The 72,089-nt window shown below is 41.5% G+C and overlaps 1 protein-coding gene across 1 annotated transcript; it reads left to right on the top strand.

Annotated features, from left to right (window-relative positions):
• Positions 1-8,136: 8,136 nt before the first annotated feature.
• Positions 8,137-57,997, top strand: LOC127195726 (solute carrier family 5 member 4-like). The gene is made up of 15 exons (XM_051153260.1): positions 8,137-8,301; positions 8,940-9,011; positions 11,956-12,060; positions 13,324-13,383; positions 20,058-20,162; positions 24,021-24,126; positions 25,347-25,427; positions 30,816-31,036; positions 36,439-36,574; positions 38,788-38,895; positions 45,491-45,641; positions 51,337-51,505; positions 52,456-52,671; positions 55,211-55,313; positions 57,768-57,997. The coding sequence occupies exons 1-15, from the start codon at positions 8,167-8,169 to the stop codon at positions 57,980-57,982; spliced, it is 1,983 nt and encodes a 660-aa protein (XP_051009217.1). The 5' UTR covers positions 8,137-8,166; the 3' UTR covers positions 57,983-57,997.
• The last annotated feature ends 14,092 nt before the right edge of the window (positions 57,998-72,089 follow it).

The following is a 72,089-nucleotide window of genomic DNA, read 5'->3' on the forward strand; positions in this document are numbered from 1 at the left end:
TTTCTTTCTTTCTTTCTTTCTTTCTTTCTTTCTTTCTTTCTTTCTTTCCTCTGCTGTGATTAAAGGCATGCGCCACCAGGCATATCCAATGCAACATTTCTTTAAGCATTTATATTAAATCTAGACTGTAGGTGATGAAGTTCTTCAGTTTTTGTTATTTTGGAAAGTCTTTATTTCTCACTCACTTGTGAAGAATACCTTTACTGTACAGTATTATCCTTTTTTATTCCTTGTGTGACTTAAAATGATCTTCATGTGATATTATGGTCTGTACGGTTTCTGCTGAGGGATCCACTGAGAATTCACGCAGAGTGATCTGACCTTTCTCCGGGTCTTTTCTAACTTCGCGTTTGTTTGGTTCTTTTGAGTGTGCTCCAGAGAGAATATTTTTTAGTTATAATTAGAGTTCTTTGGTCTCTCGTGTCTGCTCTTGAGGTTTTCATTAGGTGATCTTTGGCTCTTGGAGGGAGAGCCATTACCAGGAAATAGGAGAAAAGTTCATTGAAATTACATATATTTGCATAGAATTGTATGTTTTATAGGCTCTAGGTAAACACTTAATATTATCCCTTATGTATTTTTCAGACACCTTTATTGCTATTTTAACCGGTTCCCATCTTCTTTTCCATCCACCTCCTTCCTCTTCTCTAAAGGTCCCGCCCTTTCCAGTCACCTTGTGCCCTTTACCTCCCCCCCTTTTCATTGCCAGATGATTATGGGCTGGATATGGTATATATAAGTAAGTCGTACCTAACACTTTCCCAGATTATTTCATAATTGTTCTTACTGTATGTAGTTTAAAAATTAGCCTTTTAAATTAGATAGAAAAGGGAATTGTGCTTGAAATGGAACTAGTGTATACTCAAGTGTTAATTGCCTGTCCTCCAAGATGTTTACAGCTCTACGATCAGATGCTCACATGCGCCAAGTGATGCTGTGTAACCCTGCCTCCCAAATTATCCCTGATTTGCAAATAAAACTCTCTCTGTACCTGGGCTGGGTAGAAGACAGGTAGGTAGAGGGAGGGTTGGTGGGCTTGGAGGGCAGGAGGATCACGGGGAGAGGCATTCAGGAGAGGAGAGAGGGAGGAGAGAGGAGCAGGTTGCCACGGGTTAGCGTGAGTAAGAAGCATGTGAGCAGCAGGAGCTTACTGTGAGGATCGGCATGACAGAGAGAAGTCCACACGGAGCATGTGCAAGTGTTTATGGGAATTTTGGACGGGATGTGTGGCTGGGAGATAAGAAGGTCGCTCAGGGGGTTAAGATCTGCAGCCCCAATGTTTAACCATATTAAAAATATCAAAGGTTTCTGTGTCATTTATTTCTATAATATCAGCTTAAACAATAACTGCTGCATTTAGTAATCATATGAATCAAAATTAAATATTAATAATAATACAACAATAAGGGAAATTGGTCTGTAATTCCCTTTCTTTGTTGGGTCTTTGTGTGGTGTAGGTATCAGGGTAATTGCAATCTCGTAAAAAGAATTGAACAATGTCCCCTCTGTTTCTATTTTGGGGACTACTTTGAGGAGTATCAGCATTAACTCTTCTTTGAAATCCTGGTAGAAATTTTCACTAAAACCATCTAGCCCTGGGCTTGTTTCTTGGCTGGAGGACTTAATTTCTGATTCTATTCCACTAGGAGTTATAGGTCTGTTTAAACTTCTTATCTGATTTTAATTTACTGTTGGTAATAGGTATAAAGAAAATTATCCATTTCTTTCAGATTTTGCAATTTGGTGGAATAAACATTTTCAAAATTGTCCCTATGATTTAGATTTGACTGGATGATCTGACTACTTGTGAGAGTAGGAGATTGATGCTACCCACCATCACAGTGTGAGGGTCAATATGTGAGTTTAGCTGTCTGTAGTAGTGTTTCTTTATAAACTTGGGTGCCCTTTCTGGTACATATGTTTACTTTTGTTGTTGTTTTTGGTTTTTGGTTTTTTGAGGCATAGCCTTGGCTGCCCTGGACTCACTTTGTACAATGCCCAGGCTGGCTTTGAACTTAGAGAGATCCGCCTGCCTCTGCCACCCAAGTGGCGGAATTACAGTGGTGCACCAACTCAGTCTGCATACATGTTTAGAACCACGGTGTCCTCTCTGTGGATTTTTCCTCTGATGAGTATGTAGTGCCCTTCTCCATCTGTTTAAAGTCCATCTGTCAGATATTAAACTGTGTACACCTTCTTTCTTCTTGGGTGCGTTTGCTTGAAATACTTTTCCCCATTTTTTCTCCCTGAGGTGATGGTGTCTATCCTTGGTAGTAAGATGTGTTTCTCAGATGCAGCCGAATATGATTTCCAATCCAATCTCGTAGTCTGTGTCTTTTTATTGGGGAACTGAGCATATTGATGTTGTAAATATTAATGACAGTTTTTAAAATTATTCCTGTTATTTTTGTTGTTATGGTATGGGTTTTGTCTCTCTTTAGATGGACTGTTCTCAGATGATTTATTCCTTGTGTCTTCTTGAGTTTAGTTAACCTCTTCACACTGAAGTTTCCCTTCTACTGCCTTCTGTAGAGACGGATTGCCAGGCAGACATTGCTTAAATTTGCTGTGTGGAATGTTTTTCTTTCTCTGTTGATTGTGACTTATAGTTTTGCTGGGCATAATGGTCTGGGACGGCATTTGTGGTCTATAGGCCCCTCAGAGATCTTCAGTGAGAATTCGGGTGTTGTTATAATGTGCCTGCGCTTATATTTTACTAGTCATTTTCCTTTGCAGCCTTTAATATTCTCTCTTTGTTCTGAACATTTAGTGTTTGACTGTTGTGTTGTTGTAGCTTCCCTAGCAGGGGCTTTTGGTGTTCTGTGTACTTCTTGCACCTTGATAAGCATTTCCTTCTTTATATAGGGGAAATTTCCTTCTTTATATAGGGAAAATTTCCTCCTATCACTTTGTAGCTGGATTTCTTCTTGTTCCTCTATCCTTATGAGTTGTAGATCGGTCTTTTCATAGTGTTCCAGATTTTCCAGATATTTTGTACCCGTGTTTTACCTACGACTAAACTATCCATCTCTTCTACCTTGTCCTTAACATATGAGATCTTTTTCTTTTCTTTTTTTAAAAAAAGTATTATTTATTTATTATTATGTATACAGTGCTCTGCCTGTATGTACACCTGCAAGCCAGAAGAGGGCATCAGATCACATTATAGACAGTTGTGCGCTACCATGTGGTTGCTGGGAATTGAACTCAGGACCTCTGGAGGAGCAGCCAGTGCTCTTAACCTCTGAGCCATCTCTCCAGCCCCTGAGATCTCATTTTCCTGTTAAATCTGTTGGTGAGTTTTTTATTTGGCATCCTAAATTTTTCATTTTCAGCTTTATTTCAATTTGGGTTTTCATCAGGGACAATTTCTTTCTTTCTTTCTTTCTTTCTTCCTTCCTTCCTTTTTTGAGACAGGGTTTCTCTGTGTAGCCTTGGCTGTCCTGGACTCACTTTGTAGACCAGGCTGGCCTTGAACTCACATTGATCCACCTGCCTCTGCCTCCTGAGTGCTGGGAATTAAAGGTGTGTGGCACCACACCTGGCCCAACAATTTCTTTGTTAAACACTACTTTCATATCTTGAATAATTTTCATGATTTTATTACAATGTTTTGCATTTTCTTGGATTTAGTTGAAGTATTCGTATCCTCTTTAAGGTCCTTGAGCATATTCATAATTATTATTTTAAAGCCCTTGTCTTGTGCTTCAGCTATATTATGTTTTTAAGGGTCTTCTGTACTAGAATTACTGACTTGGTGGAGCCATATTGTCTTGCTATCAATGTTTGTGTTTTTCTGCTAGCATCTATGTATCTGTATTTATGCTTTTTGGGGGAATTTCTTGGTATTGATACCTGGACTTTTTTGGGGGGTGGGTGGGTGGGTGTTACATTTTTTGGTTGCTGTTACCCTTCTCTGGGTCCCAGGCGAATGTGGTGGCTCTGGTGGTACCTGGTAGAGAGGACTCCTGTGGCTTACTGGGTGACATAAAGGAATAGAGATGGGCTAGTAGAAAGGGGTAAATGGGGTGGTGGGGAGGAGCGAGGGAGAATGCTGGGGTCTGCTCTGAGAGGCAGCGAGGTAGGATAAGAGGAGAGGCTTCTGCAAGCAGGCTGCAATAGGAGTGAGAGTAAGCTGGGAGAGGCGCGAATGAAAGACAAGAAGGAAGTTAAAACTGCCTACTTGATCCTCAGCCCAGTATAGAGCCAAGATTCTTTCTGTGCTGGGATCACTAATGAACCTGAAAGCGTGTGGCTCACTAGAGACCCAGGGGACTACCACAGTGGGAGGTGGGACATCCCTCTCTTGAGGGAAGAAGTCTAAAAACTCTTCTAGATAGACTTGACATCTGAGGTGACTCTTAAATATTTGAGACACGGTGACACATGAAAGAAGACACAAACAAAGCAAACAAAACCAAAAAAACAAAAGACAAACAACAACAACAACAAAAACTTAGAAGGCAATTTCATCTTGCAAATAGGGTGTACCAGAACTCAAACCAGGCAAGTGACGTGCTTAGCCGAGATGGTCTTTTACGTTCATCTCTGATGTAGGCGGTGGCTGCATTTCAATCCATTGGTCGGAGCTCGACTTCACAGTCTGACACTATTGGCTAATTGGTGTAACCAGGGGAGGGGAGGTTCAATAAATATGGCTCTTCTTGGGCTAACCATAAAATAAATGTGTGTGTATATATATAAAATTTAATGTTTATATATGCTGTTATATAGTAAACATTGAATTATATATGTATATATGCATATGCATATATATCCTCAAAAATGTCAGGCTTTTACTATTAGGGACATTTTGGATTCTTCCCCATACAGTTCCCTTGGTCAAGAAGTCTGTGTCCAGCCTTATGGAGGCCTTGGTGGAGACAAAGTAGCTGCCCATGCGATGATGCTATGAAAACAAAAGCCTGGTAGCCAGGACACTGCTCTTTGACCGTCAAAGAAGGGAATGTGCTGGGGCTTCTTGACCAGCAAAGGAAAAGAAAAGCAGAAAGCAGCCACACTGACTGAGCAATGTCCGCAAGCTTGACTCCATCTTTTCTGTAAGTCTTTGCCCCTTGTTTAGTGTGCCTTTCCATAGACCTGGTATATAGTCATAGTATATAGTCTATAGTATATAGTCTATAGTCATAGTATATAGTATATAGTCACAGTATATAGTATATAGTATATAGTCATAGTATATAGTGTATAGTCATAGTATATAGTATATGGTCACAGTATATAGTCTATAGTCATAGTATATAGTATATAGTATATAGTCATAGTATATAGTATTTAGTATATAGTCATAGTATATAGTATATAGTATATAGTCATAGTATATAGTATAGTGTATAGTATATAGTCATAGTATATAGTATATAGTGTATAGTATATAGTCATAGTATATAGTATATAGTATATGGTATATAGTCATAGTATATAGTGTATAGTATATAGTCATAGTATATAGTGTATAGTATATAGTATATAGTCATAGTATATAGTATATAGTCATAGTATATAGTATATGGTCACAGTATATAGTCTATAGTCATAGTATATAGTATATAGTGTATAGTATATAGTCATAGTATATAGTATATAGTGTATAGTAGTATATAGTCATAGTATATAGTGTATAGTATATAGTCATAGTATATTATATCGTGTATAGTATATAGTCTAGTATATAGTATATAGTATATAGTATATAGTCATAGTATATAGTGTATAGTATATAGTCATAGTATATAGTATATAGTATATAGTATATAGTCATAGTATATAGTGTATAGTATATAGTATATAGTATATGGTATATAGTCATAGTATATAGTGTATAGTATATAGTCATAGTATAGTGTATCTATTAGTATATAGTCATAGTATATAGTATAGTCATAGTATAGTATATGGTCACAGTATATAGTCTATAGTCATAGTATATTATATAGTGTATAGTATTAGTCATAGTATATAGTATATATATAGTCATAGTATATAGTGTTAGTATATAGTCATAGTATATAGTATATATGTTATAGTATATAGTCATAGTATATAGTATATAGTGTATAGTATATAGTCATAGTATATAGTATATAGTGTATAGTAATAGTCTAGTATATAGTATATAGTATATAGTATATAGTCATAGTATATAGTGTATAGTATAGTCATAGTATATAGTATATAGTATATAGTATATAGTCATAGTATATAGTGTATAGTATATAGTCATAGTATATAGTATATAGTATATAGTATATAGTCATAGTATATAGTGTATAGTATATAGTCATAGTATATAGTATATAGTGTATAGTATATAGTCATAGTATATAGTATATAGTGTATAGTATATAGTCATAGTATATAGTATATAGTATATAGTATATAGTCATAGTATATAGTGTATAGTATATAGTCATAGTATATAGTATATAGTATATAGTATATAGTCATAGTATATAGTGTATAGTATATAGTCATAGTATATAGTGTATAGTATATAGTCATAGTATATAGTATATAGTGTATAGTATATAGTCATAGTATATAGTATATAGTATATAGTATATAGTCATAGTATATAGTGTATAGTATATAGTCATAGTATATAGTATATAGTATATAGTATATAGTCATAGTATATAGTGTATAGTATATAGTATATAGTCATAGTATATAGTGTATAGTATATAGTCATAGTATATAGTATATAGTGTATAGTATATAGTCATAGTATATAGTATATAGTATATAGTCATAGTATATAGTGTATAGTATATAGTATATAGTCATAGTATATAGTATATAGTCATAGTATATAGTATATGGTCACAGTATATAGTCTATAGTCATAGTATATAGTATATAGTCACAGTATATAGTCTATAGTCATAGTCTATAGCATATAGTATCGCGGGACTTTCAGACCCCCCAGCGGTATAAATAATGACACAGAGGCTTTCTAATATTCTGAAGCTTAGCCTTTCAGCTTCCCAGCCAGCTATCCAGCTTAATGCAGTTAATCTCGGTACTACATCCTGCCACGTGGCTAGCTCTGTTACCTCTTTGCTCTTGTTCATGGCCGTCTACTCCAGAACTTCTGCCTTTGCCTTCTTCTCCCAGACTCCTCCTCACTGTCAGAAGTTCTGCCCTCCACTTTCTGCCCAGCTATTGGCCACCACATCTTTATTACAACCAGTAGGCAAGTGAGGAAGGACAAATATTTACAAGACCAGTGATGGACCATGGAAATAACAATACCAAGCTCTGGCTGGTACTTTGTTCTCTGCCCATTTAGCAATCAGCAATTGAATAGACAGAGACACACCTCCACACCACAGCTCAGTCTCAGCCAAGATGCTGTGTGAAACCTTGCTAGATTACCCAATAGCCCTCTCTTGCTCCACATCCAGGCTACCTTTAGAATCACACCTTGCAGCTTTAAAATAATCAATGAAATGATAAGTTACCATGTATGGGAGATGAAGTGGCAAAAAAAAAAAAAAAAAAATCACATTTAAAACGCCCTGTTGTACTTATTTTGTTCTTTTGAGCATGGGCCCTGCCCAATGTGCTAGCATAAATAAAAGCTGTTCCCTGTAGGAGCCTTCTTTTTTTTTAATCAGAATCCCACAATACCATGCTCTTGAACTATATATAAATTTCACTTAAATTATAAGTTCCTGAGAAACACTGGGCTTTGGAAACCTTGAAATACATAAAGAATTAACCTTATTTTCAGGAGGTAACTTTTTGCCATAGAGAATATTTACGTTTTATAAGGAGCCCTTTCTCAGTCCGTCCTCTGTTCCCTTCTGTCATCTCTTTGCATCTTCCTGTGACTTCCTTACGCTCTCCCTGGTCTGCCGCTGAACCTGTGCAGTCTTGACTGTGCTGTCTTTTCCATCCATGACCATTTTGCCCATTTGCACCCCTTTTCTGCCCATTATCACTCGCTCTTACATGCTACCAAGATCACTGACAGCTGAAGGGCCAAGGTCCCAATGCTTGGACACATAGGAGAGGTGTAAGGTCCATGTGTCCAAGATCATGCCTGATGTCGTGTTCCCTTTGCCCAAGGATTGATCATTAACCCAGTGCCCACATAAAGACAGAGTGATGCTTAGGGAGGGAACAGAACCTGCCAAAGCCATGGCTAGCACTTTAAGTCCTAGCTCGATGGCTCCGACTGAGGAGCCTCCTGTAGTGTCACAGCGCATTCAGAATGCTGCTGACATCTCTGTCATTGTCATCTACTTCATAGTGGTGCTCGCTGTGGGGCTGTGGGTATGTGGAAACCATATGGGCTTTCGGTGGGCACCAGGCTTGGGGGTCAGTGTCGTAGGGCAGAAGAGGGGTGTCGTGAGGGACTGAGACAACAATGGGTTCTTGCTAGTGTCATTGTCTTCCTATCTGAATCACTTTCTGGTGTGTGGTAGTGCCCAGTGGGCTCATTTTTGAGGCAGAATAATTATTATTTGACTACAGGGAGGACTGCGAACAGCAGACTGGCTCTGTTTGCATCTCTAGCACCTAGAATAAAGGGAGAAAAACATGTTATCTCATTTTCTTTAATTGTTTGAACTTCTAGCTTGGTGGGCTGGCCTCTTGCATCATTTGTGATCTCTTCATCTGTTTTCAGGACTGAACTCTGTGCTGCAAATTCTTACACAGCACAGCACACACAGCACAGCACAGCTCAGGTCATATACCATTCCCACAAGTGACAGGAAACAGCTGTTTTTCAGAGAGGACGACTTCTTAAAATCCTCCTAGTGCTCTAACTCTACTGAAAATGGTCCCTGCGACAGTCACTAGAGAGTGTGTGTCTCTGAGAGAGAACTCACTCCTGCCAGCGCCTGTCCATGTGTCTGGAGCTGTGACACACCAGCTGCTGTGGTCTGATGTCTCTCTTTCTTCCTCAGTCAATGGCGAAAAGCAACAGAGGCACTGTTGGAGGCTTCTTCCTGGCTGGTCGGGATGTGGCCTGGTGGCTGGTAAGTGGGCTGGAGATTTCTGAAGATGAACTAATTTATTCTTCCATGCATCCATGCATTCATCCATCCATCCTCTCTCTCTCTCTCTCTCTCTCTCTCTCTCTCTCTCTCTCTCTCTCTCTCTCTCTCTCTCTCTCTCTCTCTCTCTCTGCCCTGTTTACAAAGAGAGAATTAATAATTAATGATGTGCTGGTGGTTCCTTTCTGAAGTCCCAGAGTTCTTGTTTGTGGCTTATGAGAGAGAATTTGGAGTGTCACCAATTGAGAGGTTCGGCCTTGCCTTTAGGAACCCTCAGCTGAACTCCACTCATGTTACTTCCACAGTAGTGTCACCAAGAATTATTGGCCTTGGTTTCCTATGTGCTCTATACACTCCTCTCTCCTTCCCAACCGTGAGCTAACTCTGCCCTCTGCCAGGATGAGTCCAGGTAAGACCCTGGCCAGTCTAGTCCTGCCAGCTATTCCTGGTTAACGTTTTCCCTGGTTTTCCCAGACAGGGTTTCTCTGTGCAGCAACCAGGGCTGTTACACTTGCCCTATAGGCCAGGCTGCCTGCCTCTGCCTCCCGAGCCCTGTGACTAAAGGTGTGCTCAACCCCCACCCAGCTCCTGGTTACCCGTTATGTTGGATGCTGTCTCTGAGAGCATGCTGTGCCCCTGTGATGGCATTTGTGGCCATCCTCTTCAACTCTCGCTTTTTGGGCATTTTCCTTCCTGCGTTTCAATGTGTAACTATTTTTGGCTAGGATTCCATTGCAAGAGGCTGCGCCTTCCTCTCTGCCCCCAGAAGGTGTTAGAGTTGGATTCTGTGTGGGGTGGGTCCTCAAGAAATGACTCAATTAAAAATCTCCTTACTGATCCACGTAGGATGAAAGGAAATGAGGATTGGAAAATGATCTGGCTTGCTGAGCGTGCAAAATAGACTTTTGTTTTTGACATGGAGTCAGACATTGCCCTTCCCCAAGCATGCGAGTAGTAGGCAGCCCCAAAATTGCAAAGCAGCTCAATTTCACCCAACAGGCTGAACAGAAGAAACAATGCACCAAGGACTGAATGTGTGGGAGTAGATACAGCACTGCAGGGTCCTTGATACCAATTTTGCCGAACAAGGTGTGGTACTCAGCCATGGCCTTTCAGAAGACCACTCTTGGCACCCGAGGCTTAAGAAAAGCAGACAGTGGCACATAAAGGATGTCCTAGGTTGGGAGGTAGGAGAGGATTTCCTCATTCTGGAGTGTGAGGTCCTTGAGACTGGCTTAAGTCACGAAAATCTTTTGAGAGACTGGCAGTGGTCCAAAGACAGGCTTATTTAAAAGTATATTTGCAGAAACACCAAAGTACCCCCAAGGCAGTGTTCAATAAGCTTTTCCGGGAGGCAAAATTGCAAGCAAGACTGTCTAATCTTCGATAACACAATCCTGCTGTTGCATCACAAGAGTTGCCCATGGTCAATATGTTAAACCAAGGAACATGGTTGTCTTTCAGTAAAACTGTTTGTGGAAAAGAAATTACATTTATTTTCACTTTGCCCCAAATATCATCCTTCTTGAGGTTTTAAAACAATTTAGCCATTCGAAATTCGTAACAGCATCCTTGAATCTGGTGTGTTGATTGAGGGTTAGATTTGTCCTGTTGTCAGGCAACAGTGCATCCTCACCAGTGTACAAGTCACTGGAAAAACTAAACAGGGAAATCCTACCGTTAAATAATCCCGTAGCTCATGGCCCTACCCTCTCTCTCTGGAGCGGTCCACCCAAACAGCAGTTCCTCCAAAACAGATCACACACACAAGGACGCAAAGCAAGCCTTACCACAAACACTGAGGTGATTCAAAAGAACCATAGGGATTCCACAATCCGTAAAGTCTAAAAAGAAATGGATGAATTCTAGATAGATACACCCGCCCTCCCAAAGCTAAACCAAGACAAAGTTAATCAGTTAAGCAGACGTAAGATTGCTGAGGTCAGGTGTTAAATTAGTATGAAAAGAATTCAGGTCCTATGAAAATAAGCCATCAGTGGACTAATGCAGTCTTTAGGACTAGTCAAGTGGAAAAAAAAATATGTTTTAAAGAGGAGTTTTCTTAGCTCCATTGGTCTAGTAGTGGAATCATAGGCATGCACTGCTGTATTGGGCAGAGCAACATGTTTTTTGTTTTTGTTTTGTGAACTAGGGTCTTAGTGTATGGCAGAGGCTCTTACTTTACCCTCCGTTTGTTAAGTTTACACTCATGTGCTACCACATCCAGCATGCAAGGTAATTGTTTTGCATTGTGTATGTCTGTGGTATTGGTATGTGCATGGATGCATGTTTGTGTGTGTATGTGTGTTAAGTTGTGCAACTGTGTGGGTATACCCTCATGTGGGAGCCTAAAGTTGACATTCGATGTTTTCCTGGATCACTCTCCACTTCATTGATTTACACAAGGTCTTTCCCTGACTCTGGAGCTCATCTAGCTAAACCCAGCATGACCCTAAAGGACCCATTTTCTATCCTTGATTTCTGACATTACAGGTGGCTGACACAACTGCCTGGTTTACTGGGTTCTGAAGTTTTCTGGTTCTTAATAATGGTCCTCACCCTTGCATCCAGACCACTTTATCCACTGAGCCACCTTTCCAGTCCCTCAAGGCATTTTTAAAAAGGAAGCCATCAGAGGGTATTTTTCACTGAAATACAATGATATACCCTATGTAAACTGGTTTTCTTCTGCCTCAGATATTTTGTCTTTTTTGCAATAAAACAAAAGAATTCCTCCAGAATAACACACACACACACACACACACACACACACACACACACACACACACACACAATTTCAGCCCATGAGCTGAAGTTGGTGAAATCCTGTTCTAAGAAGTAATTTAAACATGGCGTCAACTCTGCTGTCAATAGCTCTACTTTGGATCTTTTAACTCCACCCACACTCTCTTCTCTTGCATTTCAGATGGGCGCCTCTCTCTTTGCCACTAACATTGGCAGTAACCACTTTGTGGCCATGGCTGGGACAGGAGCAGCTTCAGGAATTGCTGTTGTAGCAATACTATGGAATGTAAGTGCTGTCAAAGGATTTCCTCTGACCTAACATGCACTTTCACTTTTCCGTTGATTGATTGAACTCTCAATTTTCTCTCTTCTTCCTAGACCCTATATTTCTAGAAATCAACTATATAAAATACAAAATCAATGGTTTCCATCTTTGAGACATTTATATTCTGATAGAAGAAACAAACGAACTCAGTAGTGTAGAAAACACCGGGAGAAAATCGTGCATAGTGTCCTGAGGGATCCTTTGGGAGGAATCCCACACAGATAATAGAGGGGACTTGGCACATGCTACAGGAACTTGAGCTTATCTTTTCCGCACAATGTTTGTATGTGTACTGTGTGTGCATGCTGGTGAGGGGGAGGACACTAATGCAGAAGAAAGCCAGACCACGGTCAAAGTTTAGACAGACCATCCCCGAGTGGACTTAGGAATGACTGAGAGTCATCATAAACACCTTCGCTCTTCCCTTGATACATATTTCTTTTAATTTGACGCTGGTAACAGGAAAGCCTCCAATATACACCCGGCCTCCAGATGCGCCCTTTGGCCAGTGTTTGGTTCTGATAGTACCGTAAACTTTGCCTCTAGAGTCACGTTCCATTGGCCCTCTTGGATGCAACTTTCAGGCTGAAGCTCAGCTGTCCTCCTTTAGACTGTGACACTGTGCTTGTCTAATCTGCACAAGGTGTGGTTTCCACCTCTGTATGACAAGGAAAACTGGTTAGAGTCGCTGGCTCACTGGGTTGCTGAGGAAATATGGTTACACCTGTCAAGAACCCACAAGCACAAGTTAAGATTGGTTATGTCTTTGCTGATGTTTTCTCTGGGGAGATATGATTAGCACCAAGAATCTCCAAATAGCTTGGGATGCCCTTCTGATTGCTTTACCTATTCAAGAATATCATGCTCACAGCCTGCCATCCAAGGGCAACACTTTGTCATAAACATTTTATGCTTTTTCAGTGGCCCAAGTATGCCCCACTCTGCCATGTTGTCTGATCATTTTCCACCTCAGACCTTGGGTCACGTCCTATGTCTCAGAAAGTGTTAGCTTCTGAATCATAAACAGGGAGGAAAGGAAGGACAGTTGTCCAAAGATCGTAACTGTTTCAGTGGGACAAGATTTAATAAAAATAGTTATTTTGGTTTGTCTTGGTTACTTGGCTGGTTTTTGCTTTTTGTTTTTTGCTATTTTTCTACTCTATGGCCTGCATCTCACAAGCAGTGCCTCCTCAACTCTAACATTCTCGTCTTGGTTTCTTATAGGCCATGTTTATGGTGCTGCTTCTTGGGTGGGTGTTTGTCCCCATCTACATCAAGGCAGGGGTGAGTATTCACAGACCTACAAGTGGGTCTTCCAGAAGGAATCTCCAGTACGCTTCTCTTCGCTAACGTCTTTGTAGTGAAACTCAATACTCAACCTTCTTCGCATGGTCTACCGCTAAAAATGTATAGGTAGTGAAAATTCCATTCCTTTCCTGGGAAGTTCGGTACGGAATGTGGCCACAGGTGGGTGAGGACTGTACTGCTTTGTGGAATGGCCACTGTGGTTGTGTTTACCTGGTGTAGGACCTGAGTCGAGGACCACTGTGTGCTCTCAGGGGAGTTCATGAGAAGCAACCAACAATGACCTGGCATTATCCTGAGGGGCATCGCTCCTGTAGACAGGAAAAGTCAGACCCAAGAGTGCTAGAGAAAACATTCAGAAGCTAAACACCATGAGAGATTCTGCATTATCTGTAGGTCGGTTAAAATATAAAGAGCAGGAAGAGTGGCAGAAGATGGAGGTGGGTTTGCATGGGATGGGGTTCAATTCTGAAAGATCCTCATGCTGCCTCTGGGAAGTGGCAGAAAGCTAAAGTTCATGACCAGATTTGTTTTTAGGAACCTCTACTCAATCAACGGAGAGAAGAAAGAACTCGATTAAGTGGCCTCTGGGAGGCAACTTGACAGAGACATTACAAAATAAATCACAATCTCCTGGGGAGGAAGTTGATTGGAAGAGGGAGATCTTGCTGAGACAGAGACAATTGGATTCATGACAAATGAGAGTTATGAGTTGTAGTGAGAATTTGGTTTCTCTAAGAAGCACAGGAAGATTATATGATGTGCTTTTCTTTTGATCCAAGGTGTAAGGATCTGGGGCTGGTTTGCAGCAGCTGACTATGATTTGCCTCATTCTCTGGTGGGGGTGTGCTTTTGCCAAATGCAGATAGTGTGTGCCGTTTGGAATTCTGGGGACTTTGCGGAGGGTATATACAGGCTAGGGTCCCAAGAGGTTGGGGTGGGGAGGCTGGTTGTTGGTTGTTGGTTGGTTGCTATTGGTGGTGGTTTGTTAGGTAGTTATGTGCAAAGAATAAACAATAAGAAGAAATTCAATTAATATCTTGACAGCAAAGATCAAACTTGCCCCAAGGAACTTGATGCCCTCATCAGCAGGAAGCAGTCTAACGATAACGTCACCCCCTTTCTGACCCCTGATTTTATTTGGGGGTCTCTTTTTCTTTCCTCTCTATCCTTGTTTCTCTCTTATCTACCGTTAAGGGGTGAAGCATGGTGGGGGGAGATCAAGGGAGGGAAAGGGAAGAACCCACAAAGTAGCAAATCCGGCCCCAGTGGGCGGCATTAGGAACAGCTCAGAGGTGTGAGGCCTGATGGTCTGGAGCGAAGGAGCTGCCTTTAGTGGAGCTGGAAACTATAGAGAGGTGCTGATGTGTGAACAGGAAACGATAGAGAGGTGTTAATGTGTAAACAGGAAACGCAATGACTCACTCTGGAAATGGGTGTTCAGAGTGTGTATTAGTCAATTTTGTGTACCTATCTAAAGGTCAGAAACAGAGTACTTTCTAAAGAAAACAAGTTTATTTAGCTCACAGTCAGGGAGGTGAGACCAGATACTTCCTGGAACACTTTTCCTGCTGTTGCATCAAAATATGGGGAAGAAATGGAAAAATATAGTGATGAGCCAGAGAAGGAGTCAAGCGTGCTCCGTGCACTTGCTTTATAGATGCGAGTTTCTAAAGAACTCTCTCACTCTGTAAGAACAGCATAATCCACCTGCGGTGCTGGTGCTCCCAGTGCCAAACTGTCTTCCCACTTGGCCCCACCCTGCGTAGATGACCCAATCCCAACACCACTACGTGGGACACCAAATGGGAGCCTCATGAGACCTTTGGGAGACACATCACCCAAGTCATACAATTCTGTCCCTGGTCTCCAAAGAGAGTGCCTGCCTCATAGTATAAACACTCTCAGGCTGTGGTAATGGTTCCAAAGTCTGAGGTCATTCTAGAAGCAGCTCAAAAGTCCAAATCTGAAGTCTTATCTCACTATCAGAGAAATCTTAGCTGTGAGACTTAGAAACAAACGGCAAATACCAAAATTTATCTGCTGTCAAGACAAAGTGATGACACAAGTGTAAGATGAACATTTACATTTCAATATGGAGAAACAGGTTTACCTAAAGAGGCTGACATTTCCCATCGGGGAGAAAAAAAAAAAAAAAGTAGAAAAAAAAAATCCTCTCAGAACATTAAAGCTTTCTTTTCCAGATAGATTCATAGACTTTCATGTGTTTTATTCATTTCATTGTGTATTTATTTTTTAATTAATTTTTTTCACACAATATATTATTCTTTCCCCTCTCCTAGCCACTCTCAGATTGTCTTTACATTACTACATACCCTTCATGGGTTTTCCCTCTCTTTAAAAAGAAAAAGAAAGAAAAATACTAAAACAAACCAAAACAACACTAACAAAACCCAAACAAACAAAATCATGGAATCCGTGTTGTGTGTGCAGCTCCCTCTGAGCATGCGCGATATACCCAGTGATATCAACGAGAGAAAACCGATTCTTTCTTAGCAGTTGTCTGCTATAAATAACTTCTTGAGTAGCAGAGGGACTTTGTGCTCTCTTCCTTTTTTCTGTGCTGGGTGGTATCTGGATTGAACTTGTACAGGTTGTGCACACACTGTCACAGTCTCTGTGAGTTCGTTTGTCCCTTCGCCATGTTTGGCTGGAAACTGCTGTTTCTTTAGCGTGGTTCACCACTTATGGCTCTTATGCACTTTCTGTGTAGACCCGCATAGATCGCTGTCTTAGCTGGTATTCCATTGCTGTGAAGAGACACCATGACCAAGACAATTCTTGTCTTCTTTCTTTTTTCTTTTTTTTTTTCCAAGACAGGGTCACTCTGTGTAGCCTTGGCTGCCTTGACTCACTTTGTAGACCAGGCTGGCCTTGAACTCACAGCGATCCGCCTGCCTCTGCCTCCCGAGTGCTGGATTAAAGGTGTGCACCACCACGCCTGGCTGACCAAGACAATTCTTACAAAGGAATGCATTTCATTGAAGCCTGGCTCACAGTTTCAGAGGTTTAGACCAGTATCATCACGGCAGGGAGCCTGGGTGGCAGGAAGCAGGCACATGTGGCGCTGAAGAAGCAGTCAACAGCTAAATCCTGGCTGACAGATTCTGGCCTTGACATGAGCTTTTGACACCTTAAAGCACACCTACAGTGACACTCCAACAAGGCCACACCTTCTAATCCGTTTATTTCTTTCAGATAGTGCCACCTCCTGGTGACTAACCATTCAAATACATGAGCCTAAGAGGGCCATTTTTATTCAAACCACCACACTCACTGAGCTTTGAGGGGAAGGATGTGATAAAGACCTCCCATTTAGTGCTTAGTGCTACAAAATCATGGATCAATTCTGAATCTCTGTCCTAATTACCATCTACTACAAAAAGAAGCTTCTCTGATGATGGTTGACTGGTACACTGATCTATGGATATAGCATACGCCATTAGAATATATTTTCTTGTTTTGTTCATTCAGCAGACTAATAGTAGAAGGTTTTCCCCTATGATTCATGATCTATCTTGTCTCATCTTGGCATCATTAACAGTGTCATGTATGGCTCCAATCTCTTGGAACAGATTTTATTTATTTAAAAAATTGTTTTGAGATAAGGTTTCTCTGTGAAGCCTTGGCTATCCTGGACTTGCTTTGTAGACCAGGCTGGCCTTGAACTCACAGAGATCTGCTTGCCTGTGCCTTCCAAGTGCTGGGATTAAAGGTGTGTGCCACCGCGCCCAGTTTGGAACAGATTTTAAATCTAATCCAACAGTGGTTGGTTACTCTCATAGCATTTTTGCCGTTATTGCATCAATGGGTATATCTTGCAGAAAGATTGGTACTGCAGCTCACAGGGTTTGTAGGTGGGTGAGATTGGTATTTTTTTCTCTACTATTTTTTTTAAAAGCACAATAAATACTGCTCAGTAGGGGTGACTCTTCTAGTTGAGCACCACCTTTATTTCTTTTTAACGACGTACGTATGTGGTAACATGTGCAATAAGATCTTACCATTAGCTTGTGGAAGGTAACTAGTAGCATTGACAATAGCCTGTGATGTTTGGAGTGCGGTTTGGGCCCCACTGGCCAATAACATAAAAAGATACAATTTATTTCTGGTACTGAGGGTTTATTTGGTAGGATATGTGTCTAATTAGATCTTTGGTACACAAGGAAGGCAGTTCTAAGAGGAAAGTTTATAGGTTTAAATATTCTCTAATGTGAGTTGGGTGAGGTACTGATCTATCCTTTAGCAGAATAATATTATTAGGCTTTCCCCTAGGCCTGTTAACCTACCTAGTCATGTTCTTAGACCCTTTAGCACTGTCAGCTATGGATTCCATTTCATGGAGTGGCCTTAAATTTGATCACAAAGTGGTTGGTTACTCCCATAACCTTTTTGTCACTATTGCACCAGTATGTCTTGAAAGCTGGTTGCTCCTATAGGTCATAGGGCTTGTCTCCAGGTCATTTTGATGATTACCTTTCTCCTCCAGTAGCATGCTTTGCAGTGCCATGGATGCTAATCAGTAAGGGTGAAGGTTCTAGTTAGTCACTAGCTTGACTTCTCTTTGTTCAGTGACATAAATAACTGTTGTCTTCAGAAATCGGGCATACCATCAGGGTGTGGAAAATAACCAATAGCCTGTGGTATTTAGGGGACTAACACGGGGGCCCCTTTGCCAATGACTCAACAAGATGTAATTCATTCCTGGCACAATAGTGGCACTGGCTTCTGGAATATTGTCTTGGTTGTTCATGTTTGTGGGTTTTTGTTTGTTTTTGCGCTGGGATTTAGGCATCTGGAGTTATGCCAAGTATTTCTTGCCATGGATATATAGTCTTGTTTTTGTTGGGTGGGTATTTGATTTTTTTGGTTACCCTGATCTGACAGGTTACTGATCATCCGAATGATGCTTGGGTTTCCAGTCTTGAGACCACTCTGGCTGGATTTCAGGTCTCAGACTCTAACAGGACCCAGAGCTTTCATTTTGGTTAGAACCGTGAGTTCAGATTCTAGACAGTTCCAGATCAGTGAAGTGGGTGGTGGGGGTGAAAGTCAAGCAAGAAAGGCAAGGCGCCTCATGGGGGTGGGCAGCAGGGGCAGAACTAGGGGGTACCCTGGGTCAAGCCACAGATGTCAGTGAATCCCAAGGGAAGGGAGATGATCTGGGAGGATGGCTAAGGAGGGCACCAGAGAACCATGAGCATGCTGGATTCATTCCGTGTGTGGCGGAGGGTCGCAAGGGATGGACATGAGGAGGGTAGCAGTGGCTGGTCTAGGAGTACCATAGGGAGACCAGAATGGAGGAGGAAAAGGACAGCACATGCAAGGCCACCTGAGTCCAAACAAGTGTGGTGGCTGCAGAAGAGAGGGTTGGAAGACTGTAGGTCTGTGGTTGGTGGTGTGTCACAAAGGAATGCAAACACGGAGTCTTTGCTCCTGGAGAGCTGGCTTCGAGGATTTCTGCAGTGATTCCCTATCTTCTTTTTATTCGCATGGGCAGCAGCACATGACTCAGTGTTATCCACGCAAATCTTTACAGCCATCAGTGGTGATGCCACCATTTCCTCATTCTTTCCATGCTGGGCCTGCACATCTTGCTTATTTGTCTGTTCTATTTTCCTTTTGACAAGAGAGTTTTGTCTTCATCCCATGCCATTGTTGTGATACAAGATGATATATTTTATCTCAAGATTCAATACTAAAAGCCATAGGTATTTCTTCAGGTAGGCATTTCATACAATTCTTGTCTTTAAAAAAAAAAAAAAGATAATCAGGGTGTGTGTGTGTGTGTGTGTGTGTGAGAGAGAGAGAGAGAGAGAGAGAGAGAGAGAGAGAGAACACTAGCTAAGTGCTTAAGAGCACTGGCTGCTCTTTTAGAGGGCCCGGGTTCAATTCCCAGAGACTACATGGCAGCTCACCACTGTCCATAACTCCAGTTCCAGGGCATCTGCCACCCTCACACAGATATGCATGCAGCCAAAACGCCAATGCACATAAAATAAAAATAAATAAATCTTAAAAAGATAATCATGTGAATATTTACAGAGATAAATATTTGTAATCCATTCAATCAACAATTTGTTTACCCATGTTTGCAGTTCTTTGCTTACATGAAATATTGCTTTTAAATACACAACTAGTGGAAATAACACAGATTGTTTTTTTCTTTATCTGTATGGCATTTGGTGTCGTAGGCGCCTAATATCTACGTGCATTTAAACCCACACTGCAGATGAGCACGGTGATATATACCTAAAACTCCAGCTTTCAGAAAATGGAAGCAGGGAAATTGTAAGTTCAAGACCACCCTGGGCTACATTGTGATATGAGAGAGAGAGAGAGAGAGAGAGAGAGAGAGAGAGAGAGAGAGAGAGAGAGAGAGAGAGAGAGAATGTCACAGGATAAAAGGAGATTTTTAAAAAGTATTTTCCAAAAGTTACAATATCTAGTAAATGTTGGGATGGAATCCTGAATTGATCTGCCTCAGGTCCCCAAGATAAGTCCATCCTTGCAATTCTACCACCTTTCCCACCTGGTTAAGCCCAACATGCCCTGCACAGTACCTTCCTGTCCATGGCTGTTTAGCAGATGTAGGCTCGGCGGTGAATCCCTGTTGATGTCTGTCTCTGCAGGTGATGACCATGCCAGAATATCTCAGGAAGCGGTTTGGTGGGAAGAGACTCCAGATCTACTTTTCTGTCTTCTCCCTCTTCATCATGTTGGTCATCAGAATCTCCGTGAGTTCACACCCTCCTGACATATTACCTGCTGGACAGGTCATACACTGTTGGTAGGATTGGCGTGATAAGGTCGCAAGATGGGCTGTGTGCTTTCTCAACAGCCTGGCGCCTTAACCTTCTTGAGGTTTTCTATAAAGCATCAGTGAGAAACAGGAGAGTTTCAGAGATGTCGCATCCACAGAGGTGCAGACCATCAAGGGTTCAGAGGGCAGATCTTCTCTCTCATTAAGAATATAAGAATTGGAGGTGTGTATACAATTATAATATGTCACATATTAAATATTAATTATATTGACTATATTAAACTATATTTACAATAATTAAATATTAAGTATATAAATAGAACATTAGGTATTATATTTAAGATATATTTTTTATTTAAAAACATACATTAAACCTTTTCTTCAAATAACAGCTACTCAAAAATAGAAAGGACCCATCTCATGTCCTCCTCTTTCACCTGTACAATGTGAATCAAAAATTATAAAAGAGATTAAAATAACGACAATCTGCTGACTAGGTACCAAATCTATTTTAATGTCAGTAGAAATGAGTTCTCTTTGGAACTAAAAAAAAAAAATGCTCATGAAGGCGAGCATGGCTGACTAACAGAAAGCCAAGGGGAGCGTGCGGTTCATCGCTCTTTGGCGATGAGCAGGGACTGAGTCTGGGTTGTGGGAAGCTGACAGGAGTCAGAGCAGTCACAGAGTCTGCAGAGCCAGGGAAATAGCTGTGCTAGGGAAAGAGTGCTCATTCTGGAATCTTTCTGGGCTAACTGAATATTTACAAAATATTGAAAACTGTTCCTTTGTGCCTTATACATAAGAATCTAGTGCACACGCAGTCGACACAGTCCTCCTCCTCCTTCTCTTCCTCTTCACGTTCTCTTTGGCCATTCTGCAGCCATTTTGATCTTTGTTTTCTCCACTGTCACTTTTTCATTCTTTCTCAGAGCCAGTCCAGATTAATATTTCTAATAACAACCCACATGAACCAGAAAGGAAGTGCTTTATACTATTACACTGACTTTTTTTTAATGCCTTTTATTTTGTTTAAAATGACCTCTTTAAAATAGACGCCATAATAATTAAATGTTGAGAAATATTTTTTAATTTGAAAATATTAAAAGATTAAAAAAAAGTTATATGCCTTGGAAACAACTGAAATGTGGAAAAAAGAATTTGAGGTTTCAGCATGAAGGGTAGAAAATATGGGAAAAGTCGTCAATTTGCTCATGTGTATTTGTGTCTAAAGATACAATCGCACCAAACGTACAGAGCACAGAGGTATCTCAGTGCTCCTGAGAGAGCCTTTCCTTCACTGCAGCATTTCTGCTGAGCTAAGTATTTATTACAACCAAGCCAGCTTACTAGGTTTAGGTAACATGAGTTTTCAATCTGAATGTTTCCATGTTCCTACTGGTGGTCTGTTTTGAATGAAAATTTAAGTTCGCCTTGTGGAGACAGTGCAGTGGGATTCTCGGGCACAGACACAGGACGTGGAGGCCTTCTGCCAGGAAACAACTTATATTTGTGCTATGTTTCTCAGTTTCCTCAGAAGTGAGACTCATGGGAACTAGGTGGCTCCAGAGGGCGACCTTAGCTGACAGCAGTGTTATCAGATTCCAAAGTTATAATCAGCTGATGGGTCTGCGTCAGGTAACCAGGGATGTGGCGTTCTTGGTTCATATCACTGCCTGAGCTGAGTCTCTCGCTGCTTCCAGTTTGGGCCATGTCGGAGGCAGGCCCGCTTGCTCTTCACAGCTGTATCCCATGGTCACTTCTGAATTTGGGACTGAGGCAGGTTGAATCAATGCTCTCTGATCGATTGCTCTTCCCTGTTCTCAGGCCTTGAGGGTTGCTCAATATTGAACAATAGGCTCCCTCCGCAGGTAGCACATGGCCACACTCCTTTTAGTCATGAGAAGTGACAGAGGAATTCTGCTTTATATTGACACATCCTACCACAGGAGTCGCCATGAGAGCTGGGGCTTGCCCTGAGGGCACTAGTGCCATCTTTTCTCCTAGGCTGTCTTGCTTACCTTTTGGATTTGGGTTTTGCTCCTCCTTGTCCTCCTGGGGAGAAGTAAACTCTGTGTGGCTTGTTGCTCTGTTTTCCACTATCCTACCACTCCCTCTCTCTGTTTGTTTGTTTGTTTTTCTTTTTTCCTTTCCTGTCCTGTTTGGGGAGACTCTGGGTTGTTGCAGTGGTTGTTGTTTTGTCTTAGATGTATTTATTTATTATGTATACAGTGTTCTGTCTGCATGTGTGCCTGCACATCAGAAGAGGGCACCAGATCTCATTAGAGATTGTAGATGGCTGTGAGCCACCATGTGGCTGCTGGGAATTGAACTCAGGACCTTTGGAAGAGCAGCCAGTGCTCTTAACCACTGAGCCATCTCTCCAGTCCTGAGTCTGTTCTTTTTTATCTTGACTCTTCTTTTTTATCATATAGAGGAAGCATGTCACCGACATTCTAACCCAGGAGTCACACTAATGCTCTTAATGACAGTAAATTTCTGAAGAGTGTTTTGCTTTCACCGGCTTCATATGTGTGTGTTTATTTCTTCTGTTTGTAACTGAGAAACCTGGCAATCTAAGCCACCATTTGTTTGACCATTTTTATAATACATCAAAAATGTTTTCATAATTACCTCAATAATATAATAAAAAATAACCTAAGCCCCAATTCAAGATTTCTTGTAAGTTTCTCTTCTGCATACAAGACTACTGTGCATGGTCAAATGCAGTGTTGATTATTTTATTTACAATTTATTCCTTTTCCTCACTGAGAACCCTATTGTCAAAGTGAGTTTGGTGATTTGGTTTGAGAATTTATTTAGGCTATTCTGACTTTGTTCAGAACTGAAGACGGTGCACCCTCAGTCACAAGTTAGAGGGAATTTTCACTAGCCTTATCTACACCTTTAAATTTGATTCATTGCTTCCCAGCTAATATATGTTGGCAAGGTGAGACTGTCTAAATCCCAGATCTTGCATAAAGGTCACCATCTCTCTCTTTTTTCCAGATCTTTCTATTATTATTAGAACTGAAGTCAATTTGTTCCCATGTCTTGCATTTTTCTCTCCTATGATTATCTTTTTCCTGTTGGTTTGACATTAAGTTACTCTGTTTAATGTAGTAATTCCTAAAGGTTCAAAACAGCACTGTCTTAAATGTTGCAACAGCACAATAGCAAAGTATCTAATAGTCTGGGGTTTGAAGAAACATCACACGGGTTCAAAACCACAGCTGGCAGCTGTCTGTCTGGATGACACAGGCCAAATATTGTGAGCTTCAGTTTCCTTGGCTTCGAAATGATCATAAGAGCAACACCTGTATCATGGGCAGTTGAGGAACAGTACAGAAGTGTAGCTGTGAATTCGTTCAAGAAGTCTAGGATCAAACACATCCTTGACATTAAAATATTTCCATAGCAGAGAAACAAATTCTCCCTAGTGATTGTTCTGAAGGAGACCCCCAACATCTTACAGTCCTAAGGTTTTCATTGATAGCATGCCAGTGTTAGTAACATCTTCTTTGAAGATCTCTGCTCAAGAGACTTTCTATAAGCAACTACTGAGCCCCTCAAAGCCGCAACATACAGAAAAAGGCTTATTGACATCTGTGTCTTAATTGAGTATATCCATGTCTTGTCTGAGCACCTACTCGGTGTACAGAGGAGAGAGGGACCATTGTTTGATGGTTTTCAGGGACATTGTTGTAAGAACATCTAAGTGGTATCTCAAAGGAATAACACAGGGCTATCAGGAAAGGACATGAAGTTGTTGGAGCACAAAAAAGCAGATGTCTGAGATAATGTCTCTTTCTTATCCCAACTGTTGCTTTTTTAGTCAAGCATATTTTCTGGAGCCATATTCATCCAATTGGCCTTAGGATTAGACATCAACCTGGCAGTCTTCATCCTCTTGGCTACCACTGCTCTTTACACGGTTGCTGGTAAGTCTGCAGCTTGGTTTATTCATCCGTAAGGTGTCCTGTTTATCCTCCTCCCAATCTGTGATTAGTGACCTCAGTCTTAGCCTTGTGATTGCTAAACTAAAGGTACCATTCTGTTGCCACCATAGGAGTAAAGCACAGGGAGCCAGAACAGCAACCTGAACACCCACAACAGAATGCTCATAACTAGACTCAAGGGGATTGACCCAGAAAAGATGGATTGGGGTGGCTATGGGTTCACTCAGCTGTGTGTTTGGTAACTAAATCACCACTTAAAATTATGCTGAAGGCTTGGACAGAGGGGCAATTCCAACAAAAGCCTGGAAAACACAATGTGAAGCTAAACTGATAAAAGATGTTGGATCTCAGGAGTGAGCCACAGTTGTCACAACTGAAATGGAGAAACTGCAGGCGTAGGCTTATTGTGAAAGGTGGGTGACAATGATCCAAACAGGCTCTCATAACCATCGATGTTGGTCTAGTGTCACTTGCATACTAAATTAAACTAGTTTTTTTTTTTTTTTTAATAAATTTTAAATCAGCTGATGTAATTTCTACCAGCTGACTTGGAAAAAAATAACGGGAACAATTAAGACAACCTGAGGTGATGGCTGTGCATTGAACACAATTTCAGATGCATGTGTATTAGGGGCCTGACCTTTAATTTCTTAGATCGTCCTTGTCTCCTCATTATCCTCCCCAGAAGGAAACACCTTTGCATGGGAAATCCAATGAGTCTAGAATTTAAAGGGGATTTTTTTTTGCATACAATATTGTTACAATACACAAGTCAGTAATTATTTCTGGACTCCACCTGATAAATTATTGATGAGTTCCAAACCAACAAGGTTTGCTACACTTGAGACAGGACATATTAACCTCTGTAGGGGCAACTGAGGAGATTATTATTATCAGCTTTCAGGGAATAAAATCTTCACTTTTCCCTTATTTAATATTCAAAAGCTTACCAAGATGGAATTCCACCAAAATTCACAAAACTTTGCATCTCAGTAAAGCAGGATGATGAGAAAATGAACTAAATGCATCAATAAACACCGAGGAGAAACTGATGTCAAGAGAAGCTGTGGCTCACATGGGAGCTATGAGATGTTGTCTGCTGACTCATTCCTATGTTTGGAATAGAGGAGAGCCCCGTGGTGAAGACAGAGAGTCAGTACGCATGGATAAAAATGTCCCGGTCTATTATTTTCTCTCCACAGGGGGCTTGGCCTCAGTGATCTACACAGATACTGTCCAGACTGTCATCATGTTGGTTGGCTCTTTAATTCTCATGGGGTTTGGTAAGTGATGACAGTGTGCTGTTCTTGGGGCGCTGGGACCCCAAGGGAGATGTTTCTGACTGTTTGTTCCGTAGTGCTGCCTCCTGGTTTGACTGGTCAATACTTCTGTATCAGATTGCTCTCTTAATGGGAATGTTAAGAGTCAGCTGGCTGGGTCCTTTAGCTCTAGTGGATAGAAAAGGTTGGTGTACAAAGAAAATCTCCTCAGTTCTGACAGTGCCAGGCCTATGCATCTCTTGGCAGGAGTTGTTGCATGAGCTTTGCCTGCGCAGATGTGAACAAATGTGTATTTACCCCAAATAGGGCACTAAGTAACAAATCTTCAAAATGTTTCCATCCAAGTATAACTTAATAAACCAATGAATTTAACTGTGTTACTTATGGAAGTACAGGCCAGGGGTTTCCTACAGTAACATGAGCAATTTACTAGTCACTATACTATTGGAGAAAATGTATCCCTCCGCCCAGTAGCACAATACCAGTACATTATAAAATGGAAGTGGCATATATGTAACCAGGCCCAGCAGGTCCTAAAGGCACAAGCAAGTTGCATGAAGAAATTACCCATATGCCTATGGTTCCTACTCCTGTTACAATGCCTTCTGCTCCCAAGCAAGCACCTATAGCCTCATGGGGTATGGGGTATGACAGATTGAGTGAGGAAGGGAAGACGAAGGCCTGGTTTACTGCACACTGTACAGGCACCATCCAAAGTGAACAGCTTCGATATGGCAACTCCGTTCTGGGACAACCATGAATGATATCCGTGAAGGGAAATGTGCACAGTGGGCAGGACTTTGGGCAGTACATATGCCTATACATTTTGCTTGGGAGGAGAAATGGCCAGATGTGTGATTGTTCGCTGGCTCATGGGCTCCAATGGCTGGATGGTCAGGCATGTGGAAAGGCCATGATTGGATAAACGACAAGAAAGATATCTGGGGAAGAAGTATGTGGATAGATCTCTTTAAATGGGCAAAGGATGTGAAAATACTTATGTCTCATATAATGGTCCCCCAAAGGGTGACCTTAATAATGAAGTAGATAACATGACACATTCTGTAGACATTTAGCCTCCTTCTCCATCCGTCTTTGTCATTGCCCAATGGGCCCATGCTTTCAGAAATAGATGTTATGCATGGGCTTAACACCATGAACTGCCACTCACCAAGGCCGAGTTCTAGGTGTGCCAACAGCAGAGACCAACACTGTGACTCCAGTACGTCACCGTTCCTCCGGTGACCAACCAGAGACCTGGTGGCAAGTGACTGCATTGAATCACTGTCTTTGTAGAAAAGGCAACAGTTTGTCCTTATAGGAAGAGACACTTATTCTTGCAGTGGATTTGCCTTTCCTGCATGAAATGTTTCTGCCAATCCATGGACTTCCGAATGCCTTATCCGTCTTCATGATATTCCATGCTGCATGGCTTCTGACCAAGAAATGCACTTTCCCACTAGAGGAATGCGACAATGGCCTCATGATCATAGAATCCACTATTGATCCATAGTGGATCATAGAATCCACTAGTGTTACTACAATGACTTGAAGCCACTAGCTTGATAGAAAGGTGGAATGTCCCTTTAAAGACAGTGCCAATTAAGTGGCAGTCTCCTGGGGGGGGTGGTGGTTGGAGCAGGATTCTTCAGAAGTCAGTGTGTGCTTTGAATCAGCATCCCACTCACCCATCCAGGGGTCAAGGGGTGGAAGTGAGAATGGTTCCACTTATCCTCACCCCTGGTGACCCACTGAGAAAATGGCCTAGCAGTTTTGGTTCCCGACAGGGAGCACTACTACCTGGACACACAACAAACATTCCATTGACCGGGAAGCTCAGAATTCTCCCCGGGCACTTTGAGTTTCTGTTGCCACAAGCCAACAAGTCAAGAAAGGAATAACAAGGCTAGAAGGGGGATTGATCCAGGCGACCAGGAGAAAGTTGAATTGCATTTCTACAATGGAGAGAAGGAAGGTTATATATGGTGTGCTGGTGACTTTTTGGGAGTCTTGTGGTGTTACTGTGTCTTGTGATTAAAAGCAGTTGGAAACTATAGCAACCCAAATCTACGCAGGGCCCAGACTCTTCAGGAATGAAGTCAGGGTCACTTTTCTAGGAGAAGGACAAAGACCTAAAGTAATCACAGAGGTTGAAGGAAATCCAGACGAATAGTACAAGGTAGTTACAAATACCAGCTAAGGCAATTATGACCAGCTGTAGGAATATGGATTATAATTAGCAGGGGTATTTCTGTCCTCTTTTGTTAAAAATTGTGCTGGAACACATATACACATATGTTACTCAATGCTTGTGCTTTTTTTACTCTATTTTTTTCATCATGTAATATAACATTTGATTGAGATAAAACTCAGTGGTTACTATCACGTTTAAGTTATGCGACACTGAGAGACTAAACATTCCTCAAGGGACATTGCCACCTCTTCTGAAATGTATAATGTGTTTGTGGTTGTAAGTGGGATAGTTATATTATCCTAGATCAAATTATGATCTGGTTATTGTTTTCATTTGGAAAGCAAACATGACATAATGAGATGTGTCAACCAGACAGTGGGTAGACTTGTGATGGCTAATTTTGGTTGTCAATTTGATTACATCTGGAAACAAATAAAAGCCAAGCAGCTGGGCATTCCTGTGAATTTTTTTTTTTTTATTATTGGATAATGTGAGTTGAGAAGAAACACCCTAACCCTGGGCCACACCTTCCGGTGGCAGCCAACAGAAAAGGACACAGAAGAAGGGAGCTTTTGCTCTAGAGGTGCTTGCTCTCATTCTCACTGGCAAGTTCGTCTGTCCTGCTACTGAGGTGTTCTCTCACTGGTCTTAGAACCTACTTCCTCAGAATTTCAGTTTAGACTGAAAACCAGCAGAGACGTCCAGCCTTGTGGATTCACCAACTGCCTGAGGTCTCGGTCTTTTCATTGAGAGTCATTCTTTGTTGTGTTACCTAGACCACCACCTAGAAAACACTAATGGCTCCCTCTTTAACTCCCCATCTCTCTCTCCTGTTCTGTTCCCCTAGAGAGCCCTAATATACAGCCATTTCTTCCTTCCTATTGCTTTTAGAAGACTTGGAATTTTTCATAGTTCACCATGAAATTTGCAGGAAAATGGATGGACTTAAAAGGCATAATACTAAGAAAAATGTCCTACCTTTTTTGCCTGCTCTTGGGACCCTTTTCCTCCTACTGGATTGCCTTGTCCAGCTTTGATATGACGGTATGTGCCTAGTCTTATTGCCAGTTGTTATGTTACGTTAGGGAGATATTCCTGGGAGGCCTGCTCTTTTCTGAAGGGAAGCGGAGGAGGAGTGGTTCTGGGGGAGAGGGGAAGTGGTGGGAAGAAACAGAATCAGTGGAGGGAAGAGAAACTAACGTTAGGATATAAAATATAAGAAAGACAGATAGACAGACAGATAGACAGACAGAAAGGAAGACAGGAAGGAAGGAAGGAAGGAAGGAAGGAAGGAAGTGAAGGAAGTAGTGTCCTAAACTTTCAAAGAAAATACAAACAAAAACGCATGTTCTCTTTGATAGGAAGATTCTGGCTTTTAATATATACTTGTAGATATGTAATTGGGAGTAAATGTGGGTATAGGATAAGGTGACTATGAATGTTCATGAGGAAAGACCAAATACAGCCCAGAGGACATGTGAGTCAGGAAAGAACATAAAGTTTATTATTTTCTAGTCTCAACTCCCCGTCTGTGTGTGTGTGCGTGCATGATGAATTGATGCATAAAATGTAATTGATTGTGAAAGTGTAAAAGGATAAGCATTGCTTCATCACTTCAGAATGGCCATTATAATTATATAGAAATTTCAGTGATATGTATAGAGTTTGGTGCTGGGCAAAGGCTATTTAAGTGGCCAACTTAATTGAGCTGTCTGATTTATTTTTACTTGTGGATTCATTACAATAACATGATGTCAATAAATAAAAAGAAGCAATTTTTTAAGAAACAATCTTTTTGAAAGACACTTGCTATTGACTTTGTGAATTTCACATAATGCACCCCAGTCCCACTCATCTCCCCATCGTTTTATATCTGCCCTCTACCTTTGCAACCTTCCTCTCAAAAGAAAACAAAAATAAAAATAAATTTAAAGAATTTAAAAATAAATGCATAAAAAATTAAAAATAGAACAGAACAAAACAAAAAACCCATCTCACCATGGAAACTCTGATGCGTCACAGTATGTCATAGAGTTAACACTTTTGTCCAAACAGTTTTTTTTTTTTTTCCACTCTTCAAGTGCTGTAGTTAGTGAGTGTTGGGGCAAGTTCTCCCAGTCTCAGGCCCATGGGGCCAGATCACCACAGGTGACAGAGGACAGGGGGGTCATCTCTCCAATGCCACAGGTGACAGAGGACAGGGGGTCATCTCTCCAATGCCACCCCACTGAATGTCAGACAAGAAGCAAGGCCAGCTCTGGAGTGCTGCAACCAGTGTGCAATGTGGCAGCCAGCAAGGGTCAGGAACAGTTTTCCTGCCCCAGGTGAGTGACAGGGCCAGCTCAGCACAGTGCTTGGATATCAGCATGGCCTCAGGTGACATCCCAGACCAGAAACATCCACATGGCCTTTGGTGGTAACATGGGCCCCAGATATCAACACAGACCCTGGCTAAGATAGGACCACTGATGCAGACACGGCCCTTGGAGGCAATATGGGCCTGGATGTCACCGTAGCTTCAGGTGGCAGTGCAGGCCACTCATATCAGCATGTCCTCCTCCACTCCTCCCCGCTGTGGCAGCACAGCCTTCAGACATTCACATGGTCTCAGGTCTCAGGTAGCAGCACAGACCAGAGACATTCTCCTGGCCTTTGGTGGTACCTTGGGCCACAAACATCGACACAGATCTCAGCTGCAGCAGGACCATAGACCCAGACATGGCCCTCAGTAGCAACCTGGGCCAAAACAGCTCCATGGCCTCAGATAGTTGCAGAGGCTCCTCACAGCAGCCTGTTCCTCACCCCCACTGACTCTCCAGTTCCGCCTTTCTCCACAGTGTACAAAACCCTTGGCTTCGTTTTCTCTCTCATCTCTCCATTGTATACTTCATCTTTCCCATCTTTCCATCACACATTCTCTCCTCTTAGTGGTACCCACCTCTGCAGGGCTGGGATGTCTTTCTTCTGAAAAAGAAACAATGTTAAAGCATTCTTTTCTTCGAGTACTCTGTGAAAGCCAATATTCTATCATGGACAGTCCCAGTGGAGAAACAGTAAATGCATGCATGGATCACTAGGGAAAAGTACTGAAGACACAACCGTGCTAATAGGAAATACTCGAGTACTTTCACTGCAATGCAATGCTTGTGAACATGAGGTCTGACATTCTCACACAGTGTTCTCTGATGCCTTTGCAGCATTTGCTGAAGTCGGAGGCTATGAGAGCTTCACAGAGAAGTACATGAACGCCACCCCATCTGTGGTCGAGGGGGACAACCTGACCATCAGCCCCAAGTGCTACACGCCTCAGGCGGACTCCTTCCACATCTTCCGAGATCCTATCACCGGAGACATCCCATGGCCGGGACTGATCTTTGGAACGACCATTTTAGCTATATGGTACTGGTGTGCAGATCAGGTGAGCATGTGTGTTTGCATGCGTGACTGTTTATTTGTATTACTTGTATTTATTTTTTCTTGTTTCATATAAAAGCATCTACTTTCTGTTTTGTACACATAATATTTAAACTGTCAAATACTTTTGTATGTTTTGTAGAAAATAGAAGTTTCAGTCCTTCCTCACTGTACTATAGTACAGCCTCCCCCCATGCCGAGAAAAATACCCTCAGCTCTTTCACTTAAATATTTCTGTTCCTAAATCATTGTATTTAGTATATTTTGTGACACATCAGAACTGATGTTGTTTTTGAAGAAATACTCTGCAAGTGTACAGTGATACACTGAGTCTGAATGGTATCATTAACTTTCTCAGAAGTGATTCAAACGCAACACCCCACCCCCCGCCCGCCCACACTATCTTCTGAGACAGGGTTTCTCTGTGTATCCTTGGCTGTCCTGGACTCACTTTGTAGACCAGGCTGGCCTCGAACTCACAGAGACCTGCCTGTTTTTCTCTCCCGCAGTGCCAGGATTACAGGTGTGCGCTACCACACCCAGTTTACATCACTCTTTTTAGGTTTCTTTTACTTTTAGGATTTTTCTGTTAGCTGAGAATTCAACATCTCTTCAGTTCCCACAACCCATCTCCTGTTGTCCCACCCCCTTCTCTCTCTCTCTCTCTCTCTCTCTCTCTCTCTCTATATATATATATATATATATATATATATATATATATGTACATATATATATCTAAATATAGTTCTTGAGAGTTTTCTTCAATGTGTCGTAAGCATATTCCCCCTCTCCACTCTCCCAGATGCAGCCCCCAATTCTGTGCCACCAAACTTTGTATCCCTTTTCTTTCAATTCTTCAAGGCCAATTTGTGTTGCCCAAATATTATCAGATGTGTGGTCTTCCACTGGAGTTTGGTCAACTTATCACAGGCTAAACTCATAGAGGGAACTGTTTCTTCCTCTCGCAGCAGCTAACAATTGTCATTAGCTCCATGGCTAAGGGCATGCCCACCTCCCCTCTCCATTCTGGGATTTGGTCTGGTACAGGTTTTACGCACAATGTCACTGTGGATCCCTCTGCACAGCCGCCCTATGTGTCCAGAAACTTCCCTGTAGTCATCCACTTCCTCTTGTTCTTGACTCTTTCTGCCTCCTCTTCTGCACTGCTCCCTGAGCTTGGAGAGGGTAAGGGGTAGTATATATGCTTCTTTCTTTCTTTCTTTCTTTCTTTCTTTCTTTCTTTCTTTCTTTCTTCCTAGACATGGTTTCACCACATATCCCTGGCTGACTTGGAACTCACTCTGTAGACTGGGCTGGCCTTAAACTGCCTGACTCTGCTTCCTGAGTGCTGGGGTTAAAGGTGTACACCACCACCACCCAGCACATAGGCTCCCTCTTAAGGATGATCATTCTGCACTTTGCTATTTGGCCAGGTGTGGGTTTTCTATGTAAAGGACCACTCATCTGCATGTCTGAGAGAGATGCATTGAGCTATGGGAATAGGATAAGCCATTAGAAGTGAGTTTGATATTGTGTCCACTTAGCAGAGTGATAGTATTAGGTTCTCATGGAGGCCCACGTCTTGACAAGCAATAGGCTCTTGGTGTGATAATGGTGCCAAGTTCATGTTGTGGAGTGGGACTTGAATCCAATTAGAAAGTTGTTGTTACTTGTTAATGCCTGGCTGGGGCTCTGGAGAGGTCCAGGGTAGGGTCTATGGGGCTGGATGCGGATGCCTTTCCGGCTTGCTTCATCTCTTGGGTGGCCAGAGCTGATGGCTCAGGCAACTGATCAGGATTGAAAGAGAAAGGAGGGAAAGGGAAAAAGAGCCCAAGGTTTCTTCTCTAGGGACTGGCTGTACTGTGGCAGCGAGGAGGAGAACTTAAACTGACCACAAGTTTCCTATGGCTGAGGCTATAAAAGCGGCTTCTGGCTAGAAACTGCACGGGGGTCGTAAAAGGAGGCTCTTTGGTCTGTAGATAGGCCTCTTTGCAGAGATCTCCAATAAGTTGGTGTAAACTTAGGCTTATTAGCCGTAGAAGGCTGATGGCCCTCAGTCTGCTAACTTATTTGTGAATATACAGAGATGTAAGAAATAAGAGATAAAAAATAAACCACTCCCACACATACATTCAAGAGAAAAGGTGATGAAATTCGGCATCTCAACGTCAACTGAAGTGAGGCTTCCCAGTGTTCATTACTGTTTATTGTAGATGGCCATACTATGCTTCTGAGAAAAGGAAATTACCTCATAGTCAAAAGAGTACAATTAGTCACAAAACAGATGAATTCTAAAATCTAACAGGTTCCATGTTTTAAATCTAAATATTTCTTATATATGTATCCATTACATAAGTTCATAGTGAGTTCAGAATGATGAAGATTGACACGGTCTAAGGTTAATAGGGTCTGAAACTTACAAGAGTATATGACTTATCAATTAGGACGGACCTAACTATACATTGTCCAGCTATCTTAGTTCGTTATTAGCTCAGGACAATAATTTTATCTGTCTTTCATTCTAAGAAACAGAGTAAATTCAGACATATCTAGGAAGCTTCATTCCACTTAGGTTTGTGTGAAGTTTAGGCAAACCTGCCTATATTTATGATAAAAAATACCAGGATTTGTGGTGCCATCTGCAGTGGAGGCTTATCTGAAGCCACAAATCTGCTAGTAGGCTATCCCTAGTGAGGCATCTGGAGGCCCACAAAGGTATTTATTCTAGCCATAACTAACTTTAACTTGTAAAACTATTTGAATCAAATCAGGAATTCCATAATCAGGGGTTGCTCAATCAGAGCTGGTCAGTACCCAGAAAATAACAGTTCACACCAATGCCAGATGTATTTACTTTTGTATTTTCGAGACAGGGTTTTGCTGTATAATCTTGGCTGTCCTGGACTCGCTTTGTAGACCGAGCTGGCCATGAATGTAGTCCTGGCTGTCCTGGACTCACTTTGTAGACCAAGCTGGCTTTAAACTCACAGTGATCCACCTGCCTCTGCCTCCCTGGGTGCTGGGATTAAAGACATGTGCCACCATGCCCGGCTCTAATGCCAGATTTTTGAGAGATGCAGCAAAGCACAGTTGACAGGGTAGTCAGAGGTAGTCAATTGGGGGCTACGTCACAATACAGACCTTGCAGATACTGGATCACCTCCAGAGATCTCTCATGCCTACTAGACTTCCCCAAATCAATGGCTCTTGACAGCACATCAGAGGCTGGAAGCAGTTTGGGGGTGCATCGTGGTGCAAGACCTTACAAACACCAGATCACCTCTTAGACAGCCCACACACCTAGTGAGCTCCCCTAACAGGGTGGCTCTTGACAGTTACTTCCATGATGCTCGTACCCACACATCACCAAGGGTCAAGTCTTACTAGGCCATCATCACTATAGCTTGCAGGGCTCACAGCTGAGTATAACTGATGAGGACTTTTCTCCTCTTGGAGCTTGTTTAGCACCTTCCGGTGTCATGAAAGGTGGCAGTGAGGGTAAGATTTCCAGGACTGTATCAGCTTGATTTTCATCACTCAACTATGTGTGTCTCCAGCAATAGGTTCTTATTGTCAAGTTCTCAAGGATAACCAAGAACAATAGCATTAGCAATAGCAATAGCATTAGCAATAGCAATAGCAATAGCAATAGCAATAGCAATAGCATTAGCAATAGCAATAGCAATAGCAATAGCATTGGCAATGGCAATGGCAATGGCAATGGCAATAGCAATAGCAATAGCAATAGCAATAGCATTAGCAATAGCATTGGCAATGGCAATGGCAATGGCAATGGCAATAGCAATAGCAATAGCAATAGCAATAGCATTAGCATTAGCAATAGCAATAGCATTAGCATTAGCATTAGCATTAGCATTAGCAATAGCAATAGCAATAGCATTGGCAATGGCAATGGCAATGGCAATAGCAATAGCAATAGCATTGGCAATAGCATTAGCAATAGCATTAGCAATAGCAATAGCAATAGCAATAGCAATAGCATTAGCATTAGCAATAGCAATAGCAATAGCAATAGCATTAGCATTAGCATTAGCAATAGCAATAGCAATAGCAGTAGCAGTAGCAGTAGCAGTAGCATTAGCAATAGCAATAGCATTAGCAATAGCAATAGCAATAGCATTAGCAATAGCAATAGCAATAGCATTAGCAATAGCATTAGCAATAGCAATAGCCTGTAATATGTTGAACAGGAGTCTGAAGAGTTGACATTCCTGTCTTCTTCTGATTTTCATGGAGAATCTTTGAGGGCTTTTTCCTATATTAAGGATGAAGCTGTCTGTGGGCTTCCTGTATGTTGTCTTAGTTATATTAAGATATGTCTCAGTCCTCCACAAATTAACTACAAGTACAGAATACTGACATCAGGAGAAATGGACTTCTCCAGTGAAGAGCATTATCAATTGGTTATTTATTGCCACATTGTTAGCCCTGAAAACATGCACACAAGTAACATTATACAGACTTATCAGAATATATGTGTGTGTGTGTGTGTGTGTGTGTGTGTGTGTTATGCATACAACAGCAAGTAATGACAAAAGAGGACATGAATTTGAAAGATAGTAAGTAGAGATATATAGAAATGTTTGAAGGGAGGAAAGAGAAAGAAGAAATGTAATATAATTTCAAAGACAAAGTTAAAAAAGATAGATTCCCCTGTGACCCTAGCTCTTCAGGACATTTAACATATATTTATTTATTTCTATGTGTGTGGTTGTTCTGCCTGGGTGTACATCTGTACGTATGTGCCTTGTGCCTGCAGAGGCCAGTAGAGGGCGTTCTGTCCCCTGAAACAGGAGTTACAGATGTTTGCTATCTGCCATATGGGTGCTGTAACTCAAATCAGGGTCCTGTGGAAGAGCAACCAATGTTTTTAAGCAATGAGCCATAGGTGGTTTTGAACCATAACTTGGCTGCTGGGAACTGAACCTAGATCCTATGTAAGAGCAATAAATGTTCTTTGTTGGCTCTGTTTCTTAACAATTAAACTTTATTATGCAACCCAACTATCTTACACAAGAGGGAAAAAAGGTTAAAGGGAAACAAGAGTGAACCTTCTGGCATCTGTTCCACGGGACAGGTGTCTCTGGCCTGCCACTGGTTGAGCCTAGTGTCTCTGGCCTGCCGCTGGTCAGGCCTGTGTGCTGATCCTTTCCCCATGCATGTGCACTCGAGCTTTTCCTGAATTCCAAGCCCAGGATGGCTCCACCCTGTCTATCTCAAGGTTAATCTCAGGGAGTATCCATGGTGTTTCCAAGGGGCAAAGCCCGCCAAGACTGCTTTCACCTGGGACAAAGCCTGCCGTCCTTCCACAGTTCCTCATCATTGAGCCATCTCTTGGAAGTCATTATTGGATGGGTTCACTAGTGTGTTGTGTTTTCCTGGCAGGTCATTGTACAGCGTTGCTTATGTGGCAAGAACATGTCCCACGTGAAGGCTGCCTGCATCCTTTGTGGGTACCTGAACCTGCTGCCCATGTTCTTCACAGTGATACCAGGGATGATCAGCCGCATCCTGTACACAGGCAAGCCATGGGTACCCGAATCCTCTCTCGGCTTGATGTCTGTGGTTTTCAAGATGAGAAAAACTTTGACGGGTTAGAATGAGAGATGGAGGGAGGCGCTTCTGAGAAGAGGCTCAGAGGGTGGAGCATTTTGCAGATTGGGCACTGCTGTGTATCACTTTCATATGTGCTGTCTGCCTCCTTGCAGACATCTGAAACTGTGCGTCCTGTTCCCATCGTGGATTTAGTGTGAGGTGGTCCAGGAGTGCACTGGGTGATGAGGTGGACCTGAGCAAGGATGAGTTAGCTGAGCTATTGTGGTTGGATGTGGCAACGCCTGTAACCCAGAAGGTTTTGGAGGAGCACGTGTCCATTTTGCCCCCTCTGAGACAATCACAACATTGCATTCCTTTTCAATATTTGGAAACATGTTGTTTGGCAGAAATCAATTTCTAAGTTAGATTAGAATACCTAGTATTGATATTTTTCCTTGAAGATGTACTTTTTTTCTTTACTATGAAAAATAAAGAAAATACAACCAGTATTTCTGATGAATGGAAGACATATTTCTAGTGATGGAATCATCAGGTCGCAGTGTTCACTGTGTTTTCCCAACTAGGCATAAGTATATTTCACTTAAGTTCCAAGATGACCTTCAGTGGCCATTATCCTACCTTTTTCACCATTGTAACGTTGTTCGCAACAGTGAAGGATGTGAACACACTAAGAGGCAAGGAAGAGCTAAGTGATGACTGTACACTCAAGCTGTCAGACACCTGCCATGCGTTCATAAAAACCTAAGTTCAGAGACCGAACTGCCCTATACAGCCCTGGTACAGCGGCGCACGCAGTGCCTGTAGCTCCTGTGCTGAAGAAGCAGAGACAGGCAGATCCCCGGAGCTCACTGGCCACCAGCCTACCCAGAACAGTGGGCTCCAAGCTCAGGGGGAGGGGCCCTGCCTCAAAAAACATGCTGGGTAAGCATGAGGCTCTAACTATGGGTATCCAGCACCCAGAAACAATGCTAGACAGGACAGTGTTTGTGTGTAGCCCCGTTCTGCGCAGCAGGGACACGAGGGTCTTGTGTCTTGCTATCCAGCTAATTCACTTGAAATAGTGAGTATCCTGTTCCCTGATAGATTCTGATTGAAAGATATGGTGGAGGTTTATAGAGAAAGATTCTGGACCTAAGAGAGGGTAATAGGGTGAGGGTGGGAGGGTAGGAGGAACTGGAGGATTTGAGTGATGGGAGAACAGTTGAGTTGTAATCTGAATAAATTAATAAAATAAAATAGGTGGGAAAAATATTGACCTCTGGCCTACACACATGCATGTGCACACAGACACATACCACACACCTTATGTTCATATAACATGAACATGGATATGCTGCACATATACATACTGTTTCTCGGTTGAAAAGAATTATAAATGAACAAAAATAAATTTGAAAACTTAATGTGTTAAAGTATTATTGATCTGGGTAGTTCTTTATCAATTTTGTAAAAAACAAAACAGAAAACAAAAAAAACAACCATTATAATATGCTCTAGCTAAAACTTTCACCAAGGTATTGTGCAACTTTCAAAGTGGGATATGTCATCACTTATGAATTGTCACCCAGATGGTCCTCCTGAGGGACACTTTAGATGCGTAGAGATGGGTAACCACGACTGGATGTTGAACTTAGTTTTGAAGGAAAAATCGTTTTTCAGGCATTGCTCTGGATCCTATAATTTGTCCGTAAAGCAAGCGCAGTTGCCCACCCGCTTTGGGAATCATTGTCATTTTACAGTGGTGATAATCGGCTACATCTCTGAGGCTCAGATATTTAGAACGTTGGGAAGTAGTTGCTGCTCTGGAGAACATTAAGTGGAGCAAGGTGTAGATCTCGGAAGTGACTGGGTGGCCTGGGATCTGGACCAACTGTTTCGAGTCTCCTGCCACTTATCTGAGGATGAGATTGTCTCCCGTGTCACCTCTAATGCTAGATCACATCCGAAAGGGACCCCTGGCCCACGGGTCAGTTCCAGAGGAGCTGCCGGTGTGAGACAGTGTGGAAGGTCTTGTTCTGATCAAGGAATAGCGAGACCGACGCCATTGAATTCAAGGTTCGGTATCCAACTTCCAGGCAATACAGCGTCTGCCGTCTATGATCGTGCATCTCCCCTCTGTGCCCTGTTTGCAGATCGTACCTAGCTGAGTCCTGCTCAATGAACTGTGTCTCTCCTCAGATATGGTGGCCTGCGTTGTACCTTCCGAGTGTGTGAAGCACTGCGGCACTGCGGTCGGCTGCACTAACTACGCCTACCCCACGCTGGTGCTGGAACTGATGCCTGACGGTTAGTAAGCACCCACAGTGCGTCGAGAGGGATGCGTGGGCCCTGGGGATACAGTAAGGCAGAATCTCTGTGAGCCCTTCTGTTAAGTCAGCCCTTCCATCAGGCATCTCTTGAGACTCAGTCGCAGTCTACGCGTCACACACTGGCTGGGTCTGGAGACTTCAGAGAGGAGCTAATTTCTGTTAGAAGGACGCGGCCTCGGGTGAAGGCTGTCTTCAGCTCTGTTAATGTTTACACAACTTGACAGCCAAGCGGGAAATGCTGTGACGCTCCAAGTGAGTGAGGTCAGAGGACTAGAAGTTAATTTTAACTCTGACTTCTCTGTGCTGATAGCTCTCAGCGCGCATGCATGGCTTTGGATCTTATAACTGATCAGTAAAGCAAGCACGATTGCCAAACACTTTGGAACGTGTTGTTTTGCAATTAGATAATAAGGTACATCTATGAGGTTCAGAGTTTGAGACTTTTGGGGAGTGATCATGGCTCTGGAGCCCATAAGTAGAGCAAGATACAGAGCTCAGAAGTGACCCAGTGGCCCGGGATGTTGACTAACTGTTTTGTATCGATTCTCCTCCCTGATACATGCCAACATATTCAGATAAAAATATCATCCACAAACTCAAGGTAGCGTGCATGTCATCCTACCCTGGACTGGAAGGCTGGAGCCATTACTAATAGACGGGAGGAACTAAAGTGTGAAGCTCCCACAGTGACTCAAAGCCATCAGCTTTGCCCATAAAGGATTTTCAGCAATATCACCTGCCAGGACTCTACCTCTCCAATACTCCAAGTCTTCCGGAAGCCAAGTATTTCTCCTCCAAAGAGAGATAGCACTGGGCTATTTTCTCTCCTCCATCTCATGACCTACAAGTAAACATTTAGCACTAAACTTATATACTGGATCACTCTCAGGAAAATGTAATGATGGTCTTGTGACCTGACTAGGGAGAACACGCCCAGAACCCGGCTTTCTGTGTTCCCTCTGTCATACCTGCCAAGGGCTCTCACTTCTCCATCCCTGGGCATGGATCCTAGGTCCCATTGCCAACTTCACCCCCTCTACAAATTTCCACTGCGCACACTTCAGCTCTTCTCTCAATAGACCCAAGAATCAGGCAGCCAACCCCATCCGTCCCCATGTCCCTAGGGCTGCCCCTCCCAGGTAGAAGCACTAGGCCTACGCCAGAAATTCGGTCCTCTGCAATGACCTGGCTGAGGAACACGTGCCTCACATATGCATCCTATGCCCACAGTCCCTCCTCTTGGATTTGGACCAATGTTTTATACACTATGAAAGACCACAGATACCAGTCCAAAATACCATACCCAGAACCCTGTAAATTATAATTGCAAGAGAAAGTAAAATGTCTCATGATAAAAAAATAGATTTAAGCAATTTATGACTGCTAAGCAGCTCTTTAGAGGTACAATACTTGGGTTTTAAGAGAAGTCAAATATATCCCAAAAAGTGCAAGGAACAAATTACAAAACACTGCATCAAAAAGGTTCTAATAGAACAACACAAAAGCATAAAAGAAAGTAATTAATATACATTATTCAATAATATGTCAATATTAATGCTCTCAAATCCATAAAAATGAGACATAAACTATAATAATGAATCAGAAAATAGCAACCCCCCCTTTTTGATGTTTCTAAAAAACACAAATACCACCAATGGTAGGCACGCCACAGGGTAAAACATTAAAAAAAAAGTATTTCAAGCAAATAGAACTAAGAAACAAGCAATGATATGTATTTTAATCTGCAAGAAAATAGACACAGAACAAAACTAGCCAAAAGAAATAAAGAAATCCACTTAATGCACATTAAACAATAAGCTATTGCATTTCCAAATATATATGCACAAAACAAAGAGACACCCAGTTTCATAAAACACTATTAGATTTAAAACCACAGATTGACCTTAACACGGGAATAATTGGTAATTTTTGTTTTTCGAGACAGGGTTTCTCTGTGTAGCCTTGACTGTCCTGGACTCATTTTGTAGACCAGGCTGGCCTCGAACTCACAGTGATCCACTTGCCTCTGTCTCCCCAAGTGCAGGGATTATAGACATGCACCACTGAGCCTGGCTGATAATAGATACTTTTAATATGTAACTGTCTAATAGATGAGTCAACTGGAAAAAATAAAATAAAGAAAATCTGTGGTTAAATGACATCATAAGTCAGAAGAGCCTAATACATCTGTAGAATATTCCATCAAACACTAGGAAATTCTTCCTAGCATCATGGATCTTTCTCCAAAAATAGACTACATAGTTTGACACAAAATCATGTCAACAAATTTAGAAAATTTTAAATCATATCTTGAATTTTATCTGGCCACTATATATTAAAGATGGATATCAACAACACAAGAAATAGCAAAAAGCACACAAACCCATTAAAGTGAAACAACATACCACTAAACCAAAATTGGACGAAAGAATTGAATGAAAATGAAAACACCAAATACCTAAAACTATGGGACATGATGAAGGTAGTCATAAGCATAGAGTTCATATCACTGTGGACTTACATCTAAAATGTTGAGAGATATCAAGTTAATAACTTAATGATGTACCTGATGGCTTTAGAAAAACATGAGCAATCAACAACCCCCTACCAAATAGATAGGAATATATAATCAAAGTCAGGGCTGAAATTAATGAAAAGGAAACAAAAAAAAAAAAACGATACAAAGAATTAATGAAGTAAAGAATTGGTTCTTTGAAACATTTAATAAGATTGACAAACATTAACAAAATTTACCAAAAGAAAGGGGGTCCAAATTAATAAAATTAGGAAGACTTTAAACAGATGTTGAATGAAAAGGGAGATTTTAAACAGATATTGAATAAATTCAGAGGATCATATACTTTAAGAACCCATATCATGTCAAAGTGGAAAATCTAAAAGAAAAAAATATATCCTACCAAAGTTAAACCAAGATGAAATAAATAATTTAAAAAGACCCATACATCCAGTGATATTAAAACTGTAATTAGTAATCTCCCAGCTTAGAAATAGGGCCCAGGCCAGATGGATACACTTCAAAATTTATCAGAACTATTACCAATGTTCCTGAAGTTATTTTGCATACTAGGAAAGGAATGGTATTCTCCAATTTTCCTTTACAAATCTAATATTATCATAGTAACAAAACAAGAGAAGGCCCAGGGTCAGAGAGATGGCTCAGCGGTTAAGAGCATTGGCTGCTCTTCCAGAGGTTCTGAGTTCGATTCCCAGCAACCACATGGCGGCTCACAACCATCTATAATGTGATCTGATGTGGGTGTATATGGAGATAGAGCACTCATAAAATAAATAAATTAATTTTTAAAAAAGGCCCAACAAATAAAGAAAATTTTAGACCAATATCTATCATCAACATAAAAATTTTCAATGAATTACTTATAAACAGAAAAGAACACACCAAAAAGATTATCCACCATGCTCAAGTCAACCTCATCCCAGTGAGGCAGGGATAGTCCAACAAACATAAATTAATAAGCATAAGCCACCACATAATAGATTCAAGCACAAAACCGCATGTTCATCTCCATGGATGCTAAAAGAGTCTTAACAAAATCCAACATCCATTCATAGTAAAACTCCTGGAAGAAGTAGGGTTACTGGGGATATATTTCAACATAATAAAGGCAATATATAGGAATTTCACACCAGAAATTCCCTAACAAAGGAAAGCATTTGCACAAAAAATAAAGAATAAGACACAAATGCCGGGTGTGGTGGCGCACGCCTTTAATCCCAGCACTCAGGAGGCAGAGGCAGTCTGATCGCTGTGAGTTCAAGGCAGCCTGGTCTACAAAGTGAGTCCAGGATGGCCAAGGCTACACAAAGAAACCCTGTCTCGAAAACCAAAAAAAAAAAAAAAAGACACAAAAAACAAAAATCTACTTTTTCCATACCTAGTCAACATAGTACTTGAAGTCTTGGCTAGAGCAATAATACAAGTAAAGAAAATAAAGAAAATATTCAGATAGGAAAGGTAGAAATCAAAATATTTTTACTAATGGATGATGATTTTATACATAAAATACCATAAAGATTCCACTAGAAACAACAGCTGATAAAACTACATTCATAAAACTTACAGGATACACATTCAACACACACAATAAAACCAGTAGCCCTCTTTGATGAACACACCAAAAAAGAAATCAAGGAGGCAATAGCATTCCAAATACCCTCAACAAATTATCTTGGAGGAAAACTAAGTAATAAACCAAAAGACTCATACAAACAAACAAACAAACAAAACAAAACAAAACAAAAACACCCCAGAACAACAACAACAAATCTTAAAATACTGAAAAAATAAATTGTAGAAGATACCAGACAATGGAATGATTTCCAATGTTCAAAAATAGGTGAGGTGAATACTGTGTAATAACCAGCCATCCCAGCTGGTGGCGCACGCCTTTAATCCCAGCACTCGAGAGGCAGAGGCAGGCGGATTGCTGTGAGTTCGAGGCCAGCCTGGTCTACAAGACAAGTCTAGGCTAGCCAAGGCTAACACAGAGAAACCCTGTCTTGAAAAACCAGGAAAAAAAAAAAAAAAAAAAAAAAAGACACAATAACCAGCCATCCCATCAAAAGCAGTCCTCAGATTCTTCACAATCTCTATCAAAATTCCAACAGAGGTCTCCAAAGGAACTAAGAAAATAATCTAAAGCCAGGAGTGGTGGCGCACACCTTTAATCCCAGTACTTGGGTGGCAGAGGCAGGTGGATCTTTGTGAGTTCAAGGCCAGCCTGATCAACAAAGTGAGTCCAGGACAGCCAAGTCTACATGGAGAAACCCTGTCTTGAAACAAAACAAAAACCAAAAAGAAAATTATTCTAAACCTCATATGGAAACACAAAACAAACCATGTTAGCCAAAATAATCATGAGCAACAATAACAATAAAAACAAAAACTACTAGAGGTATCCCTGTCCAAGATGTTAATTTATACTACAGAACAAAACAGACTCACCGTTCAATGGGATAGATCTGAAGACCGACATGTAAGCCCACATTCCTACAGCCATCTGATTTTTTAAAAAATTATTATTTTTTGGGCAGAGCTGAATGATAGAACGTTGAAAAAAAGTTAGTGTCTTCAAAAATGATGTTGGCCAAATTGGATAGCTATACAATTTAATCCTTTTTTATCCTTCTCAAATGGATCAAGGACCCCAACATTATCACCTGATACCCCGAATCTGATAGCTATGTAGGAAATTTACTTGAATTCGTCAGCACAGGAAAAGACTTTCTGAACATGAACTCATTAGTGCACACATTGAGACCATGAACTAATAAATGGGACCCCATGAAACTAAAACATTTATGTATGGCAAATGATGTAATCACTCAGATGAAGAAGCATCCCATGGAATGGGGGTGGGAAATCTTTGCCAGCTAGATATCTGACAGATGATCAATACATCTCTCAGGTCTGAGAAGCTTATTTTTGCAGTAGAATAAATTACAGAATCCGGGTCATTATAGAGTGGGAAGAAAGACTTTAATAGACAGGGGCAGTGGATGGCTACAAGAAAACAGTGTTTCCTGGACACAGCAGAGCAGTTACATATGCGGGTTCATGGCAGTGGCATTGGCATGCACCAGGTCTGCAGAAACCCAGGCCAGACAAATCTTAGTGTGAATATGGGAGCTGAGTATTAAATCTCAGAGCTGTGTAGGAATTGGCAATTGTTTGCTCCTGGGAGAGAAAGAGATGTTTTTCTCTAACTTAGCTTCTTGTAAGCTAAGCATGTTCCCGTGGAAGACCATATATCCAAGAAGGTCTGGGTAATGCAGTTTGGTCGTGATGATTTTGTAGTTTGTTTGTTTGCTTGTTTGTTTGTTTTTTGTACACAAAGGTAGGTAGGTAGAGAAAGGGGCTGAATCTGTAAAGAGCTGGGAGTGGGAGTAAATATGGTAAAAAAAAACTTGTGGGATACTCTCAAAGAACTAGTAAAATTTTTAAAAATTGTCAGATTGAGAGTGTGCAAAATACAGTGCTTTACTTTCAACATGAACAGTTTGAATTAATAAAATATAGTTTAAAGTGTATACTTCTTTTTAAGGAACAAATTCAGTATTGAAAGAAACACTAAACTGAGCAATGAACCTCAGAAAATGCTTGCAATATAAATCTAGATATTTGCATCTTAAGCTAATTTCAAACTATAGAATCTAATTATCCATGATATCCTTTTATTTTAAAAATTAAACTCTCATATTAAAAGTTAAGGATTTCATTGTCACATTTTTACAATCAAATATGGCTAATTTAATTAAAACTTGTCATAACTATTCTGTAGTGAAGTGTTTGCTTTACATGAATAATCATAGTACTTACCATATATTGACGCTGTGGTGTCTGAATAACTTTCTAGACTGTTGTTTGCTTTCACTGATTAAATCTCCAAGAAAAATTAGTGATGATGTACATTGATAATCACATTAGCTAATAACTCTGTGAGGGACAGCTTTATCCTTGACTGGGTCTTTGATTTAGCAAGTCACCCATGACATCCTGACTAACCAGAGATTGCACCCTCTCCTGACCCCAGGACTGCGAGGCCTGATGCTGTCGGCCATGTTGGCTTCTCTCATGAGCACATTGACCTCCATCTTCAACAGTGCCAGCACTCTCTTCACCATGGACCTCTACACCAAGATGAGGAAGAAGGCATCAGAGAGAGAGCTCCTGATAGCCGGACGGTGAGGGAACCCGGGCTCTGCCTAGACTCCTCTGAGGGGGGTGGATATAGACTACAGATCACTGCTCTTTGGATTCAGAGAAACTAAAAATGTAGTTCTACAATGGGGAAGAACCATTAGGGAGTGTTCAATTCGACCTTTTCCTCCACAGACACAAAGTTGTAGCCATATTTACTTATTCTTTCCCCTCTTCATTATCCCTACAGCTTATGTTTTTTTAAAAAAACATCCACTTATGTTTAATGAGATATACTTCACATGTAAGTCTAATAGCTAAATCCATTTCCCTTTCCACTTTCTATGCTACCATGTGGAAATGACCAATCACTTCATACACACACACAGAGAAACTTAACAACTGCATTCACTAAAGGCTGAGCTAAACAGAGATAGAGCCTCAAAAAGAGACAAAGTCCATGGGGCTGCTTGGAGAATTGTGTCAACCCAGGAGGCCCTGAGCAGCCTGGGGCCTTGAAGACAGTGAGGTGGAAGGAAATAAGAAGAAATAGTAGCTGACATGACATCCTTTCCTCCTTTAGGATTTTCAAGCAGACTCAATATTGAGAAATATCTTTAAGTGTTAGGTTATTTATTTTAATTAAAGTATAACTACACAATTATGCCTCCTTTTCCTCTTACAACCTCCATGGCTCCTCCCTCCAACCCCTTCCATGTGCTGCTAAACATCTCCTCAAATTCATGGCTTTTTAAGGTTATTACACACACACACACACACACACACACACACACACACACACACACACACCCCTATGCATCTGTTTAGTGATACTTTTATGTATATGATTTTTGGTCTGACCACTTGGTGTTAGATAATCAGTTAAGGGACTCATCTCTGGGGAAGACTAATTTTTTTAATAAGGGATAAAATGCATATTTAGTCATAAATCTAAAAACAAGTACATAGAATAATACAGTTAGAAATTATGCTGGCTTCATTAAGTGATAGGGTACATTCTCCTATAAGATCCGTGACCTCACTAATTCAAGATAATTGGCTACGTTTCCAATAGCAGGCACAATTTCCCTTCCTGTTGAGTCATGTTTAAGTCCAATTAGAGATCTGTTGGTTACAGCCAAAGCATGAGTGCCATTATTGCACCTTTGTGGTCTCTTGCCATGCTGGTTAACGTGAGTCACAGGTTTCATCATTGAGTGGAGCTACTGATTGGTTCCCTCCATTGGCAGCATACGTAGCACCTTCTAATACTAGGAAGCACTTTCAGAGCAGTGCTTGGAGCCAGCTTTAGTGTCAAATCTAGTTTGGCTCTTCTGAATCCTGTGTGGTGTCCTTGGCAATACGAACTTACCCTCTACATCTGGGAAGCAACCACCAGCAATAGTAATAGCCCATATTGCTTTAGGTGTCCCCTGGGCTACCCTGATCACCAATTCAAATGGGAACTTTTTTGTTCCTGGTAGTAGGGTTTTTATTAGATGACAGCCTATGGTTCTTATAGAGAGTGATGTCACTCCAAGTGTTACAGCTTCATTTAAGGTAGGTATCTCTACACAAACATATGCATGCAGTATATATTATTTTAGATAAATATAAAAAGATGAATATATAAAGAGGTGAGGTATTATCAATGCCAGTGCAAGCAAGCTCAGTATTTATTTGTCCCTGTTCCTTTCTCCTGAATTCACTCTTTTTTCACTATCCAATAAAAGCCGCCTGCTCATTTTCACTACGTCCCCTGTCATGTCAACTGTATTCTGTTGGTCCCTTCTGCAGTGCCCTGACTCCCATAGAACCTTTTTACTTCCTGCCGTTACTCCAGGTCATGTGCTCACATCTGGTGATTTTAAATAAGGAGCCACAAACTGGAGAGACAGCTGCGTGTATCTGAAATGTATGTTAATGAAAATGTGCTACATTTGTCAGCTGAAGGTCATTTACGTTGTTTCCACTTCCTAGCTATTGTGGAAAGCAAGACAGTGAGCACAGCTGATCAAGTGTCTGTGGAATAGGGTGTTGAGTTCTCTGGTCTTATGTCAAGGAGTTTATATCTGGGTCACACGAAAGACTCATTTTTAGCTTTCTTCAGAGTTCCCCGTGATGATTTGAAAAGTAACTGTACTAGTTTACAAGTCCACCAGCAAGGGCTCCTGTTTTCCCCAAATCTTCTCCAGAGTTTGTTGTTGGATGTTTTGTTGATCTTACCTGATCTGACTGGGGTAAGATGACACCTTAAAGATGTTTTAAATTACATTTCACTAATTGATTGAGTAATTAACATTTTGAGATACCTTTTAGACACTTTAAGTTCATCTTCTGAGAACTTTACATTAAGATCTGTAACTCGTTTTCTGAATGGGTCTTCTTTTATTTTTGTTTTTTTTTCCAAATAGAAGAGTTATGGTAATGTAATTATTGATGATCAGTCTTTCCTAGAGTTATACCTAACCATAGCACAAGAAGTTAAACTACAAGATCAAACCAGAAAAAAAATCCATGAGAGAGAGAGAAAGTAATTGGTTTAAATACTTAAATATAAGTAAGGTAGTCCATAGAATTAAAAAAAAAACCTATAAATATAGGTGGAAGCAAAGCCAGCTTTTTAAATTTAATTTTAGGCATAATAATCTTACATGTCAGGTGTAAATGTTATGCCAGGTAACAGAAGACAAAGGAAAGAAATCTGATCCAGATCGTAATGGCTAATAATTTGATTTAACTCAGAAGTTTCTTCCTTAATGGTTTGACCAGCTAGTCCTCTCTGCTGAAGACTGCTGTCCCTCCTGCCCACGGCTTGGGCCTCATCTGGATCTGATCCTAGGAATTAGAATCCTAGCTGTGTGGGAGTAAATATGTGGCTTCTTGTGTGCACAAAGTTTAATGGTTGGTCAGCAGGGGCCGCTGTAACTAGAATTCCTGGAAAGAAGCTGTTTGCAGAGGTTTGTTGACTGTGAGTATCAGCGATGAGGAGGTTAGGAAGTTGTTTTCCAGAACCTAGTTACAATTTATGTAGGGCTGTATTTAGCCATCATATTTGCACCTCTGTGTCAAAACTAACGGCCTGTGATAAACAGATACTAACCTTCTGTGATGTATTCATTTGACAAACCCAGCTTTCAACCCATAAAGGACTAAGGACATTTTCAGCATCTGAGGCCTATAGCAGAGATTTCTCTGTTGGGCTGTAATTTATGTTTAGAATGTGTTCATTTTACATTCGGATTGTAGGCCCCTCCTTCTTCACCTCCCAGTCCCACCCTCCTTCTCTCATCCCCTTCTCCCCTCCCCCTCCCTTAGTCCTCAGACTAGGGAAGCCCTCCTCCCCTATCACCTGACCTCAGCCTATCAAGTCTCAGCTGGACTTCCTGTATCCTCCTCCTCTGTGGCCTGGCAAGGCCACCTCGCCAAGTGGAAGTGATAAATGAGTGGGCACCAGAATCCATGTCAGAGGTAGCCCCTACTCCCCATATTATGGGACCCACAAGGAGACTGTGCTGCCTACCTACTACATCTGAGCAGAGGGTCGAGGTCTTCAACATGCACGGTACTTGGCTGGCGCATCAGGCTCTACAGCACCCCTACCCCACCTAGATCTGTTGGCTCCATTGGTCTCCTTGTGGAGCTCCCGTCCCCTCCAGGCCCTTCTATCTCCCAAATCTTCCATAAGACTCCTTGCACTGCTGTGCAAGGCTCTGAGCCTCAGCATCTGCTTCAATCCCCCACTGGGTGGAGTCTTTCAGGGGACCTCTATGGTGGGCTCCATTCCTGCTCCTTCTCTTCAACTGCTTCCAGTGTCTATTCCATTTGTCCTTCTGGATGAGAATTAAGCATCCTCCCTAGGTTGCTCCTTGCTATTTAGCTTATTTGTGTCTGTGTATTATAGTGTGGTTATCCTGTGTTATGTGGCGAATGTCCACTTATGAGTATATACCGTGAGAGTCTTTCTGGGTCTGGGTTACCTCACTCATGATGATCTTTTCTAGTTCCATCCATTCGCCTGCAAATTTCAAGATTTCCTTGTTTTTAATAGCTGAATAGTATTCCATTGTGTAAATGTATTTCTTTATCCATTCTTCAGTTGAGGGACATCTAGGTTGTTTCCAGATTCTGGCTATTATGACGAATAATGCTGCTATGAACACAGTTGAGCAAATGTCCTTGTTGTGTGGTGGAGCATCTTTCAGGTATATGCCCGGGAGTGGTATAGCTGGGTCTTGAGGTAGAACTATCCCCAATTTTCTGAGAAAGCACCAGATTGATTTCCAAAGTGGTTGTAAAGGTTGCACTCCCACCAGCAATGGATGAGTGTTCCCCTTTGCCCACATCTTTGCCAGCTAGTGCTGCCACTTGAGTTTTTGATCTTAGCCATTCTGACAAGTGTAAGGTGAAATCTCAGAGTCATTTTGATTTGCATTTCCCTGGTGACTAGGGATGTTGATCATTTCTTTAAGTGTTTCTCGGCCATTAGAAATTCCTTTATTGAGAATTCTGTTTGAAAGAACAATTCTTAATTTCATTTGGAAAACCAAAAAACTCCCAAAAGCTAAGACAATCCCGTAAAAGGAAAAGATCTTCCAGAGGTATCTCCATCCCTGATCTTAAGCTGTACTATAGAGCAACAGTAATACAAACTGCATGATATTGGCAGAGAAACCATAGAAACAGATATGTGAATCAATGAAATAGAATCAAAGACCTAGAAATAAACCCACACACCTATGGAAACTTAATTTTGACAAAGAAGCCAAAACCATACAATGGAAAAAAGATATCATCTTCAACAAATGGTGCTGGTCTAACTGGATGTCTAAGTGTAGAAAATGCAAGTAGACATTTATTTATCACCCTGCACAAAACTAAAGTCCAAGGGGGATTAAAGACCTCAACATAAAATAAGACACACTAAATCTGTTAGAAGAAAAAATGGGGGAAGAGCCTTGAGCTCATTGGCACAGGAGACAACTTCCTGAACAGAGCACCAACAGCTCAGGCTCTAAGATCAACAATTAATAAATGGGACCGTATGAAACTAAAAAGCTTTTGTAAGGCAAAGGACACTGTCAGCAGAACAAAATGACAGCCTACATACTAGAAAAAGATCTTCACCAACCCTACATCTGACAGAGGGCAAATATCCAAAATATATAAAGGATTCAAGAAATTAATCACCACCAAACCAAATAATCCAATGAAAAAATGGGGTACAGAGCTAAACGGATCTTAACAGTATTTTCAAAAATTCCTTTTAGTTGTTAAAATACTCAGCACTTCTTGCCAAGGTATGCAACCTTTTTAGATATTTAATATTCTAATTCTAATCTATGCAATTTGACTCAGTCTCCCTCAAGCTAGTAAAAAGGGAAAAAGATGAGTCTTCTTTATCATCCAAACATTATTGGTAGGTAGAAATAGCCTGGTGTTTCTTTCTAATTGATGAATACATTACAAACTATTAATCAATTGCTGTGATTTGAGTTCATTTTGTGAGTGGAAAGTTAATGTTATAAATAAAAATATAATGTCTAGTAACTGAAAAGAAGTCTAGCTCTTGACATTTTACTACCAGCTAATCTTTCGACATGGTGTGGGTTCATGCAAGGTCAAGCAGCTTGGCTTTGCTTGGAAAACCGATGAGAGAGCAGAAGATTGACCTGAGGAGTGGTGGAGGCAGACATAACGCTTTTGTTTACTCTTTGGACCATTGTGTTTTCCTGGCAGGGCATTTAGCATTGTTCTACTCATCATCAGCATCCTGTGGGTCCCACTGGTACAGACATCACAAAGTGGACAGCTATTCCACTATATAACATCGTTTTCCAGCTACATTGGACCTCCTATCACAGCTGTCTTTGTGCTTGCCATCCTCTGTAAAAGGGTCAATGAACAGGTAGGTGAAAATGAGGGAATATGTTTGTAAGAATGACACAAAATTAGAACGTTTAATGGGTAGGAAAAGTTATTCTTTTACTCAGGCGCAGTGGCCCACATCGGTGATTCCAGAATCTTATTCAGGAGATTATGTCAGGAAGACATCTTGAATTCAGAAATTCAAGACATATCTATTATCAGGCCTGAAAAATCATAGATCTGTTTATTAGGCAAAATAAATAGCAAGTGTTTAAACCTATAGATTGAAAAACAAAAGTGGAAAAAACATTCAGCTTTGGTTAGAGAGGACAGCAGGGCTATGGAGTTAAAAAAAAAAGGAAAAAATTATGTCTATGGTATGGAAATTAAGTAATTTCAATCATTCCACAATATGCATATCATAATATAAGCCAGCTGTCCCTGTAAGTGTACACAAAGAGCATTTGTCAATAACGAATAGAACAAAATGGAAAAAAATGTACAATGGAGACCCGGAGAGATGCTCAGAGCACTTGCTGCAGAGGACCCAGGTTGGTTTCCGGCACCCACGCTTGGGAGCTCTTTAACCATCTGTAACTCCAGGATCAGGGAATCTAGCTCCCTCTTCTGGCCTCTGCAGGTACTTCATGCATGTGGTGCATACACAGATAAGCACGCACACACATAGACACACACACACACACACACACACACACACACACACACACACACACACACACACACACACACACACACACGGTTTTAAGGTGCTCTGGTATCTGAGAAACAAGGATAGCAATACTCCACCAATAAGCACATATCGGTAACTAACTTTGTTTTGAATATCTACCTTTCTAGTTTGCCACTTACTTTTTCTTGATGGAGCAGGCAGGATCGTAACTGTTCTTACTTTGAAGATCTCATGTTTTCTAAGCATTGGCTTTGCTTTTTAAGTTTTATTTATTTATTTATCCACTTACTTATTTTCAGGGAGCATTCTGGGGGCTAATGGTCGGACTTGTGGTAGGCCTGATTCGGATGATCGCTGAGTTTATATATGGGACAGGCACCTGCTTGGCTCCCAGTAACTGCCCCACGATCATCTGCGGAGTGCACTATTTGTACTTTGCCATCATCCTGTTTTTCCTGTCGATATTCGTAATCCTGGGAATCTCCTTCCTAACGAAGCCAATCCCTGATGTTCACGTGAGTAACGAGCGATGACTCCGCGCTCATCTAAACACATTTCTTCCTACAACTGTTGGCTACTGCAGAGGCTGAGGCGCTGCAGCCACTGTCACACGAGAGCTGGAGTCGAGCTAAGCAGCAGCTTCCTACCTAGCGTATGCAGAACACCAGACGATGAGGGAGAGTGAGATTAGGAAATGAGCTGGGAATTCAAAATCCTCCCGACGTGGCTGGGGAGTAACTCTGCGCCACTGCCTCAGGACACCAGAGTGACAGCGCTTGGTGCTGCCTAAGAGACCACGAAACACCAGACAGCAGAAGAGGCACGTGGGCTGCGCCAACTTAGGGCAAAGCAAATAACATCCAAAACCTGAACAGAGATAAAGTGTACACAGCAACAGGGATGAGAAGATGGAACATATGATGCAATTTTGGTACTCAAATTGCCCTAAAAAAAACCCCAGAAATAAAGTTTCATGTTGGTAAGAAAGTGTGAAAATTCTCACATTCCACAATTGTTGGTGAATATGTGAATTTTATGATTTGTAAGAGGGTAATTTGTATTTGCCATTTTTTATTCTTATATGTTAATAATTCTACCTTTAGTAGTTTAAGTAGAAATATATGTACAAATGTGAAAAATATATGTATTTTCTCTGGAAATGTTTGTAAGGAAAAAATAAGTACAATCTAGATTTCTATCAGTAAGAGACTAAATAGACACAAAGAAGAACTAATTTATATTTAAATATGAACAACATGGTTGAATCAGGAAAAAATTAGAATATTATACAACCCTGTAAAATAAAATTTAAAATACAATAGACTTAACTTTAAAACAAAGGACACAAATTCTTTAAATAGATAATAATTATTTAGTAACATTGTTTCAGTTTATTACTAGCATGGGCTAATACTTCCCTGTATTTTGGGTTTCTCATTCATGAACTTTAATGTGATGCCCATTTGCATATATACTTGAGGAGTAGCAAGTATAAGATGTCTAGTTTGGGAATTTGAAGCACATGGCAGCAAAAAGAAATCAAAATAAAAAACTTTATTAATGACATATTACCAGAATTCATTACTAAGTACTTACACTTGATAGTGGAAATTAAACAAACACATACAAGAAAGCACATACTTATCAAGGAAAATGTAAACATAAAGTTATGTGACAGTTAGAATAATTATAACTTAGTATTAATTATTAAAGAAATGGTCTCGAGGATGGATGAGATCATCATTTGGCTCAAATATATTGTGAGTTCTCAACTTCTGAAGTAGACTGATTCGAATCGAGAGCTATCTCACAGATATTGATGAAAACTGTTGCGAACTCACAAACCAAAGCAGTAATAAAACACGCCGGGTAACAGTTTGAGGAAGACTAGGAAGAAGCTAATGCAGGGTAGGGTTAGAATTCAAGGACTCTGAAGAAGAAAGGTTTAACAAAACAACTGAACGAGTGGATTTAATATAAGAAATGTTATTTTAAGTGTTCGTATTGTATCGTCAAAGAATCCTAGAGATGACACAAAAGCATCTAATTTTAATGTCAAGAACAGACAAGAAAGGTAAATTCTCACAAACTGGTAGAAGTAAATCAGGAACCAATTTGTATAAGTTTGACAACATTATCATTATAAATGTAAAAGTCCATTGGTATTCAAGACAATTTCGCTAGAGTGACCTAAAGCTAGAATTTATTCATTATGTCTAATCTTGTGGCTTGCATTTATGTCCAAAAATCATACAATATATGTTATCCACTTTAAGTTTAAATTTTTAAAATTTGATACAGTGTTTTCTGCAAGCTTGGGGCACACTATGATGACTAGACTAACATTAAGTTCACAGAATGTTCCTGCTTCTCTCTCCCTTGTGCTGGTATTAACCAGCAAGCAGATCAAGCATTAGAATCTGAAATGATAGCAATCAAAATAATGAAAAATTTAGTTTATAGTAACAGTTGGTGGAAGTTTGCAGGTGACTTAAGAAAGGCACAAATCAAGCAGAACTACTATGTAAACATGATGGATCCAGAAGCAGATTGAGATAAAATATTTGCTTTTGTTTCTCTCTATATACAGTCCTGGTTGTCCTGAAATTCACAATATAGACCATACAGTGTCTTCAAACTCACAGAAATCCATCTGCCTCTGCCTTCCAATCACTGAGATTAAGGACATGCCCAACCAATAAACTATTTTAAAGAATAAAAGTAAACTATAGGACCAAATGAAAGTAAGCAGGACACAGCACTAACAAGTGCTTGATAGGAAAGTGCATGCAGCCGAGGGCCGGTGTAGGATGGCTGCATGTACGCCTTTCCTGTCGTCACAAACCCAGACTCCTACTTGGAGTTGTGAATGAATACTTGAGGAGAAACAAAATGGCTGCTGTGTTCTGGTGCATGAGTTTGTAGGAGACCTTTCCTTTTAGTCTAAATTGACCTGGAAGAGTTGTTTTTAAAGCCATACATTAAACAAGGTATCATGGGATCATTGTAAACGTCTCCCCATCACTAATGAATGTGCATGTCGTCTCTGGTTAGCTATACCGCCTGTGCTGGAGTCTCTGGAACAACACAGAAGAACGGATTGACTTAGATGCAGAGGAGGAAACTCAAGAAGAAGTCAGTAGGGCACCTAGAGAAGGTATAGCATGTAAGAACGCTGTGAGGGGTTTAGCTATGTGGCCTTTTATGGGTTATGCTTGTTTTTCAAACCCACTAAATTCAGCTTCTGAGAATTAAATTTATATATCTTTCTATCAATATCTCTAAATGAGATGTTTTTGGTTTGTTTGTTTGTTTGTTTTTTGAGACAAGGTTTCTCTGTGTAGTCGTGACGGCCCTGGACACACTTTGTAGACCAGTCTGGAATCAAACTCACAGAGATCCGCCTGCCTCGTTCTCCCTGAGTACTGGCATCACAGGCATGTGCCACTGCACCCAGCTAAACTAAAAATTTTAAATACACGTTCTCTACATCCAGGCTACGGAGCATTGAATATGGTATTCAGTCACTCGTCTCCAGTCTGTCTGTTTATCCATCTGTCATCTGTTCATGAAACTGAGTGCCAGCTGCCAAAATAGCAATTAATTACAGGCTGCCCCATCTCTAATTACATATTGTGCTCAACAAATCAGTCTCGATAGATCATGCCTGAGTGTTGGACACAATCTGCTATCCACTCTTATTCCTCACTATTCTCCCTAGTAGTCTTCTACTCCAGGCAGGTAGATTGCTGCTCAGTCCTGGGAAAGACCAAGCTAATCTGCTTAGCAATGAGCTCACGTTCAGGCTTGGTTCTCCTCATGGTTATCCCTCGTCTTTCATGACCTTCCCTCCTTTGCTTATCCTTCCACTTGTAGAGTTTAGATTTCTTTTATTTGACATAGTTTCTAACATAGTTTGGGTGTTGGGTTGGAAATTTATTTTCAGCTCCTAATTTCAGCCTTTTTAAAAAACTGAAGCTCATGTGCTTTCCACCACCGCTTTAAAAACTTTTCTTGCATTTCACAGCTTTGCTTTGTATTCATTTCATGACCATTTATTTCTGTTTTGCCTTATTTTTATTATAATACTTAATAGGTATGTATTTAGAAGTATGTTTCAATTTTTCCAATCCTCCAATTAAGAATGTTGCCCCAAACATTTTGTCTGTGACCCATTATACCACTTGAAGAAAACTCACTGTCGGGTTGAACGGCGAGTGCCTGTATAATTTTGCTGTACTCTCCAAATCCCCATAGCTGGGAGTTAAGTTTCTTTGCAACAAAGTATAATAGCTCCTGCTTCCACACAAAATTTCCAACACAAGTCTTATAAAGTCATACACATTTATTAATGATAGATGAGGGCTGGTATTTTGAAACAGTTTAAATATTTCTTTGCAGAGTGAGTTTTCTGAGCCATATGTCTTTCTTCTTATGGTTTCTTCATCTCACTAGCATGTTTACATGAAGCTGTTGATTGTCTCTTCATCTGTTATTAAAAATTCCTGTGCTTATTATTGTTACATGTATACATGTCTATGCATGTGCACACACGCATGTGCACACAGGCACACACAAAGCTTCCCGAATCTGTTTTTGTTATTTGTGTGTATGGCTTCAGGGATGACCAGTGAGTAGGTCATCCCTGGGAGGAGCTAATCCTCCTTCTCTCAGCATCAGGAGCTGCCAATATTTCTTTATCTAGTGGGCAGGAGCCCTCAAAAATCTCCCACTCCCATGCCCACATGTCCACTGATACTGCCGTTTTCCAGTCTTGTTTATGAAGCTATTTCTAGAAAAGAGTGTTTCACAGAAGCCTCCTTCAGCTCCCATAACCCCTACCCCTCTCTCCCATGATGCTCCCCGAGCCACAGATCCAGGAGCTGTAACGTAGATGGGTCCACTGGGGGTTGAGCTCTGTGATGTGTCTGGTTGTGGCTTTTCTGTGATGGTCTCCATTTGCTATAAAGAGAAGCCTCTCTGATGAGGGGTGGTTGCCATGCTTATCTGTGATCGTAAAGATAAGACTTAGAATATAGTATGGCATGACATTGGTCTAGTGAAGTGGTGATGGTAAGTTTTTCTCTGAGGTCTGATGACCTTGCCATCGCCAGGAGCCTAGCTAGGTTTACAGTGCTGAGCGTGATTGCTTCCTGTTGGTGGGCCTTAAGTCCATCAGCTATCAGCTTGAGAATTGGGGTGGGGATAGGAGGGGTTCGAGGGAGGTCAGCTGGGGCTGGAGGGAGGAAAAGGAGGAAGGAGGGTGATGTAATTCTGTTTCCATGAAAATGTTTCTAAAAAATAAAGAATTCAAAGCATAATAATTGCCAGGTATGCAAAAATGCTTGTAATTTTATCTTAAATAAACATGTTATATTATTGAAATATCAAAAAACAAAACCCAAAACCACCTTATTGTGACATGTTAATGCCACTATTCTAATTTTTGCTTTAAAAAAAACCTTTGCTTAATGAAAACGTACTGTACACGATTTTTTTTCATTATATAATCAATTTAACCGTATTGTCCCCCTATATTCCCATGATACTTGTAAGTGGTTCCTATTTCCTGTCTGAGGTGATGGTTTATTGATGCTTTTTCCTGTTCCAGATGCTGCTGAGCAATCCGGCGGATGTCTCAAGAGGGCGTGTAGCTTATTCTGTGGTTTGCAGGATACAGGGCCCAAGCTGAGCAAAGAAGAGGAAGAAGCCCTGAAGGAAAAGTTCTCAGACACATCTGAGAAGCCCCTGTGGAGAAACGTAGTGAACATCAATGCCATCCTCCTGCTGGCTGTGGCTATCTTTGCCCATGCCTATTTTGCCTGAACCCTGAGTGAAGCAAAGAATTGTACTGAGTTTCCTTTTATAAAAGTTTGCTCTGTGACAAAGGTAGATAAGCAATTAGGCATGTTACACTATTAGATCACTATACACAATTCTTGATTTTAGCATGCGTTTGTGTCAATTAGGTAAAAATTCCTTTCCCCCTGTTAGATATAACTTGAAATAGAAATTGTATACATTTACGGTATACAACATGACAATTTGAAATATGGACACACTTTGAAATGATTCCCATGATGAGCCTGATTAATACACCCATCATTCCATGGGCTCATTTGTATGTTTGTGGTGAAAATACTCACCATCTTCTCATCTAGTAAGTTTCAGTTACATTGGACTCGTTTATGTATAATCTCTCTAATTTACTTACAATCCCAGGAATTCTTTTTGTATCTGAAAGTTGATGGCCTTTGATCATATCTCCCTGCTTCAAAAGCTTACAGCTTATAAGAACTTGGACAGCCAATATTTGTGGTGGTTTGAATGAGACTGGCCCCATTGGCAGACATAGTTGAGAGCTTATTTACCAGGGAGTGTCTGAAAAGGATCAGAAGGATTACGAGGTGTGGGCACGTTGGAGAAAATGTGTCACTGGGGTTGGGCTTTGAGGTTTCAAAAGCCCATGCCAGGCCTAATATCTCATTCTTTGCCTGCTGCCTGCTGATCAGGATGTAAAGCTCTCAGCTACTGCTCCAGCACCATGCCTGTCCATATGCCGTAAGATCATGCACTAACCCTCTAAAACTGTAAGCAAGCCCTAATTAAATGCTTTCTATCATAAGAGTTGCCTTGGTCATGGTGTTTCTCCATAGCAATAGAATAGTAGCTAAGACAGTATTCGTTGGATAGTACATAAAATAGCAATGAATTAATGTTATGTGGCAACATAAACAAGCTTGCCTTCTATGCACCTGAATTTCATACAATTTCTCTCCCTCAATTGTTTCTGAGGAGCAAGCGTCCTTACGCATCACATCCATACTTAAAAATATTTGTAATGCATCTGTATATTTTCCTTGTATATATACAACCCTGAGGGAAATAATTATGGATATGATAATACTGAACTAAAACTCTTGACTGTCTTTAGTTGAATCTCTACCCTCATATATTGTTTTTAAATTATCTGTATTATTAGTATTATCAGTTAAGACACTAACACTTGTATTTTAAAATAGCCTTAGTTAACCTGGGGCAGGGCAGACATTAGTCCCCTAAACTGCTTCCCACAGTGGGGCAGGTATAGGATCCCTGCCCCAATCCCATGCCATCTGCTTCCAATAACTTCTGTCAAGCTACCTCCCATCCATGATCCCAAATACTTGCTCATGTTCTTCATCTGGGCCAGATTCTCTATCCACACCAGCCATGTGCTTCTCTTCCATCTAACCCATGGCGACCTTCCTCTCCTCCTTGGGTCTTTCTCCTTTATCTCCATGGCAGTCTTTCTTCTTCTTCTTCTTCTTCTTCTTCTTCTTCTTCTTCTTCTTCTTCTTCTTCTTCTTCTTCTTCTTCTTCTTCTTCCCAGGATTCTCTCTCTCTCTCTCTCTCTCTCTCTCTCTCTCTCTCTCTCTCTCTCTCCCTCTCCCTCTCTCTCTCTCTCTCTCTCTCTCTCTCTCTCTATCTCTCTCTCTCTCCAAGCCCCACCTATCTCCTTTGCCCTGCCCAGGTGGGATGGCTTTTTATTAATCAAAAGGTGGGTCACAGAGACAGCAAGCAGTACTTGGCATCAAAACACACCAGACCATCCCCCAACACTCAGACATACAACCCCTCCCCCACCTGGGAGGTTGTGCAGCTCAGTTATATTCACACAATCTGATACTGGGTAGTTCTTGCTCACAAATCAACATTTCCAAATTTCCACATATGTGCCTTTGTTCAAAAACTCATGGTCATCCTTAATTACACAGGTTTTAGTATTTAATTCTAACAAAGACAAATAGACTGAATTATTTATATTGTGTTCTGGTAAAGAAAGTCTGGATTACCATGAAATTGGTGTGTACTAGGCCTTGATATTTCTCTTTGAGAGAGAGAGAGAGAGAGAGAGAGAGAGAGAGAGAGAGAGAGAGAGACAGAGAGACAGAGAGACAGAGAGAGAGAGAGAGACAGAACTTTTTTCATCCTTTCATGCCTATGAATTTCTACCTGACTGAAATATATTTAGTAATACTATAGCACACTTAATTTTAAACCGTTAAGAAAGAAAGAAAGAAAGAAAGAGTTCATTATGGATTTTCCCCCATAAATACATAAATGGGGTGCTGACTGAGGGTCACCCAAGCTTTTTCTGGTAGCCTCTTTCTGGCTTTTCTTCTATCCCATATTTATTCTTTTGTGACACCATAGAACCTGCCAGGGACCCAGAGCTGACAAACTAAGCTGGGACTCAAGTATGGGAATTGTATCCTCCCTCATGTCCTCCTGTATTCTGTTTCTAGCCTTGCTTTTAGTGCTGTTGTACCCTACCCATAGGACACCCCCTTCTAGGCAAACTCCATCTTTTTGAGGCTCAGTCTTTTGGTACAAACTTAGAGTCCTGCTAGCTCTTCCTTGCTACCCAATTTTTCTTTTCTTCTAGCCCAATTCCACTACCTCATGACTCTTTTACAACCTGCAGAACAGATAAACCAAGGACCACAGGACCATCACACTTGACTTGGACTCAGGCACCCCCACAGCAACAACACTGGGCTGGGACGCAGAGTGGGAAATAGTAGCCAAAGAACAAAACGCTTATCCAACAAAGAAGAGCCATCAGAATAACATGTTATGTTTCAGTGCCAATTCTGAAAACCAGAAGGGTGTAGATAGATCCTCTCCAGGCTTTAAAGGACTACAGATGCCAATCCAGGCTGCCATAACCAGAAAAACTATTGGTCACAGTTGATATATATATATATATATATATATATATATATATATATATATATATATATATATATATATATATATTCTAGAAGGGATACATGGTCCCAGGCTATGGTCACTCAGCGCCTTCCACCTACCCAGAATGACTCAGAGTTTCAAGGACACAAGGATACACATCTCCAGCCTCTGGACACCAGACTCCTTCTGCCTCCCTGAGGAGAGCTCCTGGATACCAGGGACCCAGCCGTTGGTCCATGGTTCTACCCATCTCCCTGTAGAGACCTGATGGATATTAGAAACATGCAGATTCTCTCTGTAAGATGACAGCACCCAGCATGCATGGAATCTAAGTACCAGGATCTCAGAGACAGTGAAATGAGAAAATGGCCATGCTGCTAACTCTGAAAAGCCAGCTGTTCCTTCATGTTTCCCTGGAGAGGGGAGGAAAATCTCAGGTGTCAGACATAGAATACCACCCCCAGACCTCCTGGCTATTCCCATCAACCCGAGAATGGCTCCAGATTCCAGAGATTTGCAGATCCAACCTACAGTTCATGGCTCTACTAGTCATCTTGAGGAGACTTGCCAGACCACCAGACCTCAGGATCACACAGGTCAGACACCGGATTCCAATCCTTTGCCTATTGGTCCAACCGGAGTACAACCAGCAGAAAAGAGATATAGACTGGTCTCAGAGATTCAGCCCCTAGCCCACGAACCAGGGCACCCTATGCCCCCAATACCTGAGAATCCCAGGGGGCTCCAAGAACAACCAGCCAATGCCAGGGACAACCAGATGGCCAAAGGCCAGTGGAAGAACAGCAATCAACAAAAAACCAGGGCCATATGGCACCATTAGAACCCAACTAACATAACACAGCAAGCCCTGAATATCCTAACACAGCTGAATCACAGGAAAATGATCTCAAATCTATGCTTATGAAGATAATGGAGACCTTTAAAGAGGAAACAAATCACTCAAAGAAATACAGGAAAACATCAAACAAAGAGGCCTTTAAGGAGGAAATGAATAAATCACTTAAAGAAATACAGAAAAATACAATCAATACAGGTGAAGGGAATGAATAAAATGGCTCAAAACCTGAAAATGGAAAAAAGAATGAATAAAGCAAACACCAACTGAGGAAATCCTGGAGATGGAAAACTTAAGGAAAAGAACAGAAATTATAAAGGTAAACATCATCAACAGAATACAAGAGATAGAGGAGAGACTCTCAGGCATAGAAGATACAATTGAAGAAATCAATATGTCTGTCAAAAAAGGTATTAAATAAAAAAATCTCCTGTCACAAAACATCCAAGAAAGGCTGGAGAGATGGCTCAGAGTGGCTGCTCTTCCAGGGGTCCTGAGTTCAATTCCCAGCAACCACAGGTTGGCTCACAACCAACTGTAATGAGATCTGGTTCCCTCTTCTGGTCTGCAGGCATACATGCAAGCAGAATACTGTAAATATAATGAACAACTCTTTTAGAACAAACAAACAAAAAACATCCAGTAAGTCAAAGACATGATGAAAAGACAAAACCTAAGAATAATAGGAATAGAAGAAAGAGAAGATTCCATGTAGTGGATGTAAACATTTTTTTATCCTAGTGTAGGATTTGAAACAGACTTGTTTGAGGGTATGAGATTTTTGTCCCCTGGAAGAGGAACTGCCTCTTATTGGTGGAACAGTCCTTGCCAACTGATAAACATCCTGCTATGGACTCTGAGAGTTGATATTTATGAGTCCAAAACCAGAGCCTTGTTATTTTGGCTTTTTCATTACTTGCCATTTTTTTCCCTGTTCATTGCTTTGCTTTGAAATGTTCCTAGGGAGAAACGCTCAAAGAATGCTTCAAGGTTCTGGTTGTGGCTGCTGCAGTTGCAGTCAATTTTGCTGAATTGCTGGTTTGCTGTTTAATAGGTCTGATGGAATCCTGATTATATGAGTGTAGAATCGGCCCAAGGAACTGAGTCTAAAAAGATCTTCTTCTCCTGTTCCCATTAACAACCTCTTGCTTCTCCTATCTAGGGTAGGTGGGTTGGAAGGAAAGAAAATGCATTAAAGAACCACAAATAAAGTAGGTTTTAAAAAGATCCAAGCCTACAATTCCCAGCTCCAAGGACCAGAAAATATTTTCAACAAAATCATAGAAGAAAATGTCCCCAACCTAAAGAAAGAGATGCCTTTAAACATACAAGAGGCCTACAGAACACCAAATAGATTAGACCAGAAAAGAAATTTCTCCTGCCACATTATAATCAAAACACTAAATGTACAGAACAAAGAAAATTATTAAAAGCTGCAAGGGAAAAAGGTCAAGTAGTATATAAAGGCAGACCTGTAAGAATCAAATCTGACTTCTCAACAGAGACTCTAAAGGGCAGAAGCCTGGGCTGATGTCTTGCAGACCCTAAGAAACCACAGATATCAGCCCTGACTACCATACCCAGCAAAACTTTCAATTACTATAGATGGAGAAAACACAATATTCCATGACAAACCCAAATTGAAGCAATATCTGTGCAAATCTACCCCTGCGGAAAATATTAGAAGGAGAACTCTAACCAAAGTAGGTTAACTACACCCAAGAAAACACAGGATATTGATAACCTCACTACAGAACATTTAAAAGAAGACCAGCACACAAACACACTGTTACTACCAACATCAAAATAAAAGGAACTAACAATCATATTGGTTCTTAATATCTCTCAACATCAATGGACTCAACTCTCCAATAAAAAGACACAGGATAACAGAAGGGATGCATAAATAAGACCCAACATTCTGCTGCATACAAGAAACACATCTCAGAACAAAGATAGACTTTACCTCAGAGTAAAGGCCTAGAAAAAGGGTTTTCAAGCAAACAGCCCCAAGAAGCAAGCTGGAGTAGACAATCTAATATCTGGTAAAAGTAGACTTTCAAGCAAACTAAAAAGACATGGAAGAATACTTGATTCTCATCAAACAAAATATCCACCAAGAGGATATTTCAATTCAGAACATCTATGTCCCAAACACAAGGGCATCTACATTTGTAAAAGAAACATTATTAAAGCTTAAATCACACATTGATTCTCACATGTTAATAGTGGGGCACTTTAACATCCCACTCTCACCAATGGACAGATCATCAAACAGAACCTAGAGAAATAATGAAATTAACAGATATCATGAATCAAATAAACCTAATAGATATCTACAGAACTTTTCACTCAAACACAAAAGATTATACCTTCTTCTCAGCGTCACATGGAACCCTCTCTAGAATCAGCCATATAGTTGGACACAAAACAAGCTTCAATCAATACAAGAAAATTTAATTAACCCATTGGATTTTATCAGATCACTGTTGATTAAAGCAATATCAGAAATAACCAAAAGCCTACACAATCATGGACACTGAACAGTTCCATACTCAGTAACAATTGGGTCAGGGAAGAAATAAAAAAAATTTAAAACTTCCAAAAATCCAATGAAAATGAAAGCACAACATACCCAAACTTATGGGACACAATGAAAGCAGTACTAAGAGGAATGTTCATAACACTAAGTGCCTTTATAAAGAAATTGGAGAGAGCTCATACTAGCAACTTTACAGATCACATTAAAACTCTAGAAAAAAAGACACAAACCACTTAAAAGGAGTAGACTGCAGGAAATAACCAAACTCAGGGATGAAATTAATAAGTAGAAACAAAGAGAACAATACAAAGAATCAATGAAACTAAGAGATGGTTCTTTGAGAAAATCACAAGATAGACAAGCCCATAGCCAAACTAACTAAAATGCAGAGAGACAGTGTCTAAATCAACAAAATCAGAAATGAAAAGGGGGACATAACAACAGATACTGAGGAAATCCAAAAGAAGCCTGAACTCCACAACATTGCCAAATCTAAATGAAATGGACAATTTTCTTGATAGATTCCACGTATCAAAGTTAAATCAAGATCAGGTAAACCAGTTAAATAGTCCTATAACCCTAAAGAAATAAAAGCAGTCATTAAAGATCTCCCCCCAAACAGCCCAGGGACAGATGCTCTGGACCTCCCTCTACCTTCTCTCTCCTCTTCTACTTTCTTTTTGTTGCCTCACAGGAGCCTACTATTACTATTATTATTACTATAAAAGCCACAGCAGTGTGATAGGACACCCCTCTAGCCCCATCATATGGAAAGGGATTTCTGTCCTGGGACATTTCTCTGAGAAGTTTCTCAATCTGCTTGGCGACACATCAGATTGAATTTCTTGTCACCAGAGCACTTCTCTTTGTTCCCTCCACCCTGCTGTCCCTGTGCTTCATCCAGGAGCTTATTGGAATCCTCTCTCTGACTGACATTCATTTTGCAACCATTTTCCTCCTCCTCTAATCTCTTTTCTTTCTTGGACTCAGAGATTTTATTAAAGTCTTATTGCCTTACTGCAAGTGGCTTGACCTTAATGTAGCCCAATCAATGGCCAAAAATGACACGTTAGGATTCTAATTCTCACAGACTATAACAGACTCTGCCTCCACACCAGCGAATGATCCCAAAAGTCTCTTATCTCTAAGCTTTTTTTCTATTTTCTGTGTTCGAAAACTTCTATGTCTATGCTTTATTTGGTCTCTGCTCTCAAAAAAATCTCTTAAAATGATTGTGTAAATTCTTCATCTCATGTTTGTAAATTCACTGGGTCTGGTTAAAAATCTGCAAAATTCATAGCAAAAAGTTTGCTTAAAACTTGTAACAAAAGATTGATAGTTATAAAAATCTATACATAGGTAATCTTAATTTTCTGCAGTATATTATATATGTGATTTAACTTGTTTAGAAAAATAGATCTGCTACAGAATACTTTGTATATGACTCATGTTCAACTTTTACTTGGGAAAATATGCTTTGTTATGTTTTGCTTTGTTTTTTGAGACAGGGTTCCTCTGTGTAACAGAGGCCTGGCTGTCCTGGACTCACTTTGTAGATGAGGCACGTGCCTCTGCCTCTGCCTCCCAAGGGCTGAGGTTAAAGAAGTTCACCACCACGCCCAGCTGGAAAATACATGTTTTAAAATAGCAACCACGTGAATGGCCTACGTCTTGGCTGATGACCTCATTGGGATGATGACCTCATCAGGATGGATGGCACCATGTGCCTGGCAGCCATCTTTACTAAGGTTAACAAAGAATACACGTCATGTGACTTCACTCCCACCTTGATTAGGACGACCAAGGGGTGCAAACCAACTAGGGCAGCATTCATAAAACATCATAGTCTCTGCTTATCATTGTGTCTCCTTTTTAGACTAAAGAGGCAGCAATAGGTCTCCAAGATATTTTGGATTAGGATGGATTTTTGTATGATTATTTTTGTTCTGACAGTAAAACATTTTATAAGGAATGACATATATTTGATTAATACGATGTGTTTGATGAATAAGGTCGATAAATTCCTAAGTTTATAAAGATCTACTCAGATTAACAAAAGCAGACTTAGAGATGGATGGCTAACCTCTTATGGGTTTACTAACTATATTCAACACCAGGCTTCGAGGATATATTAGAGAAGAAACAGCGTATGTTTGATTAATGAGACATGTTTGATAAACCAGGCCTATAAATTCCTTAGGTTATAAAGTTCTACTCAGATTAACAAATGCTGACCTAGTTGATGTCTATCTGAGCGTGTATGTCTTTTCTAACTGTGTTTGACACTAGGATTCTAGAAAGATCTTAGGTAAGGAACAGCATATGTTTGATAAAGTTTATAAATTCCTAAGGTCCACTCAGGCTAACAATAACTGACTTGGGGCTGGAGAGATGGCTCAGAGGTTAAGAGCACCTTAAGGTTTCCTCTAAAAAACATGAAAGGAGCATGAATGACTCCACCTGGATTGTGATAATGTTAACCAGTGTACTAAGAACTGCCCCATGCTTATCCACTGCTAGGACCCCGCCTGGATCCTGCCAGGACAATGTGAACACTGTTGGGTTGACTGTCCTACCGTCAGTGCCATACCATGGTAGGTCAGTGTCTCAGTCAGTGTTCTCTTGCCATGAAGAGACACTGTGACCACAGCAACTCTTATAAAGGAAAATATTCAATGTGGGCTTGCTTACATTTTAAGAAGTTTAATCCATTGTCACTGTGGAAGGTAGGATGGCAGCATGCAGGCAGACATACTGATGGAGACATAGATGAGAGTTAGACATCCATATGATTGGAAGACTGGGCCTGGCATGGGCTTTTGAAATCTCAAGGCTCACCCCTTAGTGACTCATTCACCCAACAAAGCCACGCCTCCTGATCCTTTGAAATAGTGCCACTTCCCAGTAACCAAGCATTCAAGTCTATATGTCTATGGGGGCCTAATTGTTAAGTATCTGGCGCTTTAGAGGTTGGAGTCTATTATGCACACACACAATGCCCCTGCAACACATGCACCTGTAGCCGGTATGCTGTGGCATATGAAACTGATGGCTGTGGTTCCTGTACAAGAGGATGGGACGCTGAATTTTAAATTCCATGTAGTCCCAAATTTATACATCTCACTCTTCAGATGAAAAAAAAAATTAAAAAAAAAAAAAAACTATTCACAGTATAGGAAGTGTTCTTGGCTCACAGACCACAGAAGAGCTGGTAACCGGCTAGCGTTTGTCCATGCACGATTGCTTGTTGCTTTTGCTTCCAGAAGCAGCGACTGAAACATCTCGACACCTTCCTGTTTCCTAGCGCTCTCGTTTCAGGCTTCTGAACCGAGCTTTAGTCTGATCCCTTGCCTTGCAGATGGGCACCTCTCTGTTTGCCAGCAACATTGGCAGTGGCCACTTCGTGGGCCTGGCTGGCACAGGTGCAGCCGCAGGAATCGCCGTTACCGCATTTGAATCGCACGTAAGTGACAGCAAATTCTTTTTCATTTTAAGTCAAATCCACGTCTGGGTATTTTCAACCAAATGTATCTCAGGGTTCCCTGGGAGTCTGTCAGATGTGCTCCTTTTGTTCTGGGTTTTATTTTCCCTCAGGCAGGCCACTCTTTGTCCTTGAGTGCTTCTAGTCTAGTTCTTTTCCTTTGTAATTCTTCCTACCAGAATGTCACTTTCGTGCAAAGTCCCACTTTCATTTGTTTCCTGTGACTATTTGAGCTCTTTTGTCTCCTTCCTGAGATGTAACACTGTATGTCCATTCTTGAACCAGAAGCAAGAAAGAAAGAAAGAAAGAAAGAAAGAAAGAAAAGAAAGAAAGAAAGAAAAGAAAGAAAGCATGCTGGGGAGAGGCTTTAAGGTCGCTAAATTTGCCAAACAAGCAAGAAGACCAAGGTTCAGATCCCCAGAACCCACGTGAACACTGAGGAGACATGACCCCTCATCTATAATTCCAGCCTCAGTGGTAGGGACACAGGGTTTGGCAAGTTGGCTAGTGAGACTAGCTGTACCTGTGGGCTTTTGGGTTCACCCAGAGCGCCTGCTACAAAGAATAAGATGTAAGTGCAGTTGAGGAAGGTTCCCAACATGAGCCTTGAGCCTCTACACATATTCGCGCACACCAGACACACAGTGAAAGATAAATAAGCCGCTCGGCCATTTGGGCCTCACAGGGGCAAGGGGAGGGCAGGGACGGTGGAGACAGGCAAATTTCTGTCGGTTTGAGATCCATTTGGTTTACTTAGTGAGCTCTAGGCCAGCCAGGGTACATAGTGAGAGACCACACTGGGTATTTATGTTTCCCTATGGCACACCCACAGAGCCACACACAAGTGTGTAACTCACACAAGTGTGCACTTCTACACACATGTGTGTGCTTGACCCATGGAGGTTCACACCACTCCTAGCAGTTTTTGCTATACTGCAGGAGGGCTTAAAGTTACTCAAATCATTTAGGGGACCAGTATCAGGAATTATAAAATCACCTGTAGGAAATCTGCCCAAGAGAGCATAGCACTTATGGAGGAATACTATGCTATCGATAGTGTGCATCCATTTGTTCTCAGATACATTATGTCAGGCACACAGGACAAGCATGGAAAGGCAGTACAGCAACAGCAAGCAAAATCCCCGGAGCTTGCCAAAACCCGGGATACACCCATTTGTCAGCCATGCAGAACACGAGCGGGATGCTCCCGGGAGCTCGCTCGCTTGCTTTTGCCAACCCAGCATGCGATTGCTCTGAGCACTTGCTGTTGTTGTCTCGTGAGTCTCTCTCACAGCCATGTCTGCCATCTTACAGCCCTGGCTCTGTGGCCTCCTCTCTCCTATGGTTGAAATAGAGTTGGTGACTTCTCAGGTTGCTCCGTCTCCTCCCCTCTGTGAAGATGGAGTGGCCTCTTCTAGGCACCTCACACGCAGAGGTAGAAGCTTTAAGTGTCTACTCCATTCACTTTTCTCAACTGAATGCGGCACCTCACTGCTTCCTCACTACTGCAATGGCAATGTGTTCATGTGTGGGTGTGCTCATTATATCCCTGTGTGTGTAACTCTGTGAGTGTGCTCGTGTGTATCCATGTGTGTGGCTCTGTGGGTGTGCTCATTATATCCCTGTGTGTGTAACTCTGTGAGTGTGCTCGTGTGTATCCATGTGTGTGGCTCTGTGGGTGTGCTCATTATATCCCTGTGTGTGTAACTCTGTGAGTGTGCTCGTGTGTGTTCCTGTGTGTGGCTCTGTGGGTGTGCTCATGTGTATCCCTGTGTGTGGCTCTGTGGGTGTGCTCATGTGTGTGCCTGTGGGTGGCTCTGTGGGTGGGTGTGCTCATGTGTATCCCTGTGTGTGGCTCTGTGGGTGTGCTCATGTGTATCCCTGTGTGTGGCTCTGTGGGTGTGCTCATGTGTGTGCCTGTGGGTGGCTCTGTGGCTGTGCTCATGTGTATCCCTGTGTGTGGCTCTGTGGGTGTGCTCTTGTGTATCCCTGTGTGTGGCTCTGTGGGTGTGCTCTTGTGTATCCCTGTGTGTGGCTCTGTGGGTGTGCTCATGTGTATCCGTGTGTGTGGCTCTGTGGGTGTGCTCATGTGTATCCGTGTGTGTGGCTCTGTGGGTGTGCTCGTGTGTATCCGTGTGTGTGGCTCTGTGGGTGTGCTCATGTGTATCTGTGTGTGTGGCTCTGTGGGTGTGCTCTTGTGTATCCCTGTGTGTGGCTCTGTAGGTGTGCTCTTGTGTATTCCTGTGTGTGGCTCTGTGGGTGTGCTCTTGTGTATCCGTGTGTGTGGCTCTGTGGGTGTGCTCTTGTGTATCCCTGTGTGTGGCTCTGTGGGTGTGCTCATGTGTATCCGTGTGTGTGGCTCTGTGGGTGTGCTCTTGTGTATCCCTGTGTGTGGCTCTGTGGGTGTGCTCATGTGTATCCGTGTGTGTGGCTCTGTGGGTGTGCTCACGTGTATTTGTGTATGCAGGATTCTCCTGGTGGCTGCTTGTCGCTCCGAGCCAGGGTGAGCCACAGTGTCTGGTTTTCACGAGGTGTTCAACCTCTTCAAGCACACTTCCATTTGATCCTGGTTGTTAATTTCAAGCTCCAGCTGCACAATGAGTTGATGTTTTTCTTTTAAAATATGAATGCTCTCCTCTGCCCTCTTTGTCACTCACAGATCGTGTGACGGACTAGTACATGACTTCAAGTGGCCGCAGTTTCTAGTAGGTAAAGGCATCTTGCCTTGCTTCTTGAGTTTATTGTGCATGGCTTCCTACAAGAAATGCTGTTTTAATGAACACGTGTCTAGTGACGTCTTCCCTGACAGAACCCAACTACAGAATGTGACAGAGGCCTGAGGCTTTCTCCATTTCTCTTTAATGGTGCACTTTGATCCAGGAGATCAAAAGAGAAAAAACACACTATTTTAAAACCTCCTATCTTAGATGGGCGGAGACTGAAATCTGGAATGAAATAGGTTTTGCCTTTCTCAGTAACTGCTGCAGAATTGTCTTCCTAACTAGCTATCACCACCAGGGGGCACTGTGGTCTCATGTCAATAGCTTCTGACCAATGATGCCATTCATGAGTCCTGGCAGCACCCCGCCCCCCCAAGCTTATGTTTTACTGAACAAAACAAGATTTTGACTAAACAGTTGTTTTCTTCTTTTGACTTACTCTCCAAGAGGGGGAGCCACTAACAGAAAATGTACTACACAGATGTCTCCCCATTAAGTGTGCTAAGTGGCTTGACTGGGAAGGCAGCCAGCAAGCAGTACCCCTCCATGGCCTCTGCATCAGCTCCTGCCTCCAGGTTCCTGTGCTGTTTGAGTTCAGGTCCTGACTTCCTTCAGTGAAAAGCAGCCCTGTGGAAGTGTAAGAGAAACAAACCGTTGTCTCCCCAACTTGGCTTTTACTCACGGTGTTCTGTTGCAGCCATAGGAACTTTAAGACAAGTTGTTACCAACATGGTGGGGTATTGATGCTGCGGCCGACCTGACCGGGTTTTGGGGAGGATTGTGAAAGGACTTGGAACTTCAGCTAGGAGAGCTCAGTGGGATGCTCTGTAGGAGCTTGGAAGATAAGAACCTTGAGAGCAGTGCAGAAAATACAGCCCTGGCTTCTGAGGTTTTAGAGGGAAAGCTTAAAGACATGACGTCATAGGTTGCTAGGCGGTCTGGCGGCAGTGTGCAAACAAGGATTGTTTGCTATTTTGAATTAAGAAGCTTTCATTCAGGTCAGCTGGGGCTGGAGAGTGAGCCTTGATTAACAAGAGGCAGCACCAGGAAGCGAAACCTTGGCATTACTGGGACAGTGGATGCTGATCAGCTGGAGCGAAGAAATTAGCGGTGACTGAGAAGAGACCAGCATCACTGAGGTGAAATCCTCTGGGGCATGCTTTCCTGAGAGCACCGAGAAACTGTGTTCCAGAAGCAGCCACCATTGTACCTTGTGCTGGCAGCCGGACTTGGTAATGTGTAAGGATCACCCAGGTGGGTCTGGTTTTGAAGGCACGGAGGGGTCACGGAGAGCAGCTGAGGCCTGGCAGTGTGAGAGGCCAGGAGAGGCCACTGGTGGAGGTGCAGCCTGTGGCAGTGAAGGCCCAGGACTGAAGGGGCCATGCAGAGAAGTTGAGGCTTGGCACTGTGAAGAGAACCTATGAGAGGCTGTTGGTGAAAGTGCAGCCCAGTTGCAGCAGGAAACCCCAGCGTTTTGGAGGTGCCAGTGCCACGAGAAGAGCACCAAGAACAGCAGCAGCTGAGGAGTGGAGCCACCAGCCTAGAAGACAGGCTGTGTGTGCTGCAGAGGGCAGAGCCAGAGGCGTGACCTGAGCCCC

The sequence above is a fragment of the Acomys russatus genome, chromosome 11 (genome assembly GCF_903995435.1).
Source record: "Acomys russatus chromosome 11, mAcoRus1.1, whole genome shotgun sequence".
NCBI lineage: Eukaryota > Metazoa > Chordata > Mammalia > Rodentia > Muridae > Acomys > Acomys russatus.

Excerpts from the sequence above, each read along its gene's own strand:
- LOC127195726 (XM_051153260.1), top strand. The coding sequence starts at position 8,167 with ATGGCTAGCACTTTAAGTCCTAGCTCGATGGCTCCGACTGAGGAGCCT. Across the intron at positions 31,037-36,438 it reads GGTACTGGTGTGCAGATCAG|GTCATTGTACAGCGTTGCTT; the intron begins GTGAGCATGTGT and ends TTTTCCTGGCAG. Across the intron at positions 55,314-57,767 it reads CAGTAGGGCACCTAGAGAAG|ATGCTGCTGAGCAATCCGGC; the intron begins GTATAGCATGTA and ends TTCCTGTTCCAG.